The sequence below is a fragment of the Chaetodon trifascialis genome, chromosome 1 (genome assembly GCF_039877785.1).
Source record: "Chaetodon trifascialis isolate fChaTrf1 chromosome 1, fChaTrf1.hap1, whole genome shotgun sequence".
Classification (NCBI taxonomy): domain Eukaryota; kingdom Metazoa; phylum Chordata; class Actinopteri; order Chaetodontiformes; family Chaetodontidae; genus Chaetodon; species Chaetodon trifascialis.
In genome coordinates, this window is record NC_092056.1 from 17,893,652 (window position 1) to 17,965,413 (window position 71,762).

At 41.2% G+C, this 71,762-nt stretch overlaps 3 protein-coding genes across 5 annotated transcripts; 1 reads left to right on the forward strand and 2 right to left on the reverse strand.

Annotated features, from left to right (window-relative positions):
- Positions 1-283: 283 nt before the first annotated feature.
- Positions 284-19,641, reverse strand: rps6ka2 (ribosomal protein S6 kinase, polypeptide 2). The gene is made up of 22 exons (XM_070958436.1): positions 18,918-19,641; positions 16,179-16,295; positions 15,149-15,230; positions 14,230-14,310; positions 13,826-13,905; positions 13,214-13,320; positions 13,087-13,124; positions 12,840-12,982; positions 9,880-9,950; positions 9,295-9,383; positions 8,477-8,541; positions 6,073-6,175; positions 5,545-5,690; positions 4,960-5,082; positions 4,644-4,733; positions 4,389-4,547; positions 4,042-4,203; positions 3,807-3,883; positions 3,314-3,431; positions 3,162-3,218; positions 2,820-2,900; positions 284-2,334 (listed from the first exon to the last, which is right to left on the reverse strand). The coding sequence occupies exons 1-22, from the start codon at positions 19,020-19,022 to the stop codon at positions 2,167-2,169; spliced, it is 2,262 nt and encodes a 753-aa protein (XP_070814537.1). The 5' UTR covers positions 19,023-19,641; the 3' UTR covers positions 284-2,166.
- A 1,148-nt stretch (positions 19,642-20,789) lies between these two features.
- Positions 20,790-42,234, reverse strand: rnaset2 (ribonuclease T2). 3 transcript variants are annotated; one of them, XM_070958567.1, is made up of 10 exons: positions 27,331-27,643; positions 26,187-26,264; positions 25,940-25,994; positions 24,565-24,614; positions 24,263-24,320; positions 23,893-23,957; positions 22,930-23,043; positions 22,688-22,733; positions 22,473-22,547; positions 20,790-22,305 (listed from the first exon to the last, which is right to left on the reverse strand). In XM_070958567.1, exons 2-10 carry the CDS (start codon positions 26,255-26,257, stop codon positions 22,111-22,113), a joined length of 729 nt encoding a protein of 242 aa, XP_070814668.1. In that variant the 5' UTR covers positions 26,258-26,264; positions 27,331-27,643; the 3' UTR covers positions 20,790-22,110. The 3 variants fall into 3 exon arrangements, with proteins under 3 accessions (XP_070814668.1, XP_070814758.1, XP_070814845.1); XM_070958744.1 differs by lacking the exon at positions 27,331-27,643 and adding an exon at positions 42,159-42,234 and having other exon boundaries at positions 20,802-22,305; XM_070958657.1 differs by lacking the exons at positions 25,940-25,994; positions 26,187-26,264; positions 27,331-27,643 and adding an exon at positions 25,139-25,157.
- On the forward strand, positions 30,204-59,504 carry myom2b (myomesin 2b). Its single transcript, XM_070958302.1, has 39 exons — positions 30,204-30,246; positions 32,525-32,628; positions 35,683-35,740; positions 35,983-36,137; positions 36,355-36,441; positions 38,532-38,620; positions 39,250-39,300; positions 39,430-39,594; positions 40,033-40,194; positions 40,372-40,513; positions 40,748-40,947; positions 41,384-41,437; positions 41,552-41,679; positions 42,161-42,344; positions 42,486-42,660; positions 42,745-42,866; positions 42,991-43,178; positions 43,514-43,640; positions 43,828-44,006; positions 44,654-44,768; positions 45,022-45,184; positions 45,560-45,666; positions 46,735-46,779; positions 47,187-47,323; positions 47,546-47,690; positions 47,996-48,058; positions 48,426-48,493; positions 49,457-49,570; positions 49,782-49,869; positions 50,706-50,744; positions 51,615-51,720; positions 52,549-52,615; positions 53,001-53,097; positions 54,060-54,096; positions 56,008-56,030; positions 56,171-56,226; positions 56,316-56,405; positions 58,704-58,829; positions 59,158-59,504. Exons 2-39 carry the CDS (start codon positions 32,546-32,548, stop codon positions 59,365-59,367), a joined length of 4,245 nt encoding a protein of 1,414 aa, XP_070814403.1. The 5' UTR covers positions 30,204-30,246; positions 32,525-32,545; the 3' UTR covers positions 59,368-59,504.
- The last annotated feature ends 12,258 nt before the right edge of the window (positions 59,505-71,762 follow it).

Genomic DNA, 71,762 nt, shown 5'->3' on the forward strand with positions numbered 1-71,762 from the left:
TTTAATTCTTTGCTTGCATTCAAACAGCCTTGATTACATCTTTTACGCTGAGTTCTTGCTCTGACATTCAAAGGAAGTGAAGCAAAATGTAACTATTGTCAGGAGATGTAATGATGAATACTGTAAGTAATAAAGCGTGAATAACAGAATGAATGATTCATGTTTAAGGGGTCTGGTAATGTCCACGCTGGCTCACTGTCACTCTGTCCTTATGCAGAGCCATCATTGATGTTCTTGACCTTAACACCTGCGCTTTTATAAATAACCTCTTCACTCATTTCAGTGCTATTTCTGTTCTTTTCCTTTATTTGTAAAACTTTGGCATTCTAGCCAATAATTCCAGTGATTGGCCAGGTATAGACAGTATGTACACTCTGAGCAATGGATGCACAACACAATATAATATGTACAATCTCAATATATCTGCAAACACATTATATACAGCCTCACTGCTTGTTGATAGTTGCACAATGCTATGTATATACAATCTTACCTCTTTACTAGTGGTTTGGCGTGACAGTATGTACAATTTAAATTAGTTAACAATATTTACAGCTTGACCCCGATCTTATGGTTGTACAGCACAATTTCTACAACCTTATCTGCATACTCATATTTGCATCAGTCCCGGCTCTGCCTCTTACAGTTGTGCTATGCACCACAACATTTACAATCTGTGCATCTGCAAACACAATATGTACAGAATTACTGTATCTCTGCTACAGTACTTATTGGTTACACATCACAATATGTTTTGTTTTACCTCTGACCGGTAAGTATGTGTATTAGTTGTGGCGCATCGTAATCTACATTCCTACTGGTAACAACACTGTAATTGTATGACACAAAGTGCGCTACTCACATCTGCAAAACACCCTGTTCAGTCTTACCTCGTATTTGTGATTGTACGACTTATTATTAGATACAATCAAGGCAGCAGCAATAGACAGTATGTACAATTCTCTGACACAGTGGTTCTTAGACATTTTGGCTTCCACACAATAACAGCGAACAGGAGCCTACTGACAGCGACTTGACACACTCGAGCACACACAGAAAGATGAACTCACACTGAATGCAGACTTGATAATACAAAGCAGTATAAGCTGCGCGGTTTTCCTATGAGTGTGACATTTACCAAAGAGCAATACAATGCTCTCCAGGTTTCTCTGCCTCTATGACTACTCTTAAGACGAATAACACTTTGAATAATGCCGTGAAAAACACAGCAAACTACGCTGAACACAAACACCTTCGCAGCTCGCTCACTGGTCCACCAGTGGAAGTGCAGTTGTGACACATTTGACAATAAATTTTAGTAAGAGTCAAAGGCTGCAACTCTGGAAGACAGCAATATGCACATTAAATTATTAAGCATATTATGAACAATAAGACTTCAATGGCATCGTTAACTTAAGCAATAATTCACTTTGGTAGGATATTTACATTTCTAACATGCATAACTCTGCATAATTCAAAAGACTGGCTGGAGGAAAAATATTGTAATCTGAGTGACAGTGACCCATTCAAACAGATGTCTGATATTAGATATTAGAGTTGTGATTGTGGAAAACAGTATTATTGTGGCTGTCCACGAACTCCTGGTGACATACATGAACGCGCTGAATATGAAAAGGAAAATACACTGACTATTTGGCATGTCGTTTGTGGCACTGAGTACTGCTTTTTCTGATTTTTGTTGACCGGAAAAAATTGTCTCACTTTCAGCTGCTGGAGCTACTGCACATAAAGATCAAGGCAAGCAGCTATTTGTCTGTATATACGGCACTACAGCTTTAACTGTACTGTGGTGTGACCAAAACGAAGAAAAGGTCCGCTCAGATCAGTCCTGTTTGTTGCGATGTTAGAGCCTTAACCAAACCGTGAGAAATGATTTCTGAGAATAAAATTTAGATAAATGTGTTTTCATCCAACTGAAATCAAGGGCAACTTTCAAACTAAGTGCACAATTTTTTTCTTAACTTACACTTTGAATTGAGTGAACTGAAGCGGATCCTGATTAATTAGGCTTTGTCCCTTTGGACTGAATTCTTCTGATCTGCTACATTCACTTTATAGGCCCATAAGCACTTCATAACGAGGTGTGTGCTTCTCTAAAAGACTACATCTTTTTAAATGATGTCAGTCCAGGTTTAAGTTTTGTTTTCACTCAGCTTGTCGAGGTTTCTCCTTTTCTTTAGGGTCTGAAGTAACTTTAGGACTCCCCAGTTTCTTCATTCCCCGCCGCTGAGCCAGGCTGGAGGAGTGAACGGGCTCCAAGACTGGAGCAGGAGCACAGCGCCTCAGCGCAGAGTAGGTGGCCGACAGCGCACCCTGGTGGGATAAAAGGAGACTATATTATATTGTGTTCACACAGGCTGAGCAATGTTCAAAGAAATAAATGACTGGCAGACAGCGCCACCTGATGGACAGACAGATAAACACATTTTACTGATTCTCACATGAAATCTGCTAAGAACAAGAGTTTCTTTAAGAGTTCAGTCAATAATAGAATAGAAACGCTGACACACACACACACACACACACACACACACACACACACACACACACACACACACACACACACACACACACACACAGACCACACTCTATGAACAGCATTGGTCAAAAAATGAGCTGAACTGAAAAAAAATGATTGTTTTTATAAAGCACTTACACTTTTGTTCTCTTACAATTAGAATGTAACACGACTAAGAGACTCAGAAACACTAAACGTCTGAGAACAACAAGCATTTCACCTGATATTCTGATAATAAGATAATGTTCACTGCATACACACACTTGCAAAAAGGCCTGACCTTGACAGTGAGTGCATCCTGTCTGGTGAGAGCTCTCTCAGAGAGCTGGTCTCTGTCTACTATCCAGGGGTGACGGAGAACCTAAAGAGCATCACAGCAAAAACGATTTAAGGGTGTATTTTTCAAAGACAGACTTTAAAGATGCATATTAAGGAAATGATGTGATGCTCACGTCAAATGATTTCCTCTACAGTTTAGTATTTCTGTTTAAACTGATAAAAACTATGCAATCTGTAATATATCTGATAATGACTTTAAATGGTCAACCCTACATTAAAAACTATTAAAAAACAACAACAACAAAACAGTATGAAGAGCGACTGATAGCCTTCATCATCGTACCTGGGGGGCAGTCAGGCGCTGGTGAGGGTCCACATGGAGCATCTTGATCACAATGTCCTGTTAAACATACGGAGACATAATAAATAGGCAATAAAAGTGTATTTACTGTCTATGTACTTAGACACAGCAAGCAAGCCCCAAAAATCTTTTACCTTGGCAGCTTCTGAGACCAGGTCCCAGTTGCCTCCTGTGATAATGAATTTCCCGCTGCCAATTTGAGCCAGAATTTCCTCCGCTGTGTCCTCAGAGCTGCTGGCAAACGGACTGAAACTGGCCAATAAAGATGAAAACTTTACAGAGAGCAATTCAAAGGCTGGGTGAATTACAGTAACAGAGAATGAGTCGGACCACAGGGAACCTCCTAAGATCTAAAACGGTTGAGAAATTAAAACCCCTGACATTGTAGAATCCAGAGACAATAAAACCAGCTGTAGAGGAGATAAAAAGCAATAGGCTTCAGGTAACAGACACTGTCTTTTATTGTCTTCACTGTTCAACAGGGGAGTTAATTTAGAACACATGCTGTTTATGGCACCGTGGGGAGCGTTGGCAGAAAATGGTGATATGATGTGCAGTTTATACGTTTACAGCAGAAACTTGAGCTGTGCTGCTACAGTCTGTCAGTGCTGCCAGCTTTAAACTGACCCAGCTATCATGGTGTAGAGCAGAATCCCCAGACTCCAGATGTCACAGGCTGCATCATAACCCTGCTTCCTCAGAACCTGCAAACACACGCACAAAGCAGTCATTTCAATGGAGTGGTGGGATTAGTTTCTGTGATTAATTATTTTTTAATGTATTTTTGATATCCGTTCCATAATTTGTGTAAGTGCTGGTGAGATATTAGAGACGTCCTCCTGTGATTACTGACTGACTGTACCTCAGGAGCCATGAACGTGGCGGTGTAACACGGGGTCATCAGTAAACCATTCTCAGCCCTGAGCTGTTTGGCAAAACCAAAATCACATATCCTGATGCATTCTGGGAGTCCGCTATCATCGGAGTAGCGAATGTTACTCGGCTTCAGGTCCCGATGCACGACCTGGGAGAAGGGAAAGACACACAGATTAAAACACACATATAAAAACTGATTTTTTTATTATAGTTGCCTCGGTGCTTCATCTCCCCCTTCAAATCCAAACACAGGCATGCAGCGTGTTGCAAGTACAATTTAAATACGATGAGGTCCAGAAGTTTTGTGTTGAGGGTCCGGCCCCTCTGTCTTACCCCCTGTGAGTGTAAATACTCCACAGTCTTGGTCAGCATGCAGATGATGTCCGACGCATCCCTCTCTGTAAAGTTTGGCACCACCAGAGCTCTGTCCAGCAGCTCGTCTCCTCTCAGTAAATCCTGAACCAGGAACACACACTGGCCGTCGTCAAACACCTAATGGTAAAACCACACACACGGATAATCAAAAACTGTCAGAAAGATGCTGACAAAGCTCTTCTTGTCTTTTTGCTTTCTGTGTGTTACACTTACGTCCTTGAGAGTAATAATATTTGGATGCTGTCCGTATCTTAAGAGAATCTCGATCTCTTCAGATGGATCTTTCCTCGCTCTCTCAATAATCTGACAAAGAAACACAGAGGAAATGTTGTGAAAGACACACAACTGCAACTTCTGAATCTCTAAATGGACAAACCCATTTTATACATATGTACTAAGTATGATTTGCTGGTATGCAAAAGGATGCTTTTCAATATGTTTGAAAATACTTATATATATATATATATATTAATATGTCAATATGTTTTATGGTCTACATACGTTCTAGTGAAGGTTTCATGTCCACTACCTTGACTGAATACTCCACAGCAGTAACTCTGTGCAGACATCTCCTGCATACAGAAGTTGCTGTCTGTCCAACTTCCTCCTTAAGCTCATAAACATCACTGAAGGCCACGTCACCACGGAGATGCTGCAGACAACACAAGCAGTCAGACACACACACACACACAGGCACACACACGCACACACACACACACACACACACACACACACACACACACACACATACACACACACACACACACACACACACACACACACACACACACACACACACACACACACACACACACACATTCTCATATCTGACATAATCAAATGTGTAGTCTTGTATTAGGTGAGAGAATAATGGCTTTGTCCAGCAGGCGCTTGCTGCAGTAATACAGCTGACTGTGATTTATGGGGGTTATTTCGAGAAAGGTCAGCATCATTAAATAACCAGTTTCTTAATTATTCCCTCTGTTCATCTATCAGTTAACTCATAAAATGGAGCAACTCAGTGATTTATTCACACACTTACTTTGTTCCCCAATCAGCGTGTGAGTATATTGTTTAATCAGACGTTGAGGTGTTTTCATAAAGACAGGAGTACCTGTGCTATGGGGTTGATGTTGTTCACCTCCTGACGAGAAGGTGCCACCGTTGCAGCGCTGGGCTCATGATTTTGATTTGTTGCAACAAAGCTGAAACCGCGAAACAACTGGTGTGTGTTTGCGCTGGGAGGGATGCCGGGAGAGTCTGGAGAGGCGAGGACATGCAAAATGATACTAATATAACTCATCGAGTCCAAATGCATCATCAACTGTAACAACCACGACACACATTTTATCTGTTAATGCACTCAACTTATTTTATCTACGAACACATAATAATAACAATATACTTTATTCATATTGCACTTTTCTTAACAAGGTTGCTTTGCAAGTGCTTTACTAATGATAAGAAGGTCAAAGACATGAACACAAAATCAAATAAAGACAATAGAATTAATGAACGTGAAATGATTGAACAAATAGTAATAAAAACAGAATGAAGAAAACATTTGTTAATCTGTCACCATGCGTGCGTGCGTGCGTGCGTGCGTGCGTGCGTGCGTGCGTGTTTTGGGTGTTTTTGTTACCTGTGGGTGTTCTGGAGGTGAACTCAGGGTCAAAATGGAAAGTGTCCTCAGGTCTTCCAACTGTGGGTTTGAACGGAGGCCTCATTTCCTTTCTGTACAGCTTCTATAGAAAAACAGCAACAATGATCACAGCTAGTGAACCACAAAATGACACACGATCTGATGTAAATTCACAACACAATATAATATAAAAGTCATGCTTAGAGTCAGCTAGTGAACAGTGTTTTGAGTGTCAACAAAACTTTGCTTCGTTTCCTTTGAATAGCTGTTTGTAATAGTCACTGGATCCAGAGTGAACAGTGAGACCTGGGTTGGCTTCCACAGTCAAATGAAACGTTCATGTCAAACGAATCCTGTCATAAAGATTGAAATGGAAGCATTTGCAGCAATGACAGAGGCTGGTCTTAAAATGTAACTTCACACATTAGAAAAGAAGATCATAAAATGAAGACTGTCATTATCCAAATGTCATTATCAGCTCATGGATAATGAAAAATCAGTCATCAGCAGTGATATAACTATATGACATGCACTGTTAAGTGATGTGAGCTGAAAACTCCTGTAGGTCCATTATTAGCCCTCAGAGTACGCACAGACTTCATTCTTATTTACTTAAGTGCAATCCTGAGTATGGCCTGCAGGTGTCCCCATTGCCTGCAGTGAACAGTATGGCAGGGTTTTCATGTTAAATAACTGTATCAGAGGCCACCAGCATTGGGAAAAAAAAGATTTATTTTTTTTATGGTGAGACTAATAAATAAGCACTCCTACATGCTTAATTTGCAGTGCACATTCTTTGCAATGCACAGCCGCTGAGAATGCAGATGCAGATTTTTGTCAGTGTCGTTCTGAGAGAGAAGCCTCAAAAATCAAGACATTAATGATAAATGGGAGGATCACAGAGAAAAGGACCAACAAGATTCTGATGGAGAGCAGCAGAACAGTTCTGCCTGATACAGCCCAGTGATTTAATTAGCATAGTGTGGAGGAGAACGTAAGCCTCTTATTGATAGCTTGTCGCACCAAGCCAGCAATGCCATCTGTAAATAGGAAAATGTGGTGTTTGGCAGGGGCGAGTAGGTAGTAATGTAGTGAGGAGTAACAGTGAGAGCCAGTGGCGAGGGCAGAGATTAGTGGGCATGCAAAGCAGATAATAGTGGATTTTGTTAGAAACGAAAGCGTCACTACTCACAACAGCGGATAAACAAGTGTCACAAGCCTTCCGAACATCTCTGATAAAGAGGAATGGGTGCAACAGTGTGGCCATGGGTGCTTTGAGAGATTTTGCTGTGCAGTCAATAAAACAATAAATTAGGGATTGGGAGCAAAACCTCTCTAATGCTACCAAAGCCAACAGTCTTTCTGGTTTAAAGTTTAATAAAGCTGGTCCTCCTCACTCCCTCAAGGCCCACGAACGTGAAATCTGCCCATCTGAATTTCCTGTAATGTACTTCCTGAAAGCACATACAGTCGTTACATAAGTGATTTGCTTTTAGCTGCTCTTGTTAGGGTATGAATTGGAAGGCCTCTGCAGCATGACTGTTACTCACATATGACCCAGGGGCTGCAAGAATAGCTTTCAAGTTAAACAAATGGAGTTTCAGAGCATGATTCAGTGAAGTGTGACAGGCTGCTTAAAGAGAAGCTTTGTGAAAGAGCGCTTACAGTTAAAAGGAGGAGTGGATGTCATGGTTAGATTACGATAGCACAGGTAATGTGTGGAGCCAGAAAATTTGCACACAGGCAAAGTTTCTGTGAGAAAGGCTGGTATAGGCAGGAGGATTAATTACAGTAAAGCTGGGCAGGACAGGCAGAAAGGGAAGTTCAGGATTTTACCACTGAGCAAAATCTCATACTAAAGATGTTCAATGATTCATGATTACGGGCAGCTCTTGAGGAAGTGGATGAACAGCTGCAGGGTTTAGATAACAGGATACACCAACTACAGTCACCACAGTGTGATCCAGATTCACTGTTTTTGAAATAAATGTTTTCAAGTTCAACCCAGGCCACTAATCTGAATATCAGAAGTGCAGTCTCAGGGAAAACAGCAGGTTTGTCACATGGGTCGGGGAAAAAAAAAAAGATTTTTTGTCAACACCCTTACATGACAACTTTAAACATATCACTCACATACAGGATGTTCTGCATGAGCAACTGGGTGCCGGTGTTGGCACAGGCGATAGGATATTTACTTACAGATCTCTTCCACAGCTGTGGCTGACACACTTACAAACTACTTTGTTGATACTTTTCTCATTATACTGTATACAGCATGTGCATAATGCCAATGAGTATACAAGTGTATGATACAAGTCAGTACCCTTGTAAATTGTGTCCTTCCCTAAAAAAACTAATTTAAAATGACATGCACTACAGAGTATCCTTCATAAACTGCACTTACATTCCAGTCTATAGATGCAAAGAAGCGATGTCTTTTTATTTCCTCCACTCCATCTGGTCCTGCACCTGATCAGTCACACAGATTGAGACATTGTTCACATCCAGCAGGCAAACAGACGACATACCAAAAACACCTAAACATACAGTATATACAGTCAGTCACTTTATACTAAGTCTGCAAAATGTGATTTGCCAAACTTTTAGTGGATCTCCATAATGGTTTGGCTGCTTTGTGACACATCATGTAACATTACTGGCATGATGGCAGCTGTCATCAGGATGAGGTTTAATGGCATTAGCACCCCAGGTCTGAATGTTAACTGACTCAACTGCTGTGCAAAATGATGATTTAATCTAGTTTGTTGCTTTCATCTGTAGCCTCAGTGTCCCTTACATTTTGAATCCCTCCAGGTAAGAACAGCCCTCATAACTGGTAATACAAAGCAGCACAAACATGTAGACGAGCAGCCATTATTCTGAAAACACCTACACGCTGTTTATTTTTTCTCAGTATATATATATTTCATTTATATTTTGTTGGATGTTTTGTTTTATATATATATTCTCAGTATAAATATTTAGTTTTTTATATTTTGTTTTGTGTATTGTATTTTCTTTTTTCTTTTCTTTTCTTTTCTTTTCTTTTCTTTTCTTTTCTTTTCTTTTCTTTTCTTTTCTTTTCTTTTCTAATTTTATTCCAATTCTATTCTTGTGAGGAGCACCTGCAACAAAAACAATTTCCCCTTGGGAATCAATAGAGGAATTCTGATTCTGATTCTGATTCTGCATGTCAGTTTCCAAGGTTCACCTATAAAGTACCTAGTCGATTGGCAGGGTTCCTCTTGAAGAGGGCTCTTAATAAACTCTGCACTTCAGGACTGAGGAACTGCGGCATTCCCAGCTTGGCCCTGTGCAGACAAGATGAGAAACAGGTTTACGCACGCTCAGATGTTCGGTAAAGCTGTGATATAAGGTCTGCTTCCAGTGAGCAACCCTTGGTGTGTGTCATGTTTCTATGATATAATGCTGTGACATTTTAACATGGTTTTAAGTTTTGGACTCTGCTTTCTTCAAAATAACTGTTTATTTAGGTATGAAAGGGCATACCTAAGACTGCTAAGTAAAGGTTCATAAAAGCAGTTTATCTTGAATGAACCACATCCTGAAAAATTATTATTAAAAGTACTTGAACAAAGACATGGCTGCAAAGGTGGAAGTAGATCACAAACTCTGAGGAAGTATGACCTAAATGCAATAAAACATCCTGTGTGAGCAAAAAAAAAACACTGTCACATGAATATAGAAGCTAAGAAGAACACACTATGAACCATATGAAACAATTGTTAATAATCAAAGGCTTCAGGAGGAACAACAATAAATGATAGCAGTTTAAATGCTTCTCACTTTAGAATAAGCGCCATTGTTTCCTTCCGATCTTTTCCTTGAAATGGTAACGATCCTGTCAGCATCTCAAACTGGAAAACAGATGACAGCAGCAGTCAGAGCACACGACAGCTGAGCAGTGAGAGGTGATGTAGAGGTGGATTATTCTGAGCCTTTCTGCTCAGTGTGACATTAGTTATTTGACTTTTCCTGCATTTCACCAAGACTTTCTTTGACTTGATGGCGCTGATGTTGGAAGCTTAAATGGCAAAGCTGTGCCTTAATGTTTTGTTAAAGTGAGTGCACTATTGAATGTGCTCCATCACACCATCAGCCTGTGTGTTGTCTTGTGGACGTACAGTACAGGCCAAAAGTTTGGACACACCTTCTCATTCAATGGTTTTCTTCATTTTCATGACTATTTTCATTGTAGATTCTCACTGAAGGCATCAAAACTATGAATGAACACGTGGAGTTATGTACTTAACAAAAAAGGTGAAATAACTGAAAACATGTTTTATATTCTAGTTTCTTCAAAATAGCCACCCTTTGCTCTGATTACTTTGCACACTCTTGGCATTCTCTCGATGAGCTTCAAGAGGTAGTCACCTGAAATGGTTTTCACTTCACAGGTGTGCCTTATCAGGGTTAATTAGTGGAATTTCTTGCTTTATCAATGGGGTTGGGACCATCAGTTGTGTTGTGCAGAAGTCAGGTTAATACACAGCCGACAGCCCTATTGGACAACTGTTAAAATTCATATTATGGCAAGAACCAATCAGCTAACTAAAGAAAAACGAGTGGCCATCATTACTTTAAGAAATGAAGGTCAGTCAGTCCGGAAAATTGCAAAAACTTTAAATGTGTCCCCAAGTGGAGTCGCAAAAACCATCAAGCGCTACAACGAAACTGGCACACATGAGGACCGACCCAGGAAAGGAAGACCAAGAGTCACCTCTGCTTCTGAGGATAAGTTCATCCGAGTCACCAGCCTCAGAAATCGCAAGTTAACAGCAGCTCAGATCAGAGACCAGATGAGTGCCACACAGAGTTCTAGCAGCAGACCCATCTCTAGAACAACTGTTAAGAGGCTGCTAGGAAACCACTGCTAAGGAGAGGCAACAAGCACAAGAGATGTGTTTGGGCCAAGAAACACAAGGAATGGATATTAGACCAGTGGAAATCTGTGCTTTGGTCTGATGAGTCCAAATTTGAGATCTTTGGTTCCAACCGCCATGTCTTTGTGAGATGCAGAAAAGGTGAACGGATGGATTCCACATGCCTGGTCCCACTGTGAAGCATGGAGGAGGAGGTGTGATGGTGTGGGAGTGTTTTGCTGGTGACACTGTTGGGGATTTATTCAAAATTGAAGGCACACTGAACCAGCATGGCTACCACAGCATCCTGCAGCGACATGCCATCCCATCCGGTTTGCGTTTAGTTGGACGATCATTTATTTTTCAACAGGACAATGACCTCAAACACACCTCCAGGCTTTGTAAGGGCTATTTGACCAAGAAGGAGAGTGATGGAGTGCTGCGGCAGATGACCTGGCCTCCACAGTCACCGGACCTGAACCCAAAGATGGTTTGGGGTGAGCTGGACCGCAGAGTGAAGGCAAAGGGGCCAACAAGTGCTAAACACCTCTGGGAACTCCTTCAAGACTGTTGGAAAACCATTTCAGGTGACTACCTGTTGAAGCTCATCGAGAGAATGCCAAGAGTGTGCAAAGCAGTAATCAGAGCAAAGGGTGGCTATTTTGAAGAAACTAGAATATAAAACATGTTTTCAGTTATTTCACCTTTTTTGTTAAGTACATAACTCCACGTGTTCATTCATAGTTTTGATGCCTTCAGTGAGAATCTACAATGTAAATAGTCATGAAAATAAAGAAAACGCATTGAATGAGAAGGTGAGTCCAAACTCTTGGCCTGTACTGTATTTTATTAATTATTAACATAAAATAAACAAGTTTCTATAAAAATGTGCTATACTTAACACAGTGCTACAACACACATAAACATGCAGCGCCTTAATCAACCTCAGTGAAAACTCCAGTAGAGATAATAATACAGCTAACAGCAAGTCATAATTGAATCCAATAAATTGCTGGTACAAAGAAATTGGTTTGTTCGACTATACAAATGCAAAATAACATACAACAATATATTTTGTGATAAGAAAAAACAGCATTAGTTATAGATTGGAGATTTGTATTACATAAGAAGTAAATCATATAAAAACATAAACAAATGAAAGAAAAAGGGATAACTGCTAACATGCTGCTGCTCTCCAGCACCATTTTCAAAGGTAATTACCTACCTGACATTATAATGTTTTAAATTACATCTAATCAGAATTATTTTCCTGTAGACACTGTTTTTATTTATAAAACTGAATGGAGGGTGTTGTTTGCTGTGCAGATTGTAAAGTCCCTTGAGGTGAGTTTATGATTTGAGCTACCAGACTTTAAAAATAAGATTAAGTTGACTTGACTCCTTCCACAACTGCCTTTAGTTTTACAAAATCCGTGTAGTCCAGAGGGCGTATTTTGAAACCTTCAGCTGTTTGTTTGCGTGCTTTAATATTTGGATATTCCTAATACTAGCCAAGGGCAGACAGGGGAGACACTTTTCCCTGGTGCCCTGGTGTAGCTGCAAGCTGTCAGTGAGTGTTAACCTCCTTTTCAGTATTAGTAAAATAAGCCACATGCCTAACAAAACAAGCAGAATCCAACAGATGCACGATTACTGAAAGTGATGGGACATAATCTGCCAGATACGGTAATTAAGCAGCTTTACTGCCAAAAGAAAGCCAAATTAAGAAACCAGTGCACTGGCACATCATCCAAGAGCTGAGTTTTTGGCTCATGAGATGCAGTAAATTCATGCCTGCTGTTTCTGATAGTATGATCAGACAAAATTTGCAAGTCAGTAAAAAAAAAGAAGAAAAAAGTAGAAGACTGCTTTAACAACACTCACCATAAGAACCCCAAAAGACCACCAGTCAGCACTCTGCGTGTGCCCTCTCCTGTTTACGACCTCTGGAGCCATGTACTCTATCGTTCCACAGAAGGAATACGCTCTCTTATCATGGTCGATGGCCTCCTTACTCAGCCCAAAGTCTGAAACCGAGAGTCAGAGAGAGAAGGTGGAACAAGGTCAACAGGAAGGCCGACGTTAAGTAAAAGATGAACAGAAAGAAAGTCAGATCGTTGGATGCACTGACCAGTTATCTTAATGTGTCCCTCTTCATCCAGAAGAATGCTGTTGGGAAAAATGAACATTATAATCTGCTTTAATGATTGTTCTGTAAAATAAGGGGATACAAAAAGAGAGCCATTATCAAATAGTACTTTTCAGGTTTGAGGTCCCTGTAGATGATGCCTAGGCTGTGCAGATGGTCCAAGGCCAGGGCCAACTCTGCCAGGTAAAACTTCACATCCTCCTCTGTAAACATTACCTGGAAGAGATGAAGACATGCAGAGGTACTGAGGAATAAATCACTAAAAAACAAGAATAAAAAGAGAAGAAAGAAAATAACAATAATAAATACATTTATGTGGGCTCATGTTGGCATCCAACTCTCAATAGTCATGAAGTGTCATTATGGATCTCTCTGGGACTGTTTTTCATGCTTCTTATTACAGCAAAGAAAGCTATTCTTACTGAAAAGTTTCAAAATTTGCAGTACAACACAGTGTGTGTGTTTACATTTTCAGGCACAGATTGATGTAGACTTTTGAGTCTTAATGGACGAAATAAAATAAAACTGCATTTATCACACTTTGTGTTTGCTGATGACGCATTCATTAAGCATGAAAGCAACAGAGGCGAGGGTCACATCAACGCAGCATTCACAAGGACAGTGACAGCAGGTACGTTCATTCCTGGTGATTCTGCATCAGCGTTACGAAAGCGGTAACAAACCTTGAAAAGCTTGTGATTCTTATAAAGAGCAAACCTACCTCCTTTGACAGACGAGTGAAAAGGTCTCCTCCTCGGAGGAAGTCTAGGATCAGATAGAGCTTTCCTTCTGTCTGAAAGGCTACACACACACACACACACACACACACACACACACACACACACACACACACACACACACACACACAAGTTATATAACAAATACTGAGGTGCTATTGAACATGTATTTAAAGTGGAAAAGGTGTATATTGTGAACATGCAGCGACACAACCAGCATCAATAAAAGCCTCTCATCATCACCTACATGTAATGAAGCAATTCATTTGCCGGGTTGGGCATTGAAAGCATATCTAAACCTCCATTTCTGCTTTTCTCTTGTCAAGAAAGATCTGCTTCATTATATATATTGAAAGACAGAGATTTCAGAGAGACAGATCAGACTTACCATAGTGCAGTTTAACGATAAACGGATGGTTCACTTCTGCCAGAATGTCTCTTTCCATCTTCGACCGCACACGATCCCGAACTGAGAAGGAGATTGTGGAGCAAGAGGAATTTGTTTAAAAACGCAATATTCAGTTCTTCCTGTCTGCTCTTATACCACAAGGAGGTTGTCTGTCGGATAAAGTTGCATTGACTTAATTGAAAAATGCCACAGTGCTGCGGGTCTACAGTGCAGTGGAAACTACAATAACAGTGTTATTGCAACATCTGTCTCCTTGACAGTATGAGAACATAACTATTTCAATTGCAGGGGCGCAGGTTAAGAGGATTAAGGCTTGTACAAAGACACTAAATCAGCACATGACATCTCAGCCTGCTTTTACAGTGCATCCTCGTTTACAATAATCCCATTCCATTCAAAACAGTTTATCTGCATCACAAGTACAAACTAACCTCTTTTACCCCAAATCCTCCTGAATGTAGGCCACTCTGAGGCCTCTGACATTCAAACATCTCCTGTCAGTTCTGTGCATGGCCAATATTGCTCTTAACAAACAATCACTCAGCAGCCAATAAAGAAGAAGGTTGTTTCTGCAGCGCGATGTGACTCAGTCCTTTACTCTATTTCTGGATAAACACAACATCCTCTACAGACACTGTTTTTTGTTTTAGAATTTTTTATATCTTTAAATTTGCCTCCCAACATCATATACAAGTTTTCTTTTAATTTCAAATTTAATTCCTCTTGTGTCTCCAAAATGGGTGCATGAGCCAGTTGTGCCTCTACAGGAATATATTTGAAATAACATTAATAAAGACAAAAAATAATTAATGAAACCATTAAGACCACTGGGCAGACACTGTATGTCAAAGCATTAGTAGTTTTACTGCATCCCACATGTCAGCCTTTCATTTGTTACCTTTCAGTGTGGCTTTCTTCAGGACCTTCATGGCATACAGCTGTCCTCTGTCCACTCCTCTGATCTTCCTCACCAGAAACACCTGGAATGATCACCATCACCTCATCGTGTGAAAACACTGACAGGGACCACTTTATTGCACAAATACTGTTGATACTTTAAGTGCATTTTATTGATAATACCTACATACCTTTACTAGAGTAAGGTTTTAAGTACAGGACTTTTACTTGTAGTGAAGTATTTTCACACTGTAGTGTTGCTATTTTTACTTAAACTGAGGATTTGAATACTGTTGCTAATGGAAGAAGCCATATCAGTGAGTAGGACACCAAGTAGGACACTAATACCTGTTTTTAAGACCACAACGCTTTGTTTTTTCCTCAAACGCTAACTTCCACCCACTCTCAAACGCAGTTTGTTGGCTACCAAGCTGAAGTAAGTGCTTGTTATTATCACTTTTCATAGAAGACTCACATAAATGCTGTTTCATTGTGAGAGAGACAAGAGCTATGACTTACATGAGGTTGCCAAATGCTAATAAAGTGGTGTATAGCTAGCTATGTAAACATCGTAAATAGGCCACACTGAGGATTTGCAAAAAAAAAAAAAAAAATCCACCCATCAACATCTGCTGTGGTTCCATGTCTGCCTCATGCAGATGTTAGTTCAGTAGGCCCTTATTGATTTAAGTGCATTTAGTCATTTGTGGCACAAGATGTCATACTGGTAATCAAGAAATAATTGAAAATGGACGGCTTATCAAAGGCAAATGATGGCCAAAAGTACGTGGACACCCTGTTCCATATACTTTTGTGCACTTCTGGTGCGGTGCTGTTCTTTGGGATAGGCCCCTTGGTTCGTTTCAGGGAAATCTATTGTAACTGCGTACAATGATATTTTAGGCCATAGCACACTTCAGATTTCATGGCTGCGCTTTTGAAGAAGGCTCTTTCCTGTTTTAGCTGACAGTACTCCCATGCAAAGAAGCGTGGCACATAAAGGAATGGATTTCCACATTTCATTCATGTACCTTTCCATACGAGCCCTGTCCCAGCACTTTGAGCAGCTGGAACTGAGACGGGTCTGCCTTCTCACAACCCTCTTTAACATGGTGGCTGATGTCAATCTCCTTAAGGATACTGTCATCCTGAGGAAAGAGAGACAGAAGTAGAAAAGCTCAGAAAAATTGAGGAGATAGGGTGGTAACATCTGTCTCAAAGGTGATGAATTCCATCCCAGCAGTTATGAAATAATGTAACATCCACATCGATAAATCAAATCCCAAAAATAGCACAAATCACTCCCACGAATACACACATGCAGACAGCTGGTTATTTATGAGCCATTATGTTATTGCTGGGAAGGTATGGGGTGGGTTGCTGGCAGTGATGCGTAGTTTAAGCTGCCTTTTGCAGCCTATTCAGTCTGCTCAGTGAAGCAAATGATCAACCACCAACCTGAGGCAAGAATGAGCTTGGTCAGTGTGACAGTATACTGTAATTCTGTGAAGTCACTCAGAAGTTACGACCTTTACACCCTACTTTAAATCAAGCGTAATGCCAACAGGAGTCAGCTCGTAAATTGTAGTTTCTTTTGGTGGCTTTCATCTTATCTCTCATATGCAAGCTTCATTTTTAGTATACTGTTGTGTTTAGTCCTGAGGTTTCTGTTTGTCAGGGAGAAATGGTTTAAGAATAGCAGTGAATTTAGGGTTAATACTGTTTTATCCATGCGCACACTGGTTTGATCTGTTTGTTTGAATGTACAACTTAAGTTTTAGACTTTATGAATTACTAACAAGTTTATTTCTCTAAACTTACTTTCTGGTCTATTTGGGTTTTACAGATTTGACAAAGTTGGCTGTCGTTAAATCAGTACAAGATACAGTGTTTCCATAAGGGCATGAGATCAATCCCTCTGTTTGGAAGCAGAGTCATTTCTAAAACTCGACCAAATAATCAAAGTGTCACTTCAGTCTGTTTCTGCTAAGACGGGAAGTTATTTGATGCTATCTCTGCAGTGAGAGTGTTCCTGAGTCTCTGAAAAACACAGCACATTTGTTTTCCTGTAGCAGTTTCCCCGATCAAAAGCATGCAGCTCAGCAAAGTATCGGTCTCAAACTCAGCCTTAAACATTTACTTTGAAGAAAATCTGCCAATGGGAGGGACAATTCCAGAGCAGCTTCCCATGTATCAGGAATTCTGGAGAACTTTACAGCCAGAATCTCTAGATCGATGCACTTGTACCAAGAAAATGAAGCTTGATTCTTGAAATCTTGTAGATTTAAGATATACTTTTATTAGTCCCGCAGTGAGGAAATTTCAGATATAATATACATGAATATACATGAATTCACACTGGAAACAAGGGCCATGATCTCACCCTGTTGGTGATTCCTTTTGGGATTCAATAATGGACTAAGATAGAGATTTTCTTTCTTTGCAGTCTAGATCCTAAAGGACGTGCAGAACCAGGCAGAGCTGCACACTTCTCCCTCAGTGAAACAGACCTGACAGCACATCAGCAGCTGACATGACAGCAGAGCAGCAGTGCAGAGATCCACACCCCACATAATACAGTCAGTCATGTCAAGGCATTTCTCTCGAAATATTTTGCACTTGCTTTGACTCAGAGTTTGTGCACATGCACAAAATATGTTGAGGCTCAAATTCTAGCATGTGGACCTTTATCAAATTATGAGCTGGCTTTAACCTAAGCACTGAGCATGTGAGGTAGGGTTTGTGCTTTGAATGTAAAGGTGATAAGCTCTTTGCAGACTAAACTACTCAAAGCTGGGATCATGCAGTTTTTCATCAGCAAACACCTGCTGTGATGTCACTGATTGGGGTGTGGCTTGAAGTGTACCGTGCCTGATGTGATGTGATGCATTGCTGTTGTATTCATTAAAGAGGGCAGCCGGAGTGGCATCCATCAACCAGAGGAGAACAGGTTCAAGGGCTCAGCACCCACTTCTGGGATGCTGATCTGTAGCTGACCTGACTCAGGCCTTGCAGTAAAGGAGAGGGAAGTGGAAGGGGGGACTCCCCCACATGGAGCGTCACGTTTCAGACAGTCACCCGAACAGGCGATCAAACACAAGCAGACATTTACCAGCCAGAGAGACGAACAATCACACGAACAGGTAACAGCTTGTCAAGTCGATTCATCAGCAGTCACAACAACAAAGAGCAGAGGAGCAGAGGGGGAGTCTGCTTTCTATTTATATCTCAAACATACAGGTAGACGTGCAGCAAACGGCATGCTGCCCCTCTCCTCCCGCTGCTTGGTTTGTGTGGGCTATAAATAGACCTCCACCGCTGTGGCCGTCCACTGAATCAATCTGTCTGCGTCCATTTATCAGCCTGCCTGCCTGTTTGCCTGTTAGCGTCTCTGTCTGTTAGATTGTATTTCCATGTAGCCCCTCTCTGTCTCTCTCTCTGTCTGTCAAAACACAGTGTCTCTCTGCCACCGTATTTTCTGGATTCCTGACAGTCAGGCAGAGCAACAGCTGTAACGATGCTGCAGTGACCACAACAAACCAAATAACGCACATTCTTCCCACACCCATTCCCATGTGCGCGCACGCGCGTACACACACATCTGCTGTTGATAAGAAACGGCTGCTGTGTTTGTTTTTGTCTTGGGGCCTTAATATTCATATAAACACACATGTTGCAACTGCGCGCGCGCGCACACACACACACACACACACACACACTCCTCAGTGGATGTAAGTTTGTGCAGCTCCTGCATAAACAGCCTGACTAACCTCCAGCTGACAGAAGCCCGCGCTGCTCTTGTTCCTCGCCGCCTTGTTCTTCAGGTAGATAGAAAACCATCTCCTCACTGTGAATTTTCGCGTGCTGGTATCCATGGCAATGGGCAGACCCGTGCATCTATCCCATAATGATGAACATCTCCCTGCAGGAGGTCCAAAGGTAGAAACAGAAACAGAGCTCTTTCTTCTTCTCCTCCTGCTTATCTATTTGTCCCGCAGTTCATCCATTGGCCCGTCCTCAATGCAGTCGTCGCTCTTTACTTTCCCCATCATTCACATTCGCTGCTCGTCTTTCCGCTGGCTCCCAGCCTGTCGTCCCCCCCTCCGTCCCTCGGCTGCAGTGGACGCCAGTCAGCACGCAGTCCCGGTTGTAACAGAGCCGTTAATCTGCGCAGACGGACAGGCGGGCAGGTGCTGCTGGCTTTGGGATTGTGTTGTTTTGCAGCAGGCTCGCTGCGTGAGGCTGCAGGGAGAAGTGACGAATAAATCTGTTCCGCTGAATCAGGAGAGGTGTGTGTGAGCCCCCCTTCACATCTCTGCTTGAGCGTGTGCGTGTTCATCCCCTGCTGCCTCCCTCTCCCTCGCTCTCTCTGCAGAACAAGGGATTGTCACCAGTCACATTGTGTGCTCCCCACCCCTCCCTGCCTCATTCTCCCCTGTTCCTGGCCCTCACCTCCCTCTCTGGTTCTCCCACCAGCGTACAGCAACAGCTGGCGAGGTCACATGGTGTAACCCAGCTACCTCTTTCTGTCTCCCTCTTCCTCCATCCCTTCTCTTTTGCCCCTGCATGACATCCCTATAACACACCCAGGGCACAGACAGAATAAAACAGAGGAAATAAAAAAAATAAAATAAAGGAGAGTGTAAGCAGCAGTGGAACAGCAGAGGCCTGTGGAAAATAAAGCGGCTCTCATTCAGGGACACTGCATCAGGATTCAGTTCAGTTTGAGGGCAGCAATCAATGGTATAATCAATAGCAGCAATGACAGGAACAAGGACAGCAATCACAGAGAGTACAGTATGATCTGGTTGATCACTGGTCATGTGTGCGTGCGAGTGTGTGTGGAGGTACTTGGATCTGTCACATCAGCAGCTTTGCAGAACTGCAGTGTTACATAAGGGGGAGAGAGAGAGAGAGAGAGAGAGAGAGAGAGAGAGAGAGAGAGAGAGAGAGAGAGAGAGAGAGAGAGAGAGAGAGAGAAGTGGGGGGGGGGGCTTTCTTAGATGGAAGCAGGGGCTAAACCAGGCCTGCTACTCCACCTGGGTCAAGTGTCCAGAGCTGACCTGAGCTCTAATTTTCTCTAAAATAAGGTTTTAAGTTTTTCCCAGTGAGGGTGATTTACCTCAAATGCTTAAACTATGATCCCCAAACTTGGAACATCACTAAAAACAGAGCTCATGGTACTGTTTTCATGTGTTTGACAAGATTTGGACTGCATTTTGGACATAGCTGGCACATATTTTGAGGGCATTTTAGCACTATTGAATATGTAATCAGATGTGTTTAGTCAATCTGCGGTGCTGTGTTGTGGGAGGAGATTCAGGATTATGGACTGGTGTCTTTGTCCTGGTAGGATTATGGCTCTGTAAGGAGATCACAACATGAATATTCATACACACAGAGTAGATCTGGATAGATAGAAAGACAGGCTCAAATATAGTATTATATTATACTCTGTGCATAAACAGACATACAGACAGAAGATACCATTTAAAACCATCCTTATAACACCGCTTTCAGCCAGATGGTCTGTCTGTATTTATTCACCAAGCTCTATTTATCATCTGACTTTCATTTCCATAAATAAAACATGTAAATTGGTAGACTTTAGTCAATGCTGCATGTTACGTAATGACTCACTGATGACTGGAGGGCAGACTGACTACATATTGATCATTTTATTGACATTAAAAAAACATCAGTACAGTTCTTCATTTCAGTCATTTCACACATCAGCATTTGTCCACTGGGACACTGGTCATTTAAAAGCTTTCACTTAGGTGTCTCTGCACAAAGATGCACCACCAGAAACATACCATTGTGCAAATCAGTGGGGAATTAAATAGTGTCGTCCAAAATATTTGCTACATACTTGAGAAACAAGCATTTTATCTACAGGCAGAAATGAACTTGTGTGACATATTGTAAAATATATTGAGTTTTTGAGCTCTTTCTAGACTTTCTAGTCTATACATGATGTATAATATACTGCGGTTAAGCTCACAAACGTGACTATCAGTCCTTTTTAAGCAACATGGACACTGATCTAGCCAGGCCTGCAGCACCACACTGAATAATGCCTTAAGTACTTGGCAAACATCAGAAGGCAGCAAATGATTACTACCACTCATTTAGAATGTGTGAAAGATGTGGATGATGAAACCAGCAGTGCTGTTTGCTCCAAAACCCCTCAAAAATATGCCTAATTTCTGGAGCGGTTCAATAATAATAACAAGTTATTTTTATTTAGCAACTACAAAATCAAATCACCTCCACAAAAAAGAGAAGGCACACAAATGTGATATAAAGTATGGTCAGCAGTGTCACAAGATGTGCACTTGGATTTGACATCTACATAATCAACAACACAAAGAGTCAGGTAGGTGGCAATCGTACCAACAACACAGAGGCACAGTAAACTGCCCGTCCGCCTGGCCTGAACTCACCACCATGCACCCTGCTGAGCCGTGGATCGGAGTCAAGGAAGGAGTCAGGAAGGGACATAATTCCATTAAAGCACTAAGCAGTCGTGAAGTGTGTGTGTGTGTGTGTGTGTGTGTGTGTGTGTGTGTGTGTGTGTGTGTGTGTGTGTGTGTGTGTGTGTGTGTCCTGGTCTTTGCAGGATATAAAAAGAACAATGACCTTAATGGTGACTTTTTCCAAGTACTTGTGACATCCAGAGTTTTCATGTTAATAAAAAATGTTTTCAGACTGCTGTGATTGTATGAGGCTATGATGCTCATTGTGAAGCCTGAGAAAATATACAGTGTGTGTGTTGTGTGTGTGTGTGTGTGTGTGTGTGTGTGTGTGTGTGTGTGTGTGTGTGTGTGTGTGTGTGTGTGTGTGTGTGTGCTGAATGACAGTACAGTTGATTGGTAAACAAAGAGTGGATTTGTGTGCCTTTCTACGTGTAAAGTTTTGGTTGTAGTGTGTGTTGCATTTCTGTTTGCGTGTGTATGTGTTTTAATGAAGAGGTGGGTAGTAAACCGGCATATCACGGTCACACACACTGAACCCAGAGGCTTTGTCAACAGCCATGGGATTGTCCCAGTCTCCCTTAGATATGGTTTCCATGGTTAACTGTTTCTCACAGTCCAAGAGGGTGAAGTCAGGGTTGAAGCAGATCTCAATCTGCCCCAAAACCTGGACATCAGCATTCTGTGAAACACAAAAAATACATTTGAACAATCTGACAGACTATCACCAAAGAGGTACCCCCCCCACACACACACACACACAAAAGAGAAAGAACTACAACCATTCAAAACACAAACACACAAACAGCAAACAGTGATGATTTCATGATTTGAATGGCATTTTCATACCTTTGACGGATGGACGCACTGGATCTTCGGCTTGACGCCGTAGAAGTTCTCGATGACTCCTTCAATTTGTGAAAACTTCACACAGACACATCAGGAGCAGAGAGAAGAGCAGCTGTGAGAGGCACTCTCATGCCACAGATTATTTCTTACATAACACAAATATATTTGAGATTTTCACACACCACAATTTGACGTTAAAATATAAATAGACCTACTGAGTAGTATTTTTCTGAAGGGGTGATGTCAAACTTCAGCAGGATGCTACAACAACAAACAAAGATTTCTACTTGAGGCTTCGATGCTTTTATTCAGAGTGACTTTAAATAAGAATATAGCAGTCTGTTTCTGTGAACAGTCAACATGTGAGGGATTAATGGGAACAGGCTAAGAACCCGAAAATGAGACATTTCTCGTATCTGAGGAAAGAGGCGCACTTGTGTAGGAAAATGTGCTGTACCTGTTCAAATCCACTTTATGGTAAAGTTCCAGTGCCTTGCTGAAGTATTTATGTTGGCTGTTCAGAGAAGCTGCTTTGGCTGCACATGTACCATGTTTGTGCCATTCATACTTCCTGTTGAAACAGAGAAATAAGTTGCAACAGGTGTTACTGTTATCATGTACAAATTGAATTTGGGAACACACCACATGATTATTATCATCTCTGTTTGTCCACTGATGACTGATTTCAAGACCATGGAGCATCTCCACTGGGAGGTCACTTTAGGCAGTTGACACACAATGTTTTTTGTTGTGCTGTGGTTTGCCACATCAGATCAACCACGATGACATCCCTATGCTTGAATATGATCCTGTAGTTAAAACAGGTTAACAATTAATATCTGAGTACAGTGTGCTTCTCAACAATTGCTAACTATGAAGGTCAATGGATTAATGCATGACACTACATCAAATAGTGCATTCCCATCTTTACAGAGCAATTACATGCACTATGACATATACCACAGAACAATGTGCAGTAGAGAATGTTTTGTTATTGTAGCCACTGACAGGTTGAAGTTTGTGACTGAAGAAAATAAATCCACTCAGACTAACTCTGTACAGTAAGATTTCTTTTTTTAAAATGGCTGCTGGTATTGAATAAGGTTATATGACCATACTGCCTTTAAGATAACACACAAGAGGCATGCCACAGTGGAGCATAGTACATTAATGCCCACTACTATGATCAGCCCTATTACAGTAGACATTATAGTAGACCAGTTACTGTCATGATGTCATATTACTTGATGATGCATTTACAATCAGACAAAAAATGCAGCAGCAGTCATGTAAAATGCTGTAATAGTGACTTGGTGGTAGTGCCTTACTGTAGTATAGGAAACCAGAACACGCTCAGCTAAAAAGGTGTCGCAGACAGACGGACAGAAAGAATAAGAGGAAGGGTTGGTTGATGTAATACCAGAATCCAGCAGACAAGGGGTTAAGAAGGTCAGGCCAACTCTTCTTCATGTCTGGAAGCAAGTCCTGAAAACACACACCCCAAAACACACGTGTTTAATTTATCAGTGTACTGTACCAAACGCAGAAAATAAGAAGAAAAACACGACTACCATCTCACTTTGGTGATGGCAAATTTTACTGTCTATCTTGATTTTGTGTGCTTTAGATTAAAGGAGATTTTAATCAAACTACTCTGACAAATCGAGTACTCTCTTGTTTCTTCTTTGTCCTACCAATTTTTGTCATTGGTGAGAACCAGGGTCTATCCATGTCCAATCCAAATAACTAATATGAATTTGAAGACACACTCAGTCTAAACAGTTTAGTACCTGTATTTGAGAAGAATTGAAATGCCACGATGAATTGCAGTCAATGCCTTTATCTGGCCTGGAAAACAGAGAGATTTACAATATCAGATATCTCACTTCTCTGGGTCACTCACTCATAGAGAGAGGAAAAATGAAGAAGTGAAAAGAGCTATTACAGCCATTTGCCACACTGACTGACACTCCACAAACCACATGTGCGCATGCACGCACACACACACACACACACACACACACACACACACACACACACACACACACACACACACATGCACGCACGCACGCACGCACGCACACACACTTACCACAATCCATGTAGTGTCCAGTAGCTAATGTTAGGATGACAGTGCTCCATCTGAAAGGTATTTAAAAAATATAGCATTGCTATTCCATCTGGACACACAAACTTTATATGTTATTTTGAAAGTAGCCACGAGGGCTGCAACTAATTATTTCTATCACCGATTTCATTCTTGTTAAACAAACCGATTAATGACTTGGTCAATGAAATATTAAAATGAGGAACATTTTCAGTCTCAGGAGCCCAAAGATATTTGCATAGAAACAAAACAACAACCCTGGTAAAGGTATTATTAAGGTAGCAGCATTTCAGGACAATGTTTGTACTTCAACCACCTAAAATAAACTGAGGAATGTCACAAGGTTGAGTAAAAAGGAGAAATGCAGCTGTCTTGTGGCTTTGACGTTAAGGATCTACATATTTATCTCCTCAGTTGAGTCTTGGTAAATCTAAACTTCTGCTGAGAATTTTTGTAAATAAGACCTCGAGCCACACACACACAAAAAATACACAGCATAAAAATCTTCCCCCCAAACAGACACGTATCATACCAAGATAACAATGCGGCCAAATCAGACCTTTGCTGCTGACACATGATTAACTTGAGGGTCTGAACCATCAGAGAAGTTCTCAGGAAAGCATTGGAAACGAGAAACGTGAGGTCAAAAAGCACAAAGTAAGAGACGTGTGTTTCCGCGTCGTGACATACAGAATGAATAAAACCACATCCTCACTGAATGTTTCACAAAGTGCTGCCCAGTCAAACCAAATTGTTGACATGCAGCCTGTCACATGATGCTCAGACATCACATGATGTATAAGGATTAAATGTTGATTCAGTTATACAGGATACAGGTAACATTCATGGGCAAGAAAAAAGGGGAAACTTGGTTTTAAGATTACATACCATGTTCTTAAACAATTTAGCCTAATTGTTCGATAATTATTAGCTATCCACACTACACTCAGTTTGTCTCAACCTATCCTGGGCTACCCCTTAATCTAAACCTATTATGCAAAGTGTCCAGGAAACAATCAGTGATTCATGTGTCTTGGCTCTGGCATACAGAGTCCATTTTAATCCATGGCTAACCTGAAAGACAAATCTGAATGAGTCCAATGAATTACAAGTTGTCCTTTTTCATGGCAGATATTTTGACTTGTTATAGTAGGACAAGCACAGGTGTTCCCAAAAATATCAACAATGGCTCTGTCCTATTCCAGAAGCTAAATGGCAATCACTGATTTTATTAATTTTACCTTTGCTTTTCCTATGGTGATATGTCAAATTGTTCTCCATGAAGAAGCCTGACTGCATCTTAAAAAGCTCAGAATATAAGAGAAAAAATAAATAAATAAAAGGCAGGCAAGAAACTCACACTACAGAAGGTGCTTGGCCAGTGGTGGGTCAGGATCAATTTGGTCCACATGTGTCTGCAATATGAGCACGAGCACACACACATTAATTTCTTAATGATGTCCAGGTTGTTTGGACAGGATGACAATGACTCAAACGAATCTACTCAGAGCTAAGTATTAAATGGAAAAGCAGAAAATAACAGCGTTCATTTGGCCATCTCCCATTACGCTCATCTTTACATACTGTATGTTATTTGCTGCACTTACGGAGGTGAAATCACTAAGGCAGAGGACAGGGCTGCTGCCAGAGAGAGGAGGAGAGGAGAGCAGAGCCCCATGTCTGACCTAAAAGAAGATAGAGAAATAAATAAATGAGTACATTTCTACAATACTGGACCTTTATGAAACCATGTATTGCAAATATTGTAGATGTTACACTGGTTCACTGAGCACAGTGAGTGGTGAAAGAGGAAAAAAGGTAGTGGCTTCCACTGAGGGAAGTGAGAGCTGATGGAAACCTCATGTCACAACTTAATTAGGCAATCAATAAAAACCTTTCACGCAGCAATCTCTCCCTCAAACATACAAACAACAACATAACATGGATTTGAAAGCTCATGCATGCACATACATTACTTGGCGAGTATAGCAAACAGTAACCGAAATCCCATCGATTACGGAGGCTACGACAGATTTAACGACATAAGACATGAACCCATTCAAAAATTATCACAGGGCAGATTTCTCTCAAACTGTATTAAAATATGTAATTCTGTGCCATAATGCTGAATTAGCCTCACCCTCTGGATGAAAGTGACTGGTCTGTGTAAGCACATCAGGCAAGTTCTGCAAAACGTGACCCGCTGCAAGCAGCAGAGTCAGCAGCAACGGCAAATTCATGTGATTTAAGCTGGAAATTACTTCCTACAACCAACAGTGCAGAGACTGTGGGGAAATAATTGTGTCCAACATGTAACATGTTTACACGCTCGAAATGAAACAGAACTCATATTTATGGGACAGTTTTCAAAGACGTTTCATTCAGTCAAAGTCTGTCCTGTAAAGGTCGATCAAGCGCACGAGGACTGAATGTAACTTAAGAAGCAGATGGCGACGAGCAACTTTGAAATCAGCGGTTAACGTTTTCTGTAAGTTAGTTAACATGAACTTAAACCAAAGTTACAATGTGTTACTGAAGTTGTGAAACCGCGAGCTGAGCCAAGATAGAAGAACGAAACAATATCGGAAGCCGGACGTTAGACATGAGACAGCTAAACTACCGAGTCTTCAGACAGACAAGACAAAACCCAGTACTGGCAACAAAGCGTAAAACCGAACTTAAGCTTTAACCGAACAACTGGTTTAAACAAGTGTAACGTTTAAACTAGTCTCACCTAATAGAGATACTTACGGTTACGGTTACTGGAACGCCGAGCAGAGTATCATAGAGTTCACTCAACCAGGTCAGGGCATTACTCAGGATACAGTGGTAGGGAACAGTCTTGTTTATGTCCATACGTAGTTTACGTGCGACAGCCACTCCACTACCTGTCCGTTCAACCAATCAGAACACCGTACACGTCATACGTCATGACGTAGGGGGATGGGTGGCTTGCTTTATTGTCCGGACCCCACCGGCCGCTCCCTCTGCTGAAGACGTTGAGTGAGGTTTTGAGACCAAGTTCGCTGACGTAACGATGTTCGAGCGCTCCTTTCAAGACAGCCTGCACGATAGTATAGAATAAAATATGAATTCTCATTCTTAGTATTATAAATAAATGATTAATAGTTTTATGCGGATTTACATTTTGTCTCCATTATTACTGCAGTTTTCCCTTGACTACTTTAGTATTTACTAGAGTATTTCCATTTTCTGTAACCCTCTGCTTCTACTCCACTCCATCTCAGAGGCAGACATTGTGCTTTTTTCTCTTCCACATTTATCTGACAGCTTTAGTTACTAGTTACTTTTCACATTGCAATTTTTCATACATTTCCTGCCAAGTTAAAACTACAGCAGTAGTTAAAATTAGCTTTGACTTTTGATAGTTAAAGTACATTTTGCTGATTGATACTTTGCTGGTGGATACTTTTACTTAACTAACTTACCTCCTCCATCACTGACCAATGGAAAAGAGCAGTAGATATTATTCTCTGCCTAAATGTATCATATTCTGGTCAGTATAAATCCAAGATCAAAATAATGCATATGTGTACTTGATGACTATAGTTTGTAGTAGTTTTGTTTGCAGAAATTGTTATATTGAGTCTATATATAGCAATAGACCACTAAAGGTATTGCTTTGCTACCTCATGTTTCTTCATCTAAAGACAGAGATTCAGTCAGTCACTTCACCTTGTAAAGTGCTCTGCACTAACGATTCATAATTCAAAGTTAATCGAACAGGCCTGACTTTTTAAATGCATGAAGTGCCCAGAGGTTTCTTTTAAATAATACTCATTACAAGCCAATGTATAAAATTAGGCATATCAGGGGTCTCAAATGAAGGAATATTTAATCTTGCTGTGTCTCCAGGAACTGCAAAGTCAAAATGTCCTGCCTGGAATAGTGAAATTTTCATAATGTGCTATTGGTTTGATCATACAACGAAGCTGTACATGTATGTTCAGTTTTCAATGCTATTTCTTCCTCAGTCTTCCTGAAAATTTAATGTCACCTCATTACCCCGGAGTCCTGGCTCACCCTTGTCTCACTGTCAGCCAGCAGCATGATGTACCGAGTGTATTACCACATGACCAACAGAGGGCTCTTTGCAACCACAGACAGACGTCAGTTCTGTTTTTACCACACACCCAGGAATACATGTAGGTAAAGAGAGAAAAAAAGATTACAATAGTCTCTGCCTATGTAAAACATTGACAATTTATTAAGGTATGATATACTTACTGATGACTCTCACAGGCCAACCTCTCAGCAAAATCGAAACTCACACTTTCAACATACTTGATATTTATAATTTATTAAGATGTTTAATCTTGCTTGTCAAAAACTGTTAAATTGTTTGATGTAATTGAGTAGGTGATGGGAATGGGATCATTTCCTGTTGATTTCTGTTTCTTGTGGAAGTCAGCCTCCGTGGGATTTTCCTTCTATATACTATGTGTACTTCTATTCTTCAATGTGACTGAAAAATGACAATTACATCACTGCCTTTGTTGCAAAAAACCCTTCACCTTCCTTTACTAGTGTAATTCCCATATTCCCAGACTTTATGGACTTGATGTACTGAAGAGAGCCACTTGTTTCTTGGACAGTTAGAGTTTTCATCTTTAAAGCAATCATCTGCCACCTGTCCTTTTTTGTTGCCTCCTTGTCTTTTGTCTCCTTGGTTGCCTTCTTTCACACTCTTCTATCTATCTGCATCATTCACACATCACACACTCCTCCCCACGCCCCCACCCTGCCAATCTCTCTCGCTCTCTCTTTCCATTTCCTCAAATGTAACTCCATGTTGTCCCATCATATGATTTCGCCTCAGATGTGAAATGCGTTTCACAGCTTCTCCACTGTGTCAGGAATAGTCTAGCTGTAACTGTAGCTAGTTTTAAAAATAGGCCCTGGCCAAAGTTCAGCATGCGACACAGTGTCTCAAGATGTTTCTGAGTGCATATGGAGAAAGATGTTAGAGAGGAAGAAACATCAGTACAGTCGAAAGTGCTCCTAGAATGCTTTAAATGCAAACGTGAAACTGTAGATATACATGGTCATTGGATCACTGATTTTAAAATTTGTCTGAGTTTGAAGGTGCACATTCTATAAATCTGATATGCTGTAAAAAATGTCTTATCATTCAAGAATTGTGCCACAGTGGTATTGAGGAAATTAATGCGAGCAGCCTAGACTCAACATAGTTATTCAACCATATTTCTGCCTATTCTGTAGAGCTAAAAATGCTACTTGCACAGGAGTGGCACAGGAGTGGCACTGCCCCCCCCCCCCATGACATCTCCATGGTCAGATTGTCGGCATTGTGTTGAGCAGCTGGTATACTTGATTAACCAGCTGTTTAGCACCAGTTGTTGAGATAATATGTCAGATATCAGCAATTGGGCTAAAGTGGATTCCACTAAAACCTGTAATGGGCAAACTCTGTTCATCAAATAGTTGCCTGGTTCTAGTGGCCATGAGTCTTGAAGGATACTGGTTATATATAGGCAGCTCTCTCTCCTTTTAAGGCCTCAGGGAGAGGCTGGTGGGGGTCGGTTGGAGACGGGTGGTGGTTTTGTTGGCCTGGTACTTGGTTTAGGCTGACTCCCTGTGGATTCAGGCTGACAACCGAAGTCGTTGCAAAGGAAATCTCAACGGGTAAGAATACCTACAATTTCATTCTCTTTCTGTTGCTGTCCCCTCTGGATCCTCAGCTTTTTAATGTACTTTGTTTCAAACCCAAGTGTAGCAGGTGGGATCAGTGGGATGGAGGACTAGAGAACAGATTAGGGTATGACCAAGGGATGTTGCATGGTCACTAACCAGAGCTGATAATACTTTGTGATGAATGATAGGACATATGAATCATGAAGGATGTGCAGCAATTCATTTGCAATAAATGAGGTTATCACTGCTTTGAGGATAATGGCCATAATTGTCCTGTTAGAGACAGGACAGACAGACAACATGTTTCCCTGTGTGTTTATCGTGGTAGGAGTCTAATTTGTTAAATGGACTCCTACTGGACAGTCAAATTTGGTGGTGACTGTTGCTTCAGTGTGGAAATTGCTGGGTGTGCGGGGACTCATAATGTGTTGTTTTCATTTTAAAAAAAATGAAAAATTTTAAATTTTAGAGGAATTTTGTATGGTTATGGCTGGGAATTTTGGAGGTTTACTGTCACAGAGGCTCGGGTGTCATTTGGCAGGCATTTGTGCTGCTACAGTATAAGCAGAGGGTGTAGTACTGATGGGACTAGAATGCTGACTTGCTTACAGTGACCACTTGTTTGAGAGCAGTTGAGTTTAATGCTAATATTCTTAGGAAGCACAATTTCTCTGACATCTGCTCTAGGAGGTGCTACAGACATGTAAATAAACTTGTGTGTAAGGAACGATTGGGACTTCAGTTATTTTGGCGGTGTAGCTGGTGTGTGAAACCACAGAATATTTTCTGTAAGAGATTTTTGTACTGCACAACCAGATGATTCAACCAGGAATTTAAGTCATTATTGACTTTAGAGATCAAAGGTTAGAGATTAAGGGTTTCATATTATCTGATCAACTGGCTGATTGACCATCAGTTTTGGGGCATTACAAGTGAGTTAAACTTGGCTCTGTTGATAGGTATGGCGACCCTGAAGCTAGGGCGAGTGTTTCAGAGATGTGGAGGCAGGAATGTCTTTGCCAGGGCAGCACGTCTCAGTAGCTTTCAGGGTGAGGATGGGGAGGGACAGTCGCATTATGTTTCAGCTGACCTTATTTCTGATCTCTGAGGACTTGGGTGATGTAAGGCAATTCTGTTCCAATGCTGCTATGTGAGCATGATGTAAGACAAAGTTATGCTGTTGCTTTGTTGTGCGTACTGTAAAACATGCATGTCAGAAAGAGAGCTAGCAAGAAGAAGAGTACAAATCAGCATGGTCATGACCTTAAAGTAAATGTAAAGTGAAAGTCAATTTTCTTTAAATAAAAGCTCTACTGTTAAACTATGAATACAGAACACGTTGAAGTCTCCAGACAAACTCGCGCATTTGAAATTTAAAGACACTGCTGATGCCTCTCCTTGACTCTGGTATAAATTAAAGTCAGTCTATTTAACATCCATGAAATAAAGAAGATGCACTTTGACAAGTGGTGGAATCTCCACAGAAAGCTTTCTTAAGTTGCTGAATTGTTCCATTTTTTTTATTGTGGAGGTTTTCATTAAATTGCAGCCAAACAGCCTTGAGGTATCCAAATATTTCTGAAAACATATTTGAAGAAACATAGCTGTAGGTCATACCTGTGTCACGCTCCTTCCACGTTTACTTTAGTATTATTTCACTTGTGCTTAAGGTGGAAAATATTCTCAGTGGAGCTGTCAGATTGATGGACAATCTCTGGTGCAGCTGTACTGTCAGTTGCTGTTCATATACATCACTGGTCCAACAATAGTCTATGTCTGTGCCTTTTGTTTATGTGTGTGTGCACGTGTCTGTGTTGCCAGTGTCTTTAAATCAAGATGGTGTCACCTTGTCATTCCTGAAGCTGTCTGTGTGTGTGTGTGTGTGTGTGTGTGTGTGTGTGTGTGTGTGTGTGTGTGTGTGTGTGTGTAAGTGACAATGTTTCCAATGCCATGTGTCCAAATTCCAGCTTGGCTTTTTTTTTTGCAGAGTGCGAGTCAGTCAACACAAATATTGTCCACTATTCTCACTGTGTGTTGGTCGTAAGCCCCAAAGTCCGAATAATCAATCATCTCTTTCTGTTTCATTTGTCATCATGAGGCTACGTCTAATTCCTGAAGTTACTCTGACAGTCCCTTAGGGTTGGTGGCCCTACTGTTTGTGTATGTTGGTGTCACTGTGTTGTTTGTATCTACTGTACTTTGTTACTCTGTGTGTGTGTGTGTGTGTGTGTGTGTGTGTGTGTGTGTGTGTGTGTTGCTGGTCCCACAGGTCAGTATCTACAGTGTCACCATGTCAGTGTGGATCAAACGTGGGAGTTACAACCAAGAATACCACCATAAAGACAGTAAATATGTGGTTAAAGAATACAGCAGGTACATGTACCACTCTAATGCTAACATGTACTTATCACTAAAACTCTAATCAAACATATATTAATGACAGTGTTGCTATGGTAGTCTTGTCTTTGCCAGTGTGTAAATTTTGCTTTATCGCTAAATACAGCAAAAATAACTGATCTTAAAAACCCAGACTAGGTTAAAGCTAAGCTGGTTTACATTAAGCTAACACCAAGACCAAACTAACCCCAAGGTAAACTTTCACAAGGGATGTCCCAGACTCATTTCAGAAATCCATATCAGGGCCGATAAAAGAATTTTTTCCAATTGATTATTATTGGCTATATCAAACCAAGTCCAGCTTCATTCCTTCATTGCTTTCTTTTACCCCACTGTGCTGTCAAAACACTGAAACCTGTTTGCAACACACAGCAGTGCGAGTGAGTGAACTGCACAGTTTTAATGAGGGTCCCACATATTGAGAGCACACACCAGTGAGCACATTGAGGAAAACTGTTGTGGATTTGCATTTAAAATTTAATATTCATACTCATGCTTCAGAAAAGCTGTTCAAACTTTCAAGTAGCAAAAGTCTGGCACTGACACCCTCTCCTCAGATACCATACAAAACACCACAGTATGACTTATAATAACGTTACCATAGGCCTCTATGGAAGCTGTATTGTGTATAAAATAGCAAATATTCAGTTTTGTTTTAATTGGGATCAAGTTAAAGAAACAGTTTTCACCGTAACAAAAATGTGTGATGTCAGTTCTAGATAGTACAACACCATGGGGTTAATCTCTTGCTAACAGATGAAGCAGCTGTTACAGAGTGTTAATGTGTGTTTGTTTGTGTGTGATGTCAGAGGATCACCAACAGGTACTCTGGCTGCTCTGTTTCCTGTCTATACTCACCTCTTAAAAAATCTTATTCTTGGTGCTGCTCACTCTTTTTTGCTTCTTTTTAATTTGGCTAATAAGCAGCTTTACTCACAGAGTGATTCTGTTCATATCGAGCTGGCTTCTCTTTTATTTCAAAGCTTGTGTATGTAATGTGACCTAAGCGACTGATTTGCTGATGAAAGTTAACTATATAATGCTCAAAATGATCATTTCTCTACGTGAGACAACAACTCTTGGCACATTTGAACAACTACATATGATACTTATCAACTACCTACAGGTGACAAAGAGTAGGGAGTTTGTGCTTTTGCACATAAGTTTAGCCACTCTCCTCTTCAGAGCAGTGCACTGAAATTTGCAAATTACTTGGTTCGCCAGTTCGGACGAAACCACAAATCGCACAGGCTGTGTAAATGGTCACCATACCTCCACCTGGCATCCACCTGCAACTCAGAAACTAATACATTACTTTTGGTCAAGGACGGCTTCATCTTCCTCTCTTAATGTGCAACACAGGCCCCTCCTGTCCGTGTCTTCTCAGTGGTCTCTACATCAACTGCTTCGTCTGTGACTGCCAGCTTGTCAGGATGGTCCTCACTTTCTGGACTGTGGGGCACTCCCCTCCATCTTCCACAGGCAGTGGTGGAACCACTTCAGTCCTGGAGGCTTCCTGAACAATAGTGATGAAACACAGGCTCAGAGTTTCCCACTGCTGGCTGATTCTCTGCTGCTGACAATCTGCAGCTCTCAGGCAACAGGCCTGTTGCCAGCTCTGGGGCAACCTCTCATGGGTGGGGTCTTCAGGGGCATAGTCTGCTGAATATAGGATTTAACTGTGCTCAAAGAGATTTTGTACAGCAGCAAGAAAAAACAGGGAGGGACTTGTGATCAATCATTGCCTGACAATGGCCCATGATAAAAATGGTATAAAATAAACAGTTGTTGTCTGGGAGGTTCTTACAAATTAGAAAGGCAGGTCAAATGTATTTGTAAGTTAAATATTTATTTGTTGAGATAATGAAAGCCTGAGCCATATTTTTCAGACAGAAAATAATGACCACATCTAAAGCTAATGATGCTGCTGCACGAGAAACGTTGGGTAACTTTCAAAGACACCAATTGCATTTGTCTTCGACACAGTAATGACCTCTGTGGTGCAAACCCTCCAGAGAGTAAAAGCTCATACGACCACATCTTGAACACGGATGTTGAAAAGGAAGGTGAAATCCAATGCACCCTCGAACAAAAGCTCCTCTCTGTGGTGCTCAAGCCTCTCTAATGTCAACCGCTTGAGCCCACTTATGAAAATTTCCTTGTTGTCGTCTCTTTCCTCCTCACACAGAGGTCATATCTCAGTGTGTGTCGACAGCCTGCTGTTTAAGGTCAGGCTCAGTCAGAGAGGCTTTACTTCTCTGTTCCTACTATGAAGAGCATTCTTTACAAAAGTCGGGTTCACACCCTTTATGCCGATGTCATAGCAGGGGGGCTTCACTGCCTTTAGTATTAAATGCTTGTCAGAGGGGGAAAAAAAACTATGTGAAAAATAGCAGATCTAATTAATACTCCTAATACAGAAACAACAGGAAAAACCTCTTAACTCGTCACAGCGCCACTTCTTCATGAATGCCTGGATGGGGTATGGTAGCCATTGTTCCAGCTGGTACTAGGTGGGATTGGTGGATCAATACTGATTGACTTTAGTGATAATTTCACATTTTAGCAAACCGCTCAGATGAAAGCGAGTGACCCTGCAGAGCTTGCTAGAGGCCTCCATTATTGCTCAGACAAGGCTCGGAATGGATACCTCCAGTTCTAGCTCTTTCATTTAAATGTCAGAGACCACCATCATTAAAAACAGCAAGAAACAATGTGGAGTCAGATTACAGGCCCTGTCCAGCACTGGCTACATACTGCTGCTCATATCTGAGGCACATAACAAACTAATGCACAGCTCAATCCGCAAGCTGCTTTGGAGGCTTGTTATTTGGGCTGGTAGGGTCCTGAATAACAGTCAATAAGCACTAAACACCCTCAACAGCACGAGGTGTTTCCCACACACAGGATGCAACTTGGTGCATGTTCAAAAATCACATAGATTTTGAAGAACTGACTGAGTTCCCAGCCTGTGGAAAACCTTGTTTTCCTGTTTTCTGTTAGTGAAACTGACTCAGTGTTTGTCTTTAGCTCTGAGACGATGGAGGAAAGATATGAGCACAAAACACGTGTTCATATCCAGGACATGGTAAGAATGTGTGAAGCTTCTCTATGCACACTTGTATACAAACACTGGCTACAATAGTGTTTAATTATCTGTATCTGAGCTCATATTGATTCAATGGCAGCTGAACCACATTGTTCTAAAAATGTCCATGTCAATGTCACTACACTTTAATATGCTGTAATAATAGGGTAATGTGCAGATGTGTTGGAGTACAAAGTGTATTTTATTCATTTGTTTACTGGTATTCCTGTTTCCTTGTCCAGTTAAAGATAAAGATGTTGGATAAATATGTTCGTGAGGGGCCCATGATCAGGGGACCAAAGTTCACGGCCAGACTTAGATCCCACACCGTGTATGAAAACACTCCAGTCACACTCTTCTGCACTGTTGAGGGCTTCCCCACGCCTGTTGTAAAATGGTGAGTAAGAACTAAAAACTTTTTCTTTTGACATGGTAATCTAAAACTAAAACTGACAAAATCTATTAATCAAAGTATTTTTTTTAGCATCTCTCTTTTCTTTTCCTTTTTTGGATGTGATAGTAGATTTTACAAGCGAAGTTAAGAAAGCTAAAATGTTGTCCACTGATGTTCCACCTATCTTGATGCTGGTGAGTTATGATTTCCTACATTTTAGGTACAGAGACGGTGTAATCCTGGACGAGTCCTCTGGAAGGTACCTGGTTGAAACTAAAGGTGGAATCCATTCTCTGGAGATCCAAAGGTACAGTAAGTCAAAAAGCACAGACTTTAAACATAATTTAAATGGAGCCCTGTATGGTTGATGACCATATAATTAGCAGGATTTCAAATTAAAGGGACACTCCTCCAATTCTACCCATAAAGGTCAGTTTCTCTGTCGCGGTTTAGAACTACTCTGCTTGTGAAAAATAGTTGTATAACAAAGTTCAGAATATTTCCACTATAAAGTGCAGATATACAGTTTGAAAGATGAGGACGTTTAACAGACAGAAAAGGTCAAATGAAACATGCTATTAAGCGCATTATGCAGATCTGTTGTTTCTGAAGCTTGACCCATAGCAGGGATTAAACTTTTTTTTTTTTTTTTTTTAACTATCTCAGCTTTATGTAAGTGCAGCATTAAACCACTGGAGTAACCCTTAATTGTAGCTTGTTTTCAATTGTGGCTGCAGAAGCTTAAAGGGTACATGATAAAGCACAGTGCACTATTAAAAGAAGTGATGCACCAGTGAAAGAGAATAAAAAGGCTACAAGCTCATGTAAATGTCTAAATATATAAAACAGGTTTACCAAATGGTGAATATGGTAGGAAACATATGTTTACCAGGGTTTATGGATAGAAATAAGTGTTCATTTAGTAATTCATGACTAACTGCTTCATGGCAGTTGCCCAGTTGCTAATCATCTATCCCAAGACTATGCCATGAACCATCAGATCAAATCTGTCTCATCAGGATCACCACACAAATTCAAAGTGGACTAATAACGACAGAGTCAGCTGACTGACTTGGTGGGTAGGCTGTGCGGTTACAAATGGGGGAGGGGGAATATACCAGTCTCCCTCCAGTCTTAGGAAGCTCAGCTGTTCCACTGCTGACCCCAGTGCTACGTGATACTCCAGGATTCTTTAAGTCATCACTCTCTCCTTGGATCCAGTCACCTTTAGCTCCTTCTGTCTGTTACTTACACACAGATCACCCAGAAGCCATTACTCCTTAGGTATATGCAGAAGTCTAGGTTGCCATTTCTACTCATTCTGTGTGTTTTAAATGAGTGGAAAAAAAAAAGACAATGGCTACTGCAAAAGCTTGGGAGAGTGTCCAAGTTTTAAAGTAGGCTGGGAGACCTAAGAGGAAGAATCTCTTTTGAATTGCAAATAAGCAGCAGCTTGTCATAATTTTAAGCCATGTTCATGACAGAGAGAGGAAATGAAGAACCCTTAAACCCCCAACCTCTCAATCCTAGATCCTTACTCAATAGCATTACACCTTGTCCTACCACCCTCCACCCTCTACCTACACACACACACACACACACACACACACACACACACACACACACACACACACACACACACACACACACACACACACACACACACACACACACACACACTCCGTCAGCAGTGCAAACATTTCTGTGCATTTGAAAGCTTAGAGATTGTCATTATGATTCAGAATAAAAATACATTTGCTGCTCTCACTCAGCTCCCTGTCTAATATCTGTGGCCATATGGCTCTAAGGGGACAAAAGCAGCAACATGACCAACTTAATTACAGCATGCATTTTGCAGCAGTAGATTTGATTGTAAAATAAGCCTTTTTTGTGAAAATGTTCAGGAAACGTACCCAATTCTGACCAGAAAGAACCATCATCTCTTCACAAAGAAGACAAGCATTATGTTACAGCGTTGTGGCACTGTCTCCGCAGCCCAGTAATAAGTCCATTGCCAAGTCTTGTCCAAGCATTGCTTAATGTATCCAGAAGGCTGATGAAGATGCTGATTTTATAATGCATCCATGTGAGAAATTATTGCTCATTTGGTGCATTAGTTTCATACACCTTGTAAAAGCAAATCTTTACAGCCATTACTTCACTGGAGCAGATCCTTGTGGATATACAGTACATCGAATATGCAAACATTTTCCAGATGACTGTAAACCAAGAGCTTGATATAAGGTGATGAAGAGCCTTGCTTGGATAAAACCCCAACCCATGGTTTCATTTATACATCTGTCTTAAGAAATCTTTTGATGAGAATACAATGAGAATCTATGAGACTCCCAATACATATAAGGAATACTTCACTTGTGTTTTATTGTGTATTCATAGATGCTCAACTGATGATACTGCCCAGTACACTGTTGTGGCTGGTAACAGCCATGGACAGGCCTCTAGTCAGGCCTCCATCGTGGTCAAGAGTAAGTTCTTCTATCTGATTATCTTCTATCTGATCTGAGTGTAGTTTTTATTAGACAGTCACAGCAGCACATGCTGATTAGCAGGTCTGAGAGCATTCAAGACAGATTTGTCAAGCTGTGGCCTTATCACCACCAAGAGCAAGAGAGGCTCTGTGGATCCTGTTAAAGTCTTGAAATGTCTATTGTTGGTGTCTGGAATGACACCCACTTGTTTTCAATGTGCAGTAGCAGATCTTAACCTTTAACTCAAGATAAGTAGTTACAGTTAAGTAGCTAAAAGCTAAACAACTTCACAAAGCATACATTTATTTTGTGGATATGATACATTGACTGGTCCACTCAATGAAGAGTCGCAGGACCAACTCTGACAGAGCTAAAGCTGTGACTTACTACTTATTATCAGTTATATTAATATTTCTCTGTTCAATTCACAATAACTGGAGTTTCATAAACAACCCATATGTCATTGCATTTAGCTGAGGCACTCTATAACTGCACACTTTAAGCTGTTTTCCATTACTGCTGTCCATTGATATCTGTCAGCCTGTTCACCAATTTCTTCACCTTTATTATTACTACTGACTGCTGCTGATAATGGTTAACGTTTGGCATGTTTCTTAATCATGTAGGGTTCAAGCAGGAGGAGGAATCCTGTCCATATGCATGGTTGCCCTTCACAGGTGAGCATCATAAACATGTCCAGAAATGACAAGATCAGCACCACTACTACCCCACTACAAGCTGTTACCACCAGCCATGCTCCCATCTCTCTCTCATTCACTGTTTCTTCCTTTCGCCCGATCTCTCAGCTGCCATGCTCCCCAAGATCCATTACACTAAAATCAACATTACTTTCGTGGAGAAGTTTGGACCGGTGTTTGCTACTGAGGGAGAATCTGCCTCTCTGACTGCTTCCATGACCCTGAACCCCAACCTGGCCAACCTGCAGCCTGAGGCACAGTGGTATAGAGATGGTAATTGTTATAAAGAAGCAGTTTATGACAAAGTTATTACACTATAATTGCTAGTAATATATATTGCCTGCCACTGCGACTACCAGACCCAATCTAGTCGACATGCTGCCAGAGGCACAGTGGTGGCAAAATGGGAATATGTTCCGGACACTATTTTTATTGCTAATTAATTCTAATGAAAGTAGTAAAACAGACTCTAGCGATTTACCTCCAATACATGAGTAGTTTAATTTGCTGTGTCTGTCGACATCACATAAAGGTGCCATGTGGTATAAAAGCAAATTATTATTATATTAAGTTAATCTTGTATATCAAGATCTCTATATGCAGCCAAACCTCTTGTATAATTTAGAGTAATATATTGCTCCAGCAATTTGGAAGGTTTCTAAGAATTCTGTAGGAGGAGAGACTGAACTCAGGATCCTCTCTTATTTCCAGACACACGTCTTTTTGATTCTAAATGGGTGAAGATTGAAACTGGAAGAGGAGTGACCACCTTGACTATCCCAAACCTCTTCAAAGATGACGAAGGCCTCTACACGCTGCGCATGGTCACTAAAGGAGGCACTGCAGAACACAGTGCTTTTGTGTCTGTCGCAGGTGACTGGACAGTGTGAGAGATATTGATAACTTGGAATCAAACATCATACTGTTTTTTTTAAATTCACTGTCAACATAATGTAGATCTGTTTTTAATAATTTTACAGGACTACGTTACTATGGCTATTTCCTCACCTATAATATGTTACACATATAACTGTGTCACTTCCTGTGTAGATGGTCCTCCCCCAGTCCCCGCTGCACCTGGTGCTCCAATGGACATCAAGATCCACGATGCTAATAGAGACTATGTCATTGTGTCATGGAAGCCCCCAAATACCACCACAGAGGGACCAATCCTGGGATACTTTGTGGACAAGTAGGAGTTACTGATATAAACACCAAAAATAGATAAAAATAACCAACATAAAGACATACCGATTACTGTAAGTCATCACATAGTTTGTTTGATTGTCTGTCGAAATAAAGGGGTTGTTGTCTTTAGCTACAGGAAATCCTTCATTTCAAACCTCAGTATATAATATGGTTGTCTTTGTGCTTTCTGGAACTTTCCTGAACTCCTTTTGCTGTCTCTTTTGGCTTCATTTTATAGATGTGAGGTTGGAACTGAAAACTGGACCCAATGCAATGATCACCCCATAAAGATTTGTAAATACCCAGTGACCGGGCTGTTCGAAGGACACTCCTTCTACTTCAGAGTCAGAGCAGTCAACTCGCACGGAATCAGCAAAGCGTCCCGCATGTCAGACCCAATCGCTGCACTGGACCCCACTGAGTTTGAGAAGCTCCATGGTGGGTTTAAGTGGATTAGTGTGATGAAATATCATCTCTGCCCTTTTTGTTTTGTTGCTGATGTGTGAAATACCTCTGCTGTTTTGGTATGTTTTGGACGGAATCTAAAGTGATGACTTCTGACATTCACTCACGCATGCATGTCTGATACTTTTGCATTACTGACCAGACTACTTTATTGGAATCTGCTGAATTGAAGGATCATTGTACAAAGTTTGGTTTATGTTTAAAGGTGTCTTTTGTTGGTCAGTGCAATTTTAAAAATCTGACATATAGTTTGATTATATATTGCGACGAACAGGAAGATTTGCATCCCAGTGTGTTGATTTACCCAAGAGCAACATTTATTCAAACAATTATACTGAACAAATGATAAAAGTCCTGTAACTGCAGTGTGAACCTAACACGTGACGATGTTGTTTTTATCTTCCTTTAGCCAAAAAACTTGGAGGAAAACTAGATGTTGTGTCTTACCATGATGACGTGGAAGGTGAGTTTTTACTGAAATTACTACTACTGTATGGATTGTGTGCAAAACCAATTCCAAAAAAGTACACTATGTATGACATGTACTTCATGTGCATGCGTGTGTGTTTTTGTGTAGCTGAGGGAAAGCCTCCACGTGCTCCATCAGGAATTCGTCCCTCAGAAATAGACAGGACATACGTTGTTCTGAGCTGGAAAGCTCCTGCGTATTCCAGTAAAGCTCCCATGTGGTACTACATAGAAAAGGTAACAAAAATGTCCTTCTGTCACCACTGCTGCTGTGTATACTACACTGTACAAACTACTTGAATGAACAGCTCATCAGCGTAAGAATGCACGTTCTTCTGTGTTTGAAAGCCCCTCCCTCCTCCAGTATAAAAACACTTATTTGCTTATTTGGTCCAACAATATTGATTTTCATTTCTAAAACTAACTGAACACATACATTCTGATGGCAGAAAAACAAGCTCAAAATTGACTGCTTTGAATTGTTAATAAAGCTAATAGACTGATCTCAGGCAATACACAATGTCTTCATGTGTAATGTTTCCTTGCGCAGTTTTCTGATCAACTGCACTGGATCAGTCGATAGTGAACTGACTAGGTGAACCTGAACAATTACTATAGATCCACAACAAATCCAGGTTAAAGTGCAGCACAACATATCAGAATGTGTGTGTGTGTATAGGAGAGTAAACAAGCTTTCTCTGTCTCTCTCAACTCACAGTGCCTGGTGGATAGCGGCGCGTGGCAGCGTGTTAACACTCAGGTCCCAATTCGATCTCCCCGTTACGCCGTCTTCGACCTGGCAGAGGGCAAACAATATAAGTTCAGAGCTTTGGCCGCCAATATCTATGGAACCAGTGAGCCATCAGAGCCAACTGAAACTATCGAGACTCTGGAACTCAAAGGTCTGTTTCTGTCCATTTACTCAGTGTTACACAGATCAATAGATTGTCAAAAACAGCGGAATAAAGCCACACACAAGAAGCTGTTGTGGTTATGATTGTCTATTATCATTTTTATGATTTAATGTCAATTTCTGTCTTTAGGTGTGCCATCTGCTCCCGGCCAGGTGATTGCTACCAGGGAAACAGACACCTCTGTCCTCATCCAGTGGGCTCCTCCAAAGGAACCCAATAATCTGATTGGCTACTACATCGACCAGTGCGTGAAGGGGTCCAAGGACTGGACCTCGGCCAATCACAAACCTCACAGGAGCACCAAGTATGTTTTCAAGCCAACAGATATTGCTCAGAAATGTGTCTCTGTTTTTTGATTATACGGTTTTGCATGTGCTTGTTTCTGCAGGTTTGTGGTTAGTGGCCTGACCAAAGGAGAAACCTATGTGTTCCGTGTCCAGGCTATCAATGAGCTGGGTCTTAGTGATGAATCCCAGGAGTCCGCACCTCTGACTGTTAAGGCTGCCCTCAGTCAGTATTGTATTCTATTTTTCATTATTATTACTGATGAGGATGTGATTATCTGATGGTTGTGAATTATTATCATTAGTAGTATTGTAATTCTAAGTATTAAAATGCAGTGCTGCCTTTTCAGCCACCCCCTCTGCTCCTTACGACATTGCATTGCTGAACTGTGACGGTCATTCAATGGTGCTGAACTGGAAGAAGCCTCTTCATTCTGGAGGAGCAAAGATCAAGGACTATTATGTGGACAAAAGACGCAGCGGAACAACCATGTGGAGGGAGATTCACATCCCACCAATCACAGAAAGGCTTTATAAGGTATGATAATGTATGTTGTTAACTTTAAAACATCAAAACAAACTAAAGAAGGGGCTACAATTTTAGCATAAATTTGATACAAGTGCTCCTGTTGGTTGATCTTTGATACCACAACAAAAGTTTCAGGCATATATCTTTGTTTTAATGGTTTGGTTAGTGGGTTAGTTTGGATCTCTGGATAAGCAACTTCTTCACCAAGTGCTCATTTACTACAACTATCCACTGTTTCATGCTGGTTACCTTGTGCACGGTTGGCTTGTGTGAGTTTGGAAAGCGGCTTGTCTAAGGTAATGATGACTGGCATGTTAATGACCATGGTAATATTTTACTGACAGGTGGAGGGCTTGACAGAGGGAGCAGTCTATCAGTTCCAGGTCTACGCAGCCAACCTGGCTGGCCTTGGATCAGCTTCCAAACATTCAGCCGACTTCACCTGTGAGGCGTGGACTATGCCGGAGCCTGGTTAGTAGTATCTTCTGACGGACTCAGGGACAAACTTTGAAACTTGCCAAAAAAAACATGAAGCATATACAAGGTTATGGCATACATGTTGATGTCTACCATGTAGCCTCAATAACCAGGAGGAAGGGAGTGAATGAAAATGTCCTTGAAATGTCCACACATGTACAAATGTCTTCCCTCTCTTTAGGTCCTGCCCATGACCTGACTTTCACTGAAGTGAGAGATAATTCATTGGTGGTTGAGTGGCAAAAGCCTGTCTACACTGGTTCTGGAGCAATCACAGGTTATCACATTGAGTACGCTAAGAAGGGCACTTCTGAGTGGACCACATTCAATCAGACAGCTGTCAGTCACCGCTTCCTCAAGGTGAGGACAATGTTTTCAAACTTGTGTAAATTTTGTTTGAACCTTCTGCACCAGCTTACAGTGATTTATACACTGTTGTACAGTGTTACACTTAGAGTAAACTGTGTGATACTGACACCTAGTGGATAAAGTAAACAGTTACTGGGTTAAGACCAGCATAAACAAAAGAGAAGGCAGATGGATAGGTTTAGTTTAAGAATGAAAAGTAGCAGCGATTAGGGGACTTATTTCGTATGTGACACTGGTAAGTCAGCTAACAAATCAAGATTACATGTATTTGATTACTGTGTAATGCAGAGAATATTTAGTGGCCTCATAAAAGACGGGCTGCACAACAGTAAAGATCCATTATGAGTGAATAAAAATGTTATTAATTTATTACCAAAAAAGCGGGATAAAACAATAAATTTAGCATATTGCTGCTGGAGAACCTGCCAGATCTCAGAATTTATGACTGCAGTCATTATTTCATCTGCTAAATAAATTACCTCGGAAACTGACTTTGCAACGGTTTCTGATGTTGTGGGAAAAAGTTAATGTCACAGTACCTGCCAAATTTTCTCAAACTGATGGTCAACACAGGTGTAAAAACAAAGAGGGCTCTCCTCCCATCAACAACATCGGGTTTTTTCTTGTTTGTTTCCTAGGTAACAGGTCTGGTGGAGGGCACTAGCTACATGTTCCGAGTGCGTGGGGTAAACCCCTCAGGAGTGGGCATGGCCTCAATGCCCTCTGACCCTGTGACTGCCAAGGCTGTGGCAGGTAACAGACAGGAGATTATCAGATTCATGTCACAATTCTCCATCAGTAATCTCAAACAACACAGTGAACGCACGGCTTTGCCAAATTGGAATGATGCACTCTTTTTCAAAACGCTGGAGGCAAGATCAAAATATAATAAAAAGCACTGAAATATAAAAATGATGGACTACATTCCTTCTGTTCCTGAGACCTGAATGGGTGCAGTTTTAAATTGAATACTTTGTGTGTGTTTTTGTGTCTTTGTGGATTGAAGGTTCCCAGGACGTGTCCTGTGTTGTGGATCAGAAGACAGGGGACATTGTTCTGTCATTCGAGTCCTGCCAAATAAACGAGGGCTCTCAGTTCATCTGGAAGAAAGACTATAAAGAAATCACAGACTTCTCCAAAGGAGTGGTGATTAAGACTGAGGGCAGCCAGTAAGAACACACACGTTCACATACACACGCGCGCACACACGCATGCACACGCATGCACGCGCGCGCGCACACACACACACACACACACACACACACACACACACACACACACACACACACACACACACACACACACACACACACACACACACACACAGAGTTGTGTTATCATTTTTGGAGACATTACACAGACTTACATTTACTTCCTGGAGACTTACCTAACCCTAACCCAAACCTTTACCCTTTAAATTCAATGATTTACATTATGGGGACTCATGTTTTGCCCCCATAAGGAAGGCGAGTTCCCTCAGTGTGGGGAATATGTTCATCATTCCTCTGTCTCTATTCGTCTGTCTCTCTGTGTCTGCTTCCTAGCTCTAAGCTGATCTTTAAGAACGCAGACAAAGAGGACTTTGGGACGTACTCTGTTTCTGTCACCAGCACAGAGGGAGTGTCATCCAGCTATACAATCTCTGCTGAAGGTAGGATTTTACCCATCGCTGTGTTAGTGTGGCTCTGGTGCTTAACCACCCTACCTAAGTCTTTTAAAAATGTACAGAAATCCAATACTGACTTCTGTCTACAGTAACATCTTTTCTCTTACAGCCTAGATTGACAGATTATAAATTACTGTTTACACACTGCAGTGTGAATTGGCGCCATTCTTATCTTCATCGTCTCATTAGCATTTACACTAAATTAAATGACATTAAAGATCCATATCCAATATCCATCTGCTAAAGTAATGCATGCAAATATCTTTGGGTGCCTTGATCATGATTATTTGAGCAGCTGTAAGTAGCAAAAGCAAAATTCAAAAGGAAACCACGTATCGAAGAACTAAGGCCGTGTGTGGGATGAAACAAAGATGAAAGCAATGAGGCAGCGCTTTAAAACGATCACACTGGCATGTAGGCAACAAACAATTTCATTCCACATTAGATGAATGCCAGCAGAGCACGCTGCTCACAACATTTCTCCGAGCTTGGGGCAGTGTGTGTGTTTTAAAACCATGTCATCATGGCAAAGGGCTTTCTGTCAGAAAGTTTCACAATATTTTTCCTGCTATTGCACCACTATGCTGCTAGGCTATAATAAGTTATTCAGTGCGCCTTACACTGATTGTTTCCCATTTGGCCCACAGTTTTTTTCAGCCTAACTTAGAATGCTTTCGAAACTCCTACTACACAAGGTGTGACATATTTCACTCATATCACAGGTCCCTGGAAAGATTGTTTCATATTATAACTCTTCATACAGGTTGTTAGAGCAGTTTCAGAATAGATCATGGGGTCCACTTCTAGGCTCTAAGAACACTGAGCACAATGTATCATCTTCCTCACAGCGTTGAAGTGTGTGTGCATTTATTTGCCTCATCCTATTAAACACAATTACAGTAATGACTTCTCCAGCTCCAAACTTGGTACTTGAGTCACCCCGTCAAAGTGCATGATAAACTGACATCGGTGTACAAAGTGTAACGTGTATTTTAGCTGCTTATTTGCGCCCATGGCTGCGTGAAATGAATAAGTTGTCTCTTCACATTTCAGAGTTGGCAAAGATGCTGGCACTCAGCTATGATATCAGACACCCAAGTAGGTACCTCTGGCTGACTCTTTCCATCTCTCATAATCTCTCTCTTTGTCCCTTTTAATCTCTCTTCTTTTACGCTTTTTCCTCTGCTGCGTCTTTAATCTGTCTTACCCACTCTCTCTATTTCTCGGATTCTCCCTTTCATGCCTTCATTTTGCTTTGTTCTGACTTGCTTTGAACCTTTCAGATTTCTTTCTTCTTTTAGGGGCACATTTCTCCTTTTTATTTGATCCAAACAAGTCTTACCTGCTTTTGCATCACCTGCCTAACCACTATTCACTTCTCTTATTTTTGCCTCCTCTCCTCTCCCTTCCTGTCCTCTTCTCTGACTAACAGTTTGGTTAAGTTATTAGTAACTAAGTGCAATGATGTTTTGGAACCCTTAACTTTCTCCTCTTCTCTCCTCTAGTCATCCCACTGAAATCAGAGTTGGCCTATAAGATTTTGGAGAGAGGCAGAATGAGGTTCTGGCTGCAGGCTGAAGAGATTTCTTCCAATGTCACCTACAAATTCTTTGCCAACAACAAGGAACTGTCTGGAGCTGATGTAAGATACACTATAGTTTAAGGCACAGACACAGTGAGAAATGGGGACAAAAACCCCAAAAGAATTGTGTGTCTGCCCTCGATGTATGCTGACCGTGACTCAGTCAGCTGCATATTGCCACATTAGAGCCATAATATCACAGCTAAAAGTATCCACATTCACAAACTCTGTCTTTGAGTGCATTAGGGCCTTTTCACAACAACCACCTCTAATTTTCTGCAGCCCAACAAGATGGGTCATGACGTCTCTACAGGTATCATTGAGTTCATTATGGACCATTTCACCGAGGAGAACGAGGGCACGTTTACCTGCCAGATCACAGACGGAGGAGGCAAAGCACAGAGCTCCCTGGTTCTGATTGGAGATGGTAAGAGAGGCCAGGTCTCTTTATCCACCTCAGCCAGAATGAACACAGCCTGTTGACACATATGCAGTACATATGTGTATCTGTATCTCTATCACAAGAGACTACATTACGGAAATGATTGCGGTTGATAAATGTAAAGGTGGGTTTGAAGCCATTCGGTTGTGTTTTTTCCCATAAATTATGATTCCACTCTCATCCAAGGAACCATTAGCCAGCTAATCCACTGCAAGAATCTATAGCAACTACTGGCAACGCTTTGATCTTTTAATTATTCTCTGTTTATGTGTATCTCTATGTGCACACAGCTTTCAAGGCAGCACTGGCTGAGGCTGACTACCAGAGGAGAGAGTACATCAGAGTCAAAGAGGGTAAGAAACACAAAACATCATCCACTTTTAAGCTCGTATGAGCCTTACTCGACGTAGACCACTATGTTGCCTGGGAGACAACTAATCTAATCAGTGAAAAGAAACAGACCTGCTTTACTGCAACTGGGAGCTGGAAACTTAAAACTAAAAATGGACTCATTTCAAATGGCTCGCTACCTGACAAAATAAGTCCTAAATTAGAAATCGCTGGTGTAGGTGCTCCTGCAGATTCCACTGTGGTATTTAGCATTTAGAATTTTAAATCCATACTTCAAGCACAAGGCAGTTCTTAGAGCTCATACAATCAGCTAATCTATTTTAAGTTTCCCTTCCCTGGGCCTTTCTCTCCTGCCTTTATCCACCACAGGGCCCCACTTCAGTGAGTTCCTGTCACTTCACGTTGGAGACGACTGCTCCGTCACTTTGATCTGCAAGGTAAACCCAAACTCAATAATCATTGAATATTTACACTCTAAACAAACGGGAGGCTGACTTGCAGATAGCTGATTAGCCATTCTGTGGAGGCTGAGTGAGACAATGCTGCGTAATGATAAGGTCGAGATTGAAAATTACCAGAATTACACTGTCAGGATTTTGTCTGAGCTTTGTTGGCATGAAGGATATAATCAAAACAATTTTAAAATCAAAGTATTGTTCATGCCCCTAGAGACAATTTGACGCTGACATCTGTTTAATCTGTTTGTTAGTTTAGCCCGAATAAAGGCATTTTGAATAACGTAGAAACACAACAAACATATGCAGGGAATGAAGTGGGTGAACGCTGTGAGGGATTATGCACAGAGGGCATTAACTTCTTTTCAGGCATCAACCGTTTTGCAGGAATAGGCTCCATTTGTAATTGGTGGCATTGATTAGTTTGGGTATAATATATATTTTAAAAATAACTACAGGCCAGCTTCTGTTGAGGGAAAGAGTCATTTTCTTATCCATGAGATGGGATGAGAGTCAAGACGGTGAGGTATCACTTGGTCTTAATGAACCCCTGCATAAACTGAACTTCACACATCACTGACTTGTTGGATGAGCATCTTGTAATGAGTTATAAAATCTGAGGTGTGCTGCATTAATGACATTGCTAACAGGTTTGTATAAGGTGGAACTAAAGTGAATTTATATTGGTGATTTTACCCGCAGAACATCTCTAATGGATCTGTTCCACTCCCTGGTTGCCATGAAAAGATGAAGTGCAATACATCTAAACCCGCGACTGCTAAATGACTTTTAGAGGCAGATTGATGCAGTTTTTGGGCTGGGTCCATATGAATTGGTGCCATTGGGATTGATGATCTGCTACGTAGAAGCTCTAAAAAAAAACCTTGTTAATGACAATAAAGTTGAATGTTTAAATAATATTTGTGATTATGTGTTTCCTTGCAGGTTGCTAACTTGAAGAAGGAATCAGTGTTCCACTGGTTTAAAGAAGACACAGAGATCATCCCTGATGTGAAGCCTGACCTGGGATCAGGAGTCTGTAAACTGCCAATTAAACTGGTAATTGCACTTTGGCACTGTTTATCTTATGGATGCTATCAAACTGTGTGCAATACCATTACCTCTACGCATGGTTAGTTACACAATTTAGTGTTTCTCTGACGATCCAAAAGCGAGGACATTTTGTTCAAAAACTACAGACTTCACAGTGTGGTCAGATTTAGAAACTGTGTTCCCTCTGTTCCTTATATGGTTACTGTTTCTCCTCCAGTTTTCACTGAAGACTGCAGGGGTTTATAAGGCCACCATCAGTGATGACAGAGGACAAGATATGAGCCAAATTGATATCTCTGGAAAAGGTAAACATCCTACTCTCTCGTACTTAATTTATCTTACTGATTCACTGAGTAATTCAGTGGCTTGCTGGCTGTCTAACTGAGCAAAAATAAATAATGACCTACAGTAGAATGGCAATTGAAAAGCATAAACTCTCAAATGAGCTTGATGCTCATTAAAAAGTGGGAGACAGGGAAAATATAAAATGTATAAACTGTATCTGTACATGGTAAACTAATGAATTTTTAACAAACCCTCTAACCCTAACCTTATTTTTCTGCCTACTGTATAAAAATAGTTCCTGCCACATGACAGCTTGCTCACCTGCTGGCTGTATTTAATCCAGAGAAAATCCATTTTAATGTTCCTGTAAAAGTTTGGGTGGAATAAAATTAAGCTGCCACTCTGTAGTCCTTCAAGCTTGAACGTCTGTACACATTTTGATGACAGACCTGAGCATTACTGTCCTTGTCAGATCATCTTTTATCCCTTCTGTACTAGAGGTTAGTATATATCTAATCAGGGAGAGAATTAGCGGACAGATGCAGCTCTTCATACATTTTTTTGTCATTTTATCTAAATTGGAACACCACTACAGAAATATTCAGTTAATTGCTTAGTAATGGTAACAGGTATACTGAGTTGCAGGGTATGGAGACAGGTTGCCTCACAGCAGCAAACACCCAGACGAGTAAACATGTTCAATCTGGAATTTCCCCTTGCGGGACTAATAAAGGAATATTGAATTGAATAAACCTCTTCTTACTGAAATTTGAATGGGGCCACCAGAGGGCAGCATCGTGACTCTCCATCATCTTGGCTCTTTCCCTGACCCCATGTTTCTCTGCCTCTCTTCTAGTCTTTGACGATGCCATTGACAAGATCAGCCAACTGGCTGGTGGGTATCTGCCTTTGACACACACACATGCATAGAGGCGCTCAATAACAGAAATCCATATTAAAAACAGCCCTGAACATCACCATCATCTTCCTCTACACATTGACGGTCTGACGTACAAATGATCTAAATTTATAAAAGAGATTTAGATCCATCACCGGGCTCATGCTTTAAAATCCCACTGCTTCACACACACACAGGCACACACACTTATCAGCATGTGGCAGAAGTTGTCATGCTGGAAGCATTTGGCCATCATGCCATCATGTGGTGAAATCACTTTAAAATTCCACCGCGCTGTCACAGTGACAGTGTGGAGGAGCATCTTACTCCTATTTTAAGAGACAGTCACTTGACAGCTCTGCAGCCACTGCTACAGCAGTGGTTGCAGAGGAGAAGAGGGTTCATTACTGTGATAATGGGAAACCATGGTGATGTGACCAGGTGGATGACACACTTGTACACTTGTAATGTGAAGTGAGCAAAGTCCCACACAGTCATAGTGTAGTGTGAAACTCCCTTTTGGGTATAAGAGCTCTTTCAACAAAAAAAAGTTTCTGGTTTTTGAAGTGTTTCATTGAATGCAGCATTCAAAGTCTGCACTCTGCTTCATTAGTACAATTCTGCTCTCTAAGCTGGATAAATGTAACATAAAAAGGAAAGTCTTGAAATGGATATTACATGTGCAAATGGCTGCAGATGGAGGTTTCATTTTATCTGATTTGTTCTGAGCTAAAAAAAGGTGCATCCTGTTGCTCTCCCAGCAGAGGGAGGGGGTAGCTTATCCAGCAGCAGATGGAAAATATGTGTCTGATTCTGATTTTAAATGTGCCCTCCACAACCTCTATCACCTCCCATCACCTCCTCCAGGAGCCAGTGCAGCACAGCTGGTGATTAACTGCACAGCAACAGGCATTCAGCTGCAGTGTCACATGAAGTATTACACCTCAGAGATGAACATCACCTGGTATCATGGGTAAGAAATAAACAGCACTCTACCACAACACCATCAACAGCTTCTACCAGAGGAGGAGAAGAAGAAAATAATGATAACAATCACTCCTGTATCTGCAGTCGTAGGAAAGGTTTTAGGAGGAATAAGAGTATTCTTTTAAGTCTGCCTATAAACATGCTGACCAAAAACACATTATTTTGCTTTTCTCTCAAGTTAAACCGCTGGGAGTGGCAAAAACAATAAGCCACATAATAAAACTTGTGATGGCTGTTGGCAAGTGTTTTCATTATCCTGGTTATTGCAGTAAAATTGCCCTGTTTTGTGACAAAAATCACACCCCTATCATTTTCTATAAAGAAGTAAGGCTTTTCTGCACTTAAAAGCACTCTGTCGTACCCTCCAGATTATAAAATGTGGCGGGAGGGGAATCGGAGTGAGAGAGAGTGGACAGAAAGAAAGACAGAGAGGGAAAAAGACATAAAGAAAAAGAACGAGGAAAAATAGAGAGACAGTGGGCGGAAGAGCTGTTATTCAATTATACAAAGACCAAAAAAATTATGGAGATGAGATTTTGAAGCTCTCCCCGTCTTTTCTGCGAGTGCGTGTGAGGGAGCGACAGATAGCAAGAGAGCGAAATTGGTATCCGTATGCGTAACATTAGGCAGGCATGTAAACATGATTTTCCATTACCTCTGAAGCAGGCTTCACCAGCTCTCTCTCTCTCTCTCTCTCTCTCACACACACACACACACACACACACACACACACACACACACACACACACACACACACACACACACACACACACACACACACACACTAACCTCTCGTCTCCTCTCCTCTCCTCAGTGAGACTAAACTCTCCCACAGTGACAAGGTTATGATTGGAGGGACCCCTTCTATGGCAACAATGGAGGTATTATCATCTCCTGTGCGATGCTGAATAGTATATGCCTCTTAAGTGGATCATACACGGGTAATTTTATGACAGCGAAGCCCTTCTGGCAGCGGCACTGGTGATCACTGATGTTGCTTAGAAGTCCTGAGAGTGTCTTAGCAGAGGTGATTCTAGGGCAACTTTTAGACAAACTAAATAGACAATGTCACCTTTAAAAGGGGGTGGCTAATGAATAAAAACATCATATATTTTAAAATTCATTAAACTTCATTAATCAAACAGTGTATCTTCCTTCTACCTTTTGTCTTAAAGCTTTGTAATTATCCGGTAGATGAATGAAGCCAGTAATTAAAGACATGCAAGTGGAAATAAACAATTGCTTAATTAACTGATTGATTCACAGGTGATTGAGCCGACAGAGAGGGATAAAGGAGCGTACTCCATTGTGATCACTGACCCTGAAAACTCACATAAACGCACACTGGACCTCAGCGGTGATGGTCAGTACCTCATTTGCTCTCTCTCCGAGTGTCACTCACTCTTTTTTATTGATAACACAGTTAAAAAGAGGGCTGAAAACTACACGGTAACTTGTTTTTATGGAGCTCTTGGCTTCAATCTGTAGTTTAAGACTTTGAAGTGACACTTTTGAGTATCAAACACTCATCCTCCTTGGCTCCAAAACTGGCTGTAAAAACTTAGCAGTTTGCTTTTTCACAACCCCCCCCCCAAAGAAACCCATCAAAGGCATAATCAGCCTCTCCCCTGTCCTTCCAGTACACTCAATATGTTCCAAAAAGCTCAAATATTGGAAAAATGCACTGCTTCCATGTTGCACTGCTCCTCCTCCTCCTTGTGAAGCTATGTCATGAAGTAGATAATTTACATTTTCACCAAAATATGTTAAACTGAGGGCTGAACAGTGGAGCAGCAGGTAGTGTGCGTGCCTCACAGCAAGAAGGTCGCCGGTTCAATTCCTGGGTCGGGCCTTTCTGTGTGAAGTTTGCATGTTCTTCCCGTGCATGCGTGGGTTCTCTCCGGGTACTCCGGCTTCCTCCCACAGACCAATAATGGTGACGCTAAAATTGCCCTTTGGTGTGAGCGTGAATGGTTGTCTGTCTTGTGTGTTGCCCTGCAATCGACCGGCGACTGGTCCAGGGTGTACCCCGCCTCTCGCCCATTGACAGCTGGGATAGGCTCCAGCCCCCCCGCAACCCCGAAAGGGATAGGCGGTATAGAAGATGGATGGATGTATGTTTAACTGACATCTATTAAAGCTGAGCACTGCTGCAGGAGAAGGAGCAAGCAACAGATGCAGGTTTAAATCCTCATTTGAAGCCAGGGTTGAGGTTTTTATACTGAAAAGGTCGATTCCTGGGTGAGTGTTACTTTAAAATAAGGTAAAAAGACAATTAGTTTTTGCGAACACTGACAGTGAAGTTGTGTTTTTTGTCTTTTACAGTATATGAGAAGGCTTTTGCTGAGTTCCAGAAGCTCAAGTAAGAACCACTAGCAACCTTTCTTTATTTGTGCCTATATTTTAGTCACACTAATAACTGCAAATGATGAATACCTGTTTCCTTCACATCTTAACCTGAAGTATGACATCTCATTGTATCTCAAAGTATATATTAGTATATATAAAGGATATATTTATATTTTAATCACCATAAGTAAAAGTTTTTGCTCACTAGGCCGTTGTTTGTTTAGGAGAACAAAAGGAGTAAAGACTGCAGACATGTACAGCCAGAAAACTCGAGCTGAGCTTCCACACATAACTTCCTTAACTGACCAAGGTGCATGTAGATCCAACACACCATTTCCAATGAGACAATCAATTTGAAGGCTTGATAGAAAGGCCGTGCTTTTGATGCATCTGCTGTGCTGTTTGAAAACACTGGAACGACTCCCTTTCTGAGATCCCAGCAGGGGCTTTATTATTGTCTCTTTCCAACAAGCGCCAGCCGCCAAGGTTGAGGCCAATGCAGATGTGCCAAAACCTGCAGGCAGCAAAAGCCTTTCACCCCCATAGACCCCCATATTAAAATGCCCAACTAAACAGCAGAAATAAACATGATTACAGCCTGGTCCAAAAAAGGCTTTTGATCTTAAAAGCCAGTTCATGATAACTGTACAGGGAGGTGAATGTTTATGGGCATGGCTACATGATGTGACAGCTAGCCTCTAGGACTTCGCAACCAGGCTTCATTCTGCTCGCCTCATCTCCACCCACGCTCCACCTCTTTGCCCATTTTTGGATTAGTCAGGAGTTTGGCTGAGTCAGACAGCCGGAGCCAATGTCACTGAGCATCACAATGGCTCTTCAGAGGACTATGGGTGACATCATCAAGGCAGCCATATCTTATACAGTCTATGCTCCCCAATGAAGCCCAAGCATACAGTAAACTGTGCTAGGCTTATTTTATGCTTGCACCCTCTGGTCAAAGCCTATTGGAAATGCCAACTATCCATGTGTGTTTGCAAGCTGAACGGCTGCTATTGAAATGTTCTGTTGGAACATGCACTCAGCTATTAGATTTGTATTTTACATACTATTCTGTGCCAGACAGCCTGCATGTTCGCATTTGATGTATGTGTCATGTCAGTAAATAAAGCTGTATCTCAACTTATGAATGCTTGCTGATCAACTTCAGCAAAGGTTGCTCTCCATCAACAAAACTTGAGTGAATCCCAAAACTCAGAGCCTTGCTTTCTGAAAAAGTCCAGTCTATTATAATTTGAGATAAAATCAATGTTCAAAAATAGACGCAGTCAGGTAGCAGAGATCCTTCTGGGTCCTTTGGCTAATTGGGCAAAAGTGAAACCCCACACACTGAATTTTGCAAATCCATTTAGAAAAATCATTTGAAACTCCAGACACTAAACAGTGCATGCAGAGTGGAAACTGTCCAAATCCCTTTTCTAATTAGCATTCAAAGAGAGACATTTAAGCACAAGATTTTACAAACACATTGAAACAAGTGACACCCTGTTGTCCTTTTGATTGAGCATCAACATGCCAAAAGGAGAGCAGAGTTCCCTCAGCCATCTGGTCCTGTGGCTGACCTCTGGCCCTTCCATGCTGATCCAACAGACCTCACCCAGTTATTACAAAGCAGAATCATTTTTCTCATTGAAAAGATTCTGTTAAGTCCCAGAGTAAACTACAGTATAATGAGGTTTGGCTGTAAACCCAAAATGCCTTGTGCCAAACCATCTGACCACTGCTACTAACCCAAAAATGGAAACGATATTATGCATGTGGTCAGTGGAAACAGACCATAACCAAACTTGGCTACACTACATGTCCAATACAGGCTTACATTTGGTAGTCCTGATGCACTCAGTGCTGTGTATGATGCTGTATAAGACAGAGAAAGAAACATTTCTAACTTTTCTTTGTGTTTCAGGGCTGAGGCCTACGCTGAGAAGAGTGAGTTCATCCTTCCTATCTGCTTCTTTCTTTATGCTTTTTCTTAGTTACTTTTATAGTTACTTCTGTTTAAAGATGATTCATCATCAATATGATAAACAATAGGAATGCTGGGTAATATGAACATTGGTTTGTTCCAGACCGCGGTAAGGTGGTGGGAGGGCTGCCTGATGTGGTCACCATTATGGAAAAGAAGGTAAGCATCTTGGCGTAACTGTGACTGTGTGATTTTAGTCTCCGTAAATGTGTACGTTTGTCTAAGTCATCTTTTGTTCCTCCCCATAGACCCTGAGTTTAACATGTACAGTGTGTGGAGACCCCAAGCCTCAGGTCTCATGGTTGAAGAATGGAACAGATGTGGAACCTGGTGATCAGGTAAATGCTTCGGCCACATGAACAGAAAACAGACATTTCAAACGCTGTTGCTACCTGTTCAAGCTGCGTACTCCCTTCACAAACCAACCCCCATTCCCTCTCTCATGATTAATTACCTTATTAATCAGACAGCATCGCCACAGTATGTTTCTGTTAACTTATCTAGTGATACTATGGGGTTTACACATCCAGAACATGGCCACTGGATTGTGTTGTGGTACTCCCAGCAGCTTTGACTGAGTTCAAATATTATGCACACTCTTTGCATATTCACCTATGTGATATCCTACAGATACATATTGTCAAAATGCAACATACTATAATCATGACTACAGTAACAGCTTTAATTTCACTGGAAGAATTCTTGACATGCTGCCATGCAATTCTTGCAAAAATTACATGCTAATTAATATAAAGTGATAATACTAATACTAACACTGAAAAAATGTAGGAATTAATAGAAAATGAGATGGAAAATAAACCCCACTTCATATCGAATAGAGAAAATAAGATAAAAATAAGGAAATATAAAGTAATGGAAAGAGAAAATCTGGAAATAGTGGAGGAAATATTGAGGTGGTAATAAACAAAGTACTGTCTAAGTAGTGTATGTTTCAATGCAAAATTGAACCTGTTGAAATAGACAACATCCCAAACGACATGCCAAGGTTCCTTGTTTGAAACTGACTGAAGTCTCTGTACAGCCTCCATATGTAGAAACAAAGGGCTTCTACCTGCTTTTTGCACCTCTCACACTCCCTCACTGGAAGGATCTACATTGTTTAGGTGAGGTCAGCATCATCAGTACAGTCCTGGATCTGCAATGGAACAAATCTACCTCTTATAACTCACTGACCTACTTGGCAGCCAGTACGAGTCTACAGTCTATCCCCAGTCAGTGGAGGCTCTTTCAACAGCATCAGCATCCTGCGGCTCCTCGCGGCTTTGAAGATTTAAGTTTGAGAGACCCCGGTCCAGGTGGAATATGTGTTGAAGTTTGCCCTCTCCTTTATTAATTCCCTCACCTGCTAATAATCTGTTGAAAACAAGAACTGATGTCCTTGGTGATGTGTTTGCCAAATCTCAGGAGTGCGTCTCCCCTACGTAGATACCACAGAGGCCACTGACGATACTAACAGAAAAACAAACAGACATGTATACAGATCCAGACAACATTGTATTGGAACTCAGAGTAGGAATAGATAATACTGTAAAACTATACAATCTTAGTAATTTTTACGTTTTGTCACTAAGTATGAGATTTTCGTGTTCTGAGTAACACCAAAACAACTATAATAGCCTTATATTATGTCTTTTTATACAGCAGTTCACTCAATCTAAAGAGAAGCTAGCAACCCACAGATTAGCCTACACTGGTTTAACAAATGAATGCAATTATCCAAGGCCATATGACATCTTAATTAGAAAAGGCCCATCAATTGCGAATGTGGCATCTTTTTAGGTCTATTTGATTTTTAGGCCAGTAGAGCTTTTCATTTCTAAAAATTAAAGGCAAGCGTTTCTCTTAATAGGAATGTAATTAGCCTGCTACGAGTGCCACTCCATAAAAATGTACTAATGCCTAGACTTCGCAAATGAGCGGGCAGGTATGAGAGAGGGAAACTGAAATACTGTATTCTCACTGGTACCACACACATAGTACAAGTCAGATCAACATAAGTGTACTCCATCCACATTTCTTGAGACCATGAAAACAAAACTATTGATGTTTAAAGCCTTCGGAGTTGAAGTGTACTTGTGTCAATCTGACTTGTATTATGTGAGTAGTGCCAGCAAGTGTACACAAGTGTACTTCAACTCCGAAGGCTTTAAACATCAATAGTTTTGTTTTTTGAAGGCTTTAAGCATCAAATGTTTAAAGCCTTCAGAGTTGAAATAAACTTGTGTCGCCAGCATCACTCACTAAGTGCAAGTCAGATCGACACAAACATACTTTAACTCCGAAGGCGTTAAACATCAGTAGTGTTGTTTTGTGGTCTGAAGAGATGCAGATGGAACATGTTTTTATTGTCATTTAATTTCATATTTTGGTTGAGCTAACAGGGCTCAGCAGAATATAATAGACTGGAATTGGTCATTACTCCCCGTGTCCATCTGGCAGTGCTCAGCTTTTGCTAAAGGGAGGTGGCTGTCAAAGCTCATGCTGCTGCTCTGACTGCAAGATGAATCAGATTTTAAATAAAATCTTAAGTGACGGGCGTTTTAAATGTTAAATCATGCTAAAGTCCCTGTGCTGCCTCTCTGTCGTTTTTTTTAACCTTTGATTTCATTTTTCAGTACGTGGTCTCCCTGGACCAGGGCAAGTTTGCCAGTCTGACGATCAAAGGTGTTTCCATGGAGGATTCTGGCAGATATACCATGATTGTCCAGAACAAATACGGAGGGGAGTCTGTGGATATAGTGGTGCGTGTCACCGCTACATGCCGCAAATTACAGGATTTACTCAGAGCTGTGAAATATTTCTGACCATCTGTGGCACAAATCTCGTCTTTTCTTCTGGGCCTAACAGTGAGATACTCTGTGAACACACTTGTAACTCTGAGCCATTACAGAGATGAAATTTGACCTTGTGGGTTTTGTCTGGCTCTGATTTGACAGTTTAACTCAAAAGATAACTGATAGTGATAAGATATTTTTTACTGCCACAGGCACAAACAGTATTGCAAATGCATTGAAGGGAAATGTCTACATAACACTCACATTATGTCTTATTCTACCTCTTTCTCTCCAGGTCAGTGTGTACCGCCACGGAGAGAAAATCCCGGAGGCGAAACCAACTCTGACCCCTAAAACAATCATCCCTCCTAAGCTTCCCATTGAGATCCCTCAGCCCAAGACCCAGCCTGCTCCAAGCCCCGCCCCCTCAGCTCCTAGCCCTGCCCCTCCCAAAGCAGCACCAGGAAGAGGGGTGAAGAGCCCCACGCCCACCAGGAGGAAGTAGAAAGCATGACAGTCATAAAGGAGGAAGTAACATATTCACAAACTGGTGCACATGTAGACCACACAAGCTTTTACTGGTATGCTCTATCTGGACTAATATTAAAAGTATTTAATGAAATGGAGTGAACACACTTGGTGTTAGAGTCAAGGAAACCCTGATGGTTAAAATAATAACTGTAATAATAAAAATAAAAAAAATAAAAAAATGTATTACTGTGTTAAAACAAAAAACCTGAAATTAATAAAATAAAATGTAACACTAGTTCATATCAGAACATGGCTAAATTAGAAATGAGTTTAATTAAAATGAGCTGAATTAAAACTTGAATAAAGCTGAAATTTGATTAAAACTATTGCTTGAAAAAGAATTAAATATGTTTAAAACTGATGCTGGAATGTAAGTGAAGCGGAATGATTAAACGTAGTTTTCAAGGACAGCCCAGTGTACAAATGTCCCAAAACATCTAACTTACATCTGACTAAAATAAAGGTGGAAAAAACAGATTAAGACGTATAATATGATTAAACAGAATCTGTATAGAGCACATTGTTGGTCACCACCATGGAGACATCTGCTGAGAACGTTTGAGCCCGTTGGAGCTACACTCACTGTCTCAAAACCTGTTACAACATAAAACACCTGATAAACACTTGATACTTTCAGAACAGTAGCTCTGATATGCCCTCATCAGCATCCTGCTGAAAGGGCGTCTTATTTTTCAGTGATGCCTGCATTTTTGATGGTGTGCAACATATTGTGCTTTATGAGGCCCTTGGCAGAATTTCCAAATCCCCCCCTCACGCACCCTTCACCACCACTACCACCACCCTTTGAAGACGGGGCCAAGCCAAGTCGTGATGGCCCTGTGGAGAGAGGTGGGCCCCCATAGGGAGGGGCGGCTCTGACTATGATCAATGGTTTGGCTCGGTCTCACGGTCACGAGACGTGTTTAAAACATGAAGGATTTCATTTACATGTTTCAGAAAACCCTGCTCCTGTCACGGTTTCTGCAGGACGTAGATGCACAAAACAACAGTGGTTTAGTATTACAGCTCAAAGTCACTGCTACATCCAACAAGATGGATGTTTACGCTGCGTAGATTTTATCTTCCAAGAAGCTAACTTTCACAAAGAGCATGTTAACACAGGTACAGAGAGAAACAGGCTGTACAGAGCCATCATTGGACAAGTGGCTGTACGAAGCCTTCATTATGCTCCCACCTCTGTCAACCGATGGCTGCAAATATATAACACCATCCTCCTTAACATCACCATGGTGAGATATTGAACATGCTGAAGATCAGCTGGCAGTGAATCACCACTTATAAACCAGAGCTGTAGAGCAGGACTGTCACACTAATACTGCTGCCACTGAAAACTGTCATTCTGCTTAATATTAACTCTGACTGTTAACACACATATTTTTTGGGGGGGAATCTATATGCTTTCTACCTTACAGCTAAATATCAATTATGTACAGTCCTCCTGGCCATCAGCCAACAGCAGAGACAGACGTGCTGTGAGAAGTCAGTCAGGTTTAAAGTGCAGGAAGTAGTGATGGCAGAGCTGATGAAAAAGATGGCTGATGAGATTTGTGGTTCATTAAAGCTGATGAGAGGAGAAGAGCAGACGGAGAGAGAGAGGGAGGGAGGGTAAATTCATTGTTTCTGTGTTTGCTGTTGCTAATAAAAGAACGAGATTACACTTTGCTGAGCCTGTTTATTCATTCTGTCAGAGAGAAAGAGAGCGAGAACAAGAGACGGATTGTGAGAGAGTGAGAGAACTGGAATAATGGCGAGACTGAAAGCGAGAAAGTGAGACTGTGAGCTTGCTATTGTTTTGTGTTACTTCTGCTGCTGATGTGTCTGCTCCGGCGGGGTACGAGATGAGTCTTGTCATGCCTGTTAACAAGTTGAGAATGAGTTGAGTGATTGAAGAGTAAGGAGAGGGATATGGTGAGAGGCGTGGCTGTTTGTGAGTGTAAGTTATTTTGCGACTGCTGCCGTTGTCGTGCTTTATTGTTTTTTGTTTTTTTTGGACGCAAAGACAAATCTCATCATGTCATAAATCGTGTGTGTAAGTGTGAAGGGAAGGAAGAATGGACTGGGACGAGAGATGGATGTAGATAATTCAGTGTTGCGAGGCAATAGAGGACTTCTGAAGTGCGACAGAGAAAGACGGGAAGAGGAGTGTATTAGAGAGAGCGGGAGTGAGAGGAAGGAGACACGGAGATCTGAATCATTTTGATGTTTTCGCTGATCATCTGCTGTGAGATCATATTCCTGACTTTTTAATTAATTTTCACATTTTTAATCAACATAATTACTCAGAATCCAAATGTTGCCATGACAACCAACTTTTAATTTGAGCAAACTTGGAAAAGGACTCATCTCTGTGAGACACGCAGACAGCCTGTGCACTCAGACACACAAACAGATGCATACATACAGACACACACACTAGCATAAGCATACACGCACGCACACACACACATACACACGCACACACACAAGCATACACACACATATAGACTGCTGCTATCTAAATGGAATAGCTAGCCAGTACTGATAGCATGAAATTGTGTTTCCAAATATAACACCGTGTCATTGGAGTGTGTGTGAGTGTGTGGGTGTGTGTGTGTTAAGAAACAAGACTATAGAATATATTCTGGTCCACAATTCTCCACATGGGGGCACTATAGTAACATGCACACACACTTAAGACACCGTTACTCACTCTTAGGCACACACACAAACACACGGATAGACAGGCCTGTCCTAATTAAAGCAGCGCTGTTCAAACAATGAGATAAACTAGGAGTAGACATTTTGTGGGTGTGCACTGACACAGCCACATTTTAAAATACTGCTATTACACACACACACACACACACACATACATGCACACACTTTAATTTGCAATTTGCATTGTGAGGCTAAACACTGACAATTACTCTGATGATGCTATTGATTACTGCTGATATTTGCCTAAAAGAGGGAGGAGGAGAGAGGTGAATGGGGGGATATGAGAGGAGGAGAGATGTGAGGAGGAGGGGAAGGAGGAAAGAGAGGAACTAGTGAAAGGACAGAATGAGGAGAAACAAGCAGCATGTTATTCTGCCAGCTTGTCACGCTGTTTCATGATCATTTCGTTATTTCACTGTTAGCAGAAGGACAGCTATCGGAGGATGGGAAGGAAGGTGAGAGTAGCATGGAGAGGCAGGAGAGAAAGTTGAGAAAAGGGGAGCAATAAGGGAGAAGAAGAGGTGTGGGAGACACGAGGCAGAAGGAGGCCACACAAAAAAGTGAAAGTGCATTGTATCAGATACACAATTGCTGGCTTTCACCTGTTTTGTCTCGTACTGGTAACGTCCTCACAATCAGACAGCAGCGGGGTGTCGCACCCTTTACTATAACTGAAATGATCCGGCTTGTTTCTTGTGTCGGCACCTCCAATCTCACAGGACCTCTCAAACCAATCAAAATTTGCAAATGCTGGATCTTAAATAGAAAGTTTGACACAATCAAGACAGCTGGAACGTGCCTGCTCATTGGTGAGTATGGTAAAGACTGAATTTGTAAACCCCTCACACTACCAGTTAATCCTGGCTGTACATCGGTGCTGTCTAACCTCTGGCTGGGATTTCCCCTCAGATTGGTCGCAGATCTACAGTAAATCAGCCCAGTAATCCTCCACTGTGCTCCCTGCTTCGCTACTGCAACGTTTGTTCTGTGCAATACAAATGAAGACATAGAGACAATATTAACGGCAAACTGATCACAAATAGGGCAAACTGACAGAGGTGAGGAGGAGGAGACAGAGGAAAGAGGAGGGAAGACGACACAATGGGAACAACGGCACAACGAATCACAAGAGTATTAAAATAGTGTCATGAGATGAGCAGTTTGGATTCATCTATCTATGCTGCGATTATGAATGCAGTGTTCGGACATCATTTCGTCAGCATGTTATTTGTCAGAAACTTCGTGTGAGTCTTCTATCCCCGACATGTTCAAATCACATTCTCTAAACTTAAAGGCTGCATTCAGGTCAAGTGGAAAATGATTCATCTTAAGAAGGAGGCAAGCTTAATGTTCATATCTGGTATATTTCCAGTGATGTTAAGCAATGCTTAGCAGGGAAACATGCTTCTCTCTCTGTCGGAACTCAGGTAGCTCAGCTACACCCCGGGGCTGGTAGTGACTCAGTGCCTGACTGTTGGAGGCTTCAGCAGGACAGATGCTTGACAACATGGAAACTTAAGTCCTGGATCTCTTGTCCAAGGACATCGTGCCTACTTGCCATTCCAGTGTGTAGCCCTAATTCCATTCTGCTGGGATACTGTGGGGCCTTACACACATTAAATCCAGAGGCACTGTTTGTGCCAACAGTGCGCAATAAATCATAGTACAGTGGCTCATTGTTTTCTATATCCAAAAGAACACGCAAGCTCTCGCCTTTACTCCCCATGTCCCTCTGGTTTTCCTACAGGTTCCCCATTTTTCTCCTACATCACAGACATGAAAGTTGGCTCGAGTTTCTAAATTGCTCACATTCATGAATGTGACTCATCATCTGTCTGAGCCCGTGTCACTCTGCCCTCAACAGAAAGAGACAGAGGGTGAGCAGAGAAAATGAATAGTCGATTGTGAAACTTAGACTCCATTCAAACTACCCTGAAAACATTTTTCTGTGAGAATGGGAGACAATGAGAATGACGTGTGATTTCAACTTCAGCTGCTTATTCCTGGAAAGCTGACTTTTTTTTTAAAGGATGGAAGAATTTCCTCTGACAGCACCATTCTTCTCCCCCCATAGCTGGAAAAAAATGAAGTCAGTATTACCATACTCTTCTCAGTCTGCCTGTCTCTGCCTCTATCTCCCTCTAAGTCGCATCTCTCTACTCTCTATTCATTTCTCCCCACCTCCTCCCCCTTTTCCTCCTCTATTTTTTCTCTCTTTCACTCACTCCTCCCTCACTCTTTCTTTCACTCCTTCTCCAATCACTGTGAAATTGCAAGGCGGCTGGTTGGGGACTTTTCTGACAGAGAAATTTGGCTCCGATCAGAATCACTAGCAAGCTTTCCCGCATTCCTTTCCCAATTTAAATGATTTTGCAGCTTCACAGGCACACCCACCCAGACAGCCAGACATACTCACATTGACACTTTGGAAGCCTCCCGCCCTCTCTTTCTCTTGTGCACACGCACACTCTTTCATATTTCTCTCCCTTTCTCTGTCACACATATACAAACACACACATACAAAGCACAATTCAGACCTGAAAGTGGTGGTGGTACTGGCGAGGTGCCAACAAGCAGGAGCCCATATAGTTGCTTCATTGACTTCAGTTAGCTGAGAAAACAGATGAGAGATGAAAGCAGAGAAGCTGCAGCTGGGCGAAGAGATGCCGATACGAAGGCAGATAGATGGAGTTACAGTTCAGCAAAGTGCATCATTAAAACATGAATAATATGTTTATCCTGGTTCATATCTGTGTTGCAGAATGCATTATTATGCACAGACTCACAATAATATGCCTTATTTCCTGCCACACCGCATGCAGATGAGTGCTGAGCTCCTTAGAAAGAGCGCAGTCCCTGATGCATGTCAACATGTCGAAGTCACACAGACAAAGGAAGCTGTCGAGTCTGCTGGCAATTTTCTTTTTCTTTTTTCTTTATGCGTTGGGGCCAGCTGTCTCACTGAGATTATTATGTGAAGGCGGCACCAGGTTTGCTTCACCTGTCTGCGCCATGCATCAGATGCTCGTCTTGACTTTTTGCGTTGAGCTGCCGAGGCACAGCGAACAGGTGTCTCCACCTCCTCGGGCTAAGGGGCAGATTCAGAGAAAGAAGCTACATTGTAATCAGCCACTTCAAATTCAACTTTTCACCATCGAGCCATCAGCTGCAAGAAGCACAGCCAAAAGTCATGAGCATTCATTCATTCCTTGATTTTAATACTATGTCATTTTCCGATATTCCAACATTTTTTACTATGTAAATGTAAATGCAGTCATAGTTAAAAGAAACCAGCATTTACTGCTCGGAGATGGAATGTAAACAGTGGCTTCTGGTGGTACTTGCTGGAGGAACAGTTGTTGTTCTTTAGTAGTAATATTATGACAATAATAACAATAAACAATTTTATTTCTATAGCACCTTTCATACAAGAAATGTAGCTTAAAGTGCTTAATGATAGAAACAGGGATAGAAAATGGATGTATAAAAAGATGGACAATAAAAACCCTGTGATAATAGTGAAAATCAGCAATCTTCCTTGCTGTCATCCTCGGTTTTGTCCTCACTGTCCGGTTCGTCAGCTTCCTGCAGCATAGATGATGAAGTTGCACCACTCGGGCCCTGGTTGAGCCCTGGTCTCCATCAACAGGTCAACAGCTGGCTTCGGGTCAAACATCTCTGTGGCCAACTTTAATAAGTGAATGTGTATCAGGGCTGAGAAACCAATGAGATCTGTACTTGGTTTGTATTATTTTAAAATGTAAGGATCCCCTCTCACTTCTCTCAAAGACGATTTCACCACCTTACTAACCATCCAGATGGCTTGAGTCCTGTGTTGGGCCTCACCATGCAAAAATGTGCACTGTCCAATGGGCGCAATGAGTTCATCTCTACATTCTCCAAGGGTCAACTTTTTCTTCTAAAATTGGACATTGTCTTCAAAATGTTGCCAATGTCAAGCATGTTGGCCAGAAAACACTGAAAATGCCCTGTGCAAATAATGTGCAGGTCACTGTTATCACACATAGCCAGCTGCATTTGAAAGGCTGGCAATAGTATTTTATTTCAACAGTGTTTCATGCCTCCATGAAACACTGCTCCACAGCTGATATTGTGAAAATGCAGTATTTTTTTTTTTACCTTCTTGTAAATAAAACTAGCTTGACAACAGAGCAATTAAATGCAAGTAGTATTTTATAGTCCAGTTATTGAAGACAGCTTCATGGAAGAGCTTCATGAGTCCAACCATGACGGCCTGCACTGTTCAGTCAGCACCCATTCAATCAGAAAATCTAAAGCAAACTCTACATTGTTGGACACAGACACAACGGAAAAATTTCACGCGCACATGGTATGAAAAGGCATGTTTTCAGGATTGGGGAACCTTCTTGCTATCACGGACCATTTAAATTTTTAAATATGTTCAGTTCCCTTCTCATTTTTTTAATGTCCTGTCCACATGACTGAAGGAATTCTGTACTTGCTCAAACAAATACAAAGAGAGCAAATCTCCTCTCCTCTAAACCAATTTGGCAGTAATTCAAAAATGGTTAGGTGGGCAATATTTGAGAAAAACTGGAAATTTCCTGCAGTACCCTTCAATTTTTTCCAAAATCTTGTGCCATATCAGTAATGAGGCTGTTCTTCAAGACTAACTGACACTTTGGAACAGTGGTGTCCACTGCTAGCAGCTCCACTGTGGCAACAAGGCACAAATTTTCCTTCTGAATGAGGTTTCAGCTTCTTAGCTATAAGCTCACTCACCACAAAACTTGCCTGCATAACACTGCCTGTGTCAGAGTGTGGTCTTGTGAAAGCTTAACTTTATCCAAACACATTTTTTCTTGCAACTCATACTGTTTGGTATGTTTCAAGCTGTACTGATGCTCAAGATTGGACTTTTTCATTACTACAGGTGTTTCTCCACTTACTGAGGCACACTGGCTTGTGTTTCACTTGAACCAAAAAATAATCACTTGTCCATTTCTCTTCTCTCTGATCAACTTTCCCCATATACTTCTTGACAGTCGCCATTGATGACATGTAACTGCGGTGCGTGTTGCATTCACCATGACTGTGACCTGGACAGGCATACAGCTGGAATGGAAGATACTACTCAGAAGGACGTGTTTATCTACAATTTTAAGTTATTTTCTTTTATCACAGAAAAAAGTAATTGTTGTCTGGAGAATTTAAATTTATTTCTTAGTATTTTTTTGTACATCTAAATTGCAAACTGTTGCCTGAATGTCCCCCAACCATGATACAGGTAGTTGTTATAGTTGTTGTTGTAGTATTAGCAGTGGTTTTAGTAGTAGTAGTTGCTGTTGTTGTATAAATTACATTATAGAAGTGTAATTCATAATATGACACATCTTATTGGTTGTACTACATCTTAAATGGTTACATTTTAAGTTTCTGTTGGCTAATCCGTAGCTGGAAAAACAGCCATGTCAGCTAAATTAATTGTACTGTACGAAAGCCTAGTTGTTTAGTAAGGGCAGTACGTGTTCCCACAGGTCAAATCCAGCCTCTAATAAATAGAAAAGAGGCGTTTAAGTCCAATAGAGAGCCATTACTGATGTGCGAATGTATGTTTTAATATGCATGCCTGGACACGAGAGTACAATGGTTGTGGTTGTGACCTTACAATTAGAGGAGAGGACTCTTGCCCACAAGGTCCCGAGGATCAAATTCCCCACTGCCAGTCTAATGAAAGACTCAAATTTGCAACAACCTGCTGTCATTGCATAATATTATATGTCTTTATTCCATTTCTGCTGCATGCAAGTAAATTATGTGTGTTGCAGTTCATGGTGAAGATACAGGTTCAGGTGGACTTCATGCACAAACAAAGCTTTTGTTTTCAGGCTGCTTCATGGTCAGTATCATTCTGTCTCTTTCTTACTTCCTCTCTTTAATCTTACAAAGTTACAACATTTGAGATAAAAGCCTTCTGGTTGTCTCCTCTCGGTCACAGTGCATTCAGTCTCTTACCTGCTGAAATTTCCTTTTCATCTGTTCACCTGCTCAGCCAGTACTTTTCTACTCTCACTCTCCTTGCCAGCCACGCCCACCTGCCCATTCACCTGATCCTCATTCCCAATCAGCCTAGTATTTAAGATGCTCTCCCACACTCACTCATTGCCGGATTGTTCTTTGCATCAACTGATCTCTAGTCACTGGACCTGCCTGCCTTTGACTTCACCTGATCTCTTTTTCTTATGGTAAACACCTCTGCCTTCAGCCTCTGACCAAGACTTTGTCCCTGCACTTTCTGGATCTCTGCCTGTCTGCGACTGTTGAATGTTGGGCTCGCCAAACATTTCAAGAGACTGTTAATAGTTCCAAATGGGACATTGATCTGTTCTATGGTTTATCCGTGTCTGTCATGTCTGAGATCATAGTCAGTGAAGGCAACTCCCTTGTACTGGTGGTACTGCAATGAGGTCCTAAACCAACCCGTTACACAAATATTAAACAACACTATTCACTTTTTAACATGATACAGCACAGATTTTCTTCATGGTTTTGTACATTCAAAACTTGTAAGTTATTTCAGCTGTACTCACGGTCAACTGTGCACAACCAGGTCAGAAGGTAGCAGTATATTTTTAACCTTTGCTCTGGTCTGCTGTGTGCTTTTTTACATTAGCTGAAACTTTAATAATCCCTGCAGAGACTTTATAGATTTAAAAATCTTGTTACCTTCTGAACTGTTGCTAAGCAGGTAACGTACCCATTCTAGATTTCATTTTAATCATTTTTTGCTCTGGTGATCCACACGGTTTCTCCCTGGTCTCTTCAGACACTTTTTGAAATTGATGTTAACTATAGAATTGCTTATTTTTCAGAATAACAGTGGATACATAGATAAAAGTAGTGGTAAGATTTTCTGAAATCAATTAACAAAACACTTATACAGTGGATTAAATAACCAGATGGGAATGTCTGCTTTTGTCTAATCCTATGAATTAAGTACTTGACAAATCACTATTCTACTGCAAAAACTATCAAACAATAATCCAGTAATACGATAAAATCATGTTGCTCACTGACGTGCAACATTACCCACAATAGCACAACACACATAGAAATATTAAAGGGATATTTACCAGTAGTAGAGTAAATGGTATGGCAAACTATGATATTCATTTATGTAGTGGTGGAAATATGAAATAAAGATTGTCAAAGCAGACTTGCTCACGACATTTTTATTACGGCCTTGTAAGGGGTGTAGACACACAAGTATGAGTCTGCTGGTGAAAGAACAAGAATATAGACAATAAGTGTCAATTTGAAGGTCATGAAACCAGTCTGAGCTGAATGAGGTGAGAGTAACAATGGGAAACAGTGGTCAACAAGACCATATAAGGAGTAAAGGAATAAAGAACTTAAGTCAAGTAGTTTCCAGTGTGTTACCTACATCTGGTGTTATGTGACGGTCATACAAGATCATCATATGAGAGGATTTCTATCACATAGTCTAACAGTATTTACACAATTTCAGAATTACAAATCACAAAATACCACATGCAACACACTTACAATGACGGGCAAATACTTAAAGATCAGGGTTTTCCAAGTGTTTGGATTAGATGAAGACCATTATTTAGGTTGTCATCTGCTCAATAGATTAATCACAAGATGAGATGTGTCAGGGTGGCGGTGGCTTACCATTTTTACTAAACAGTTTCATATGATTCACATACTTTTCATATTCATCAGACCATTCAGTGATCCCTCTTGCCCTTTACCTCATCTTTTGTGTGTTTTATTTTTATATTTATCCACTCATTTATTCAGGACGCAAACTACATTGTGACCTTCGGAAACATGACAATAAAATCCTATTATTTTGCCATTCAACAAGTTCACTATATATATATAGATATGTGTGTGTTTGTTTGTGTGGTAGCAGGATGCTGTTGCTCCTGGCAGCAGGCCCATACACTTCCACTGTCATGGTCAATCACTGTCAAGTGGACCACAGCTCCTCCCCACACACACACACACACACACACACACACACACACACACACACACACACACACACACTCTCTCTCTCTCTCTCTCTCTCTCTCTCTCTCTCTCTCTCTCTCTCTCTCTCTCTCTCTCTCTCTCTCTCTCGTAATATAAGGGTCAGCTATGCAGTCACCCATACCTGTTATTCTCTTTGCTTTCACATACAGAGTGGAAGAAATCAGCAAGCTGCAACGAAAATTGTGCATCGCAAGTCCCTGACTTCAACCTCGGGACTAACCAAAATATTTAGTGGTCCTGGACACAACTGAAACATGTTTGTGAGCATGTCTTGCATGTTTGTGGTCCAGCCCAGAGAAAACAAAAAAGTGCAGTACTGATCTTTTCAAGCCAGAGAGGGGGAGCTCAAAATGTTGCTCAGAAATACGACAAAAATATAATATCTCACACTCACAAAGACACTACAGCTGTGCAACAGTATAAATACTTGGAAGCACGGAGAGCACTCAGATTTAAATGCAAAATAGGACTGCAGTGGTTGCATTTTGGCAGCTGCAATTTAGAGCACAGTGAAGGTGAGCAATAACTCAATTGAAGAAACCACAATGTGCTTTTTGGGTTTCTCCCCTTCCTTTAGTGTGTGTTACATTGCTTTTTTGTCACGTAAAATGTCTGTAAAGTTATAAAGCCCACAGTCCACACCAAAGGGAGTTAATCTGTCCTACAGAAAACACTGCCCCTGAGATGCCAGAAACGCCTTCTTTGTAGTCCAGCCTTTTCTTATGTGTCTGCATCACTACACCAACTCAAGCGAGGTGACTGTACTGCCCACTGAAACTTTGTGAATCTACTTCGCTGTCTGCCGATGCTATATGAAGATGTGGAGGGTAACATTACAAGCAAAGCACACCAGTGTATCTGTCATTGACTGCAAGAACCAACACAAAAGTCTTCACCTACTCCCACCATCTGAGGATGTCAAGCCCCCATGAATTGACATCAGTTTTGAAAAAATCTGGAGTGTGTGTGGATGTATTTTCTCTGTCTGTAAATCTAGTGCGAAGTTTTGTCAAGTTTTATGTTTGACTGAGGCTGTGAGGTTGTGCAGATTTTGGTTTAGAAGCAATAACTGTGGTGAAATTCCCAGTTGAAGAGAAGATAGACTTGGTTATAGTGATTTCCTGCCCACAAACACCAGCAGAGCTGTGAGCTGGGGTGCCTGCTTAGTTCTGTGGGCGCTGACCAGTCAGAGCAGACTGGGCCTTATGGCTGGATCAGACTACACGAATCAAGCTTGACATTGAGACGATTTTGTCATGGCCGACCAATTACCAGTGTCATGGCCAATCATGAACAACAATCAAGCATCTATACCCTTGTAGTGTGACATTCTAAACGACCTGTCATGCAGCGTCTGAGACACCCCACAACATCCCGCCGAAAATCTTCCCTGAAGGCACAAGGACTGAGTCAAAAAAGACGAATGTTGGCAAGAAATTGTAGAAGCACTTCATCAGCCAGGCGAGTAGCTGCTATGCTGTCATAACATTATCCCCGGTCCTAATTGCAGGAATAAGCTTATCATTACTAATTCCAGATCAAACATTAAAGTAGCCTATTTGATGTGGCCAACACAGCCGAGCGTGCTCCTTGTAGAATGAATGACTA

Excerpts from the sequence above, each read along its gene's own strand:
- rps6ka2 (XM_070958436.1), bottom strand. The coding sequence starts at position 19,022 with ATGGATACCAGCACGCGAAAATTCACAGTGAGGAGATGGTTTTCTATC. Across the intron at positions 12,983-13,086 it reads GGGACACATTAAGATAACTG|ACTTTGGGCTGAGTAAGGAG; the intron begins GTCAGTGCATCC and ends TCTCGGTTTCAG. Across the intron at positions 9,951-12,839 it reads GGTCTTTTGGGGTTCTTATG|TTTGAGATGCTGACAGGATC; the intron begins GTGAGTGTTGTT and ends TCTGTTTTCCAG.
- rnaset2 (XM_070958567.1), bottom strand. The coding sequence starts at position 26,257 with ATGGGGCTCTGCTCTCCTCTCCTCCTCTCTCTGGCAGCAGCCCTGTCC. Across the intron at positions 24,321-24,564 it reads TGGACACTACATGGATTGTG|GCCAGATAAAGGCATTGACT; the intron begins GTAAGTGTGTGT and ends TCTGTTTTCCAG. Across the intron at positions 23,044-23,892 it reads CCCTTGTCTGCTGGATTCTG|GAAGTATGAATGGCACAAAC; the intron begins GTATTACATCAA and ends CTGTTTCAACAG.
- myom2b (XM_070958302.1), top strand. The coding sequence starts at position 32,546 with ATGTCAGTGTGGATCAAACGTGGGAGTTACAACCAAGAATACCACCAT. Across the intron at positions 40,195-40,371 it reads TGCTTTTGTGTCTGTCGCAG|ATGGTCCTCCCCCAGTCCCC; the intron begins GTGACTGGACAG and ends CTTCCTGTGTAG. Across the intron at positions 49,870-50,705 it reads AATTGATATCTCTGGAAAAG|TCTTTGACGATGCCATTGAC; the intron begins GTAAACATCCTA and ends CCTCTCTTCTAG.